The sequence below is a fragment of the Diceros bicornis genome, chromosome 38 (assembly GCF_020826845.1).
Source record: "Diceros bicornis minor isolate mBicDic1 chromosome 38, mDicBic1.mat.cur, whole genome shotgun sequence".
Taxonomy (NCBI): domain Eukaryota; kingdom Metazoa; phylum Chordata; class Mammalia; order Perissodactyla; family Rhinocerotidae; genus Diceros; species Diceros bicornis.
This window is the reverse complement of record NC_080777.1, coordinates 719,610-783,215: the sequence shown is the minus strand read 5'-3', so window position 1 is coordinate 783,215 and position 63,606 is coordinate 719,610. Positions and strand designations below refer to the sequence as shown.

The 63,606-nt window shown below is 42.5% G+C and overlaps 1 protein-coding gene across 1 annotated transcript; it reads left to right on the top strand.

Moving 5' to 3' along the window:
- The first annotated feature begins 2,879 nt into the window (after positions 1–2,879).
- On the top strand, positions 2,880–50,878 carry DESI2 (desumoylating isopeptidase 2). Its single transcript, XM_058533519.1, has 5 exons — positions 2,880–3,225; positions 32,423–32,495; positions 35,514–35,607; positions 37,107–37,248; positions 49,182–50,878. Exons 1-5 carry the CDS (start codon positions 3,184–3,186, stop codon positions 49,413–49,415), a joined length of 585 nt encoding a protein of 194 aa, XP_058389502.1. The 5' UTR covers positions 2,880–3,183; the 3' UTR covers positions 49,416–50,878.
- The last annotated feature ends 12,728 nt before the right edge of the window (positions 50,879–63,606 follow it).

The window sequence follows — 63,606 nt, the reverse complement described above, 5'->3', positions numbered from 1 at the left end:
CTATGTGGTATTAGCTCCCCATAGATGTTCACAGCCAATTCTCCAGAACCTGCAGATATGTTACCTTACAAAGAAAAAAAAAGACTTTGCAGATGTGATTAGTTAAGGACCTTGAGATGACAGTGCCCTGGATTTTGCAGGCGGGCCCAGTGTAATCACAAGTGTCCTTATAAAGGAAAGGGGGAGGCAGCAGAGTCAGCTGAAGACGACAAGGAAGCAGATTCTCTCCTAGAGCCTCCAGAAGGAACACAGTACTTGATTTTAGCCCAGGGAGACCCATTTGGACTTCTGACCTCTAGAACTGTAGGATAATAAATGTGTGTTGCGTTGTTTTAAACCACTAAGTTTGTGGTCATTTGTTACAGCAGCAACAGGAAACTAATACATCTGGTATAGAAGTCCAATGGGCTACAGGTTATGCTGGCCCAGTGCTGAGGAGAGAGAAGGGGGGTGGAGATGGGGAAACTAGACCCATCAGCACCCACGATACTCACAGCTGAGAGAGATGAGATCACAAAGGGCAAAGGCAGTGTGCAGAGCAACAGGTGAGGAAGCAGCGGGTGGAGCCCTCAGCGCTGCAGCCAGGACTAAAGGAGGAGTGAGTGGTGCCTCTCCTCACCTGTGGCTGTTCAGTGGGTTAGGTGAGACGAAGGCCACAGTGGGGAAGGGAAGCAGAGCAGCTGGGGACGCCAAAAATAAATTTTAGAACGTGGTCCACAACCTACCTGAGGACGGTCAAATAACAATCACACACAGCACTTACTGCCACTCGACACTGCCTGGCAATTCAACCCCAATGCCCTAGTATATTTGTCTTCCCTACTTTATACCTTCTTCTCTTCAAGTTCCCTGCCCCCTCCTCTCCCCTCTCTGACTCTCCAGTGATCATCTTGCCTCTTACTCATTGAGAAAATTAAAGGAAAGCAGAACAGAACACCCTCATTTCCCCCACCTCCAAATTCCTAACCTGCCTCCACCCGTCCTCCAGATCTGCTGTGCCCTCATGGTGCACCTGCAGCCACCTTACATGCTGTCACCACGGGGGGAGGCTCCCTCCTCCTAAAGGCCAATGCCTCCAGTTGGGCACTGGATCTCGTCCCCTCCTTACCTGGCCCTTGGAAGTCTCCTCCTCTCTCCCACATCACCAATTTCTCTCTCCTTACATACAAGAAGACCTCAGTATCTCTCATCTTTAAGATGCCCTCCATTGACCCCACAGCCCTATCCCACTATTGCCTCAAGTTGCCTATAGTTGTTTCCATTTCTTCACCTTACACTCACTCCTCAGACCATGCCGGATGTTCTCTGGATCCCACTCCTCCAGAGACTGCTCTCAGGTGTCAAGGCCACGGTGACCTCCACACTGTTGAATGGAACAGTCTTCTGTTACCACATTCTCCTCCTGCCTCCGTGAGTCCTCCTCCTCCTCTACTTGACCTCCAAATGAAGGGTCCTAGAGCTCTTTCTTTGGCCCTTTCTCTTTTTTTTTAGCTACACATTTTCCTAGGTCATCCAGTCAGTCCCCAGGCTTTCAAGTCTAAGTAGAATGGCCACGCCTCCAGTTTATCCAAAGGCCAACTTGACATCATGGAGGTCTAAAAAGTATCTCCAACTTACCACGACCAAACCATAACTCTAAATTTCCCTCCTCCCAACCCCTTCTTCCCAATTTTCACACCTTATAAATGGCACCACCATCCACTCAATTTCCCAAGTCAAAATCTGTAAGTATCCTTGAATGTTCTCTAACAAACTCATCATCCAACCCATTAGCAAGTCCTGTAGACTCTACTTCCAAACCATTTCAATCTGTCTAATTTTGTGTCCCCCACCACCCCCAATATCCAAGCCACCTTTTGGCGTGCACCTATGGAACAGCTTCCTAACTGGTTGGCTCAATTAGCTCTGCTGTTCCCTTTTAACAGGATATTTGTCCCCTGATATTTGCTGGCTTTTTGTCATTCAGATCTCAGCTTAAACCTCACCTTGTCACCGAGACCTTCCCGCTGCAGCCAACCTAAAACTACTCTCAATCACTTCTTGTTCTAATTCTCTGCAAAGCACCTATCACTGACATCTTGGCCGTCCTCCCGGCTGTTTATGACCGTATTCCCGTGGCCTGCACACCGCCCGGCACATGGCAGGCACACGACAAATACCTGTTGAACGAATGCAAAGGCGCCTCCTGTGTCCGGGGGTTGTGCTAACCTACGAATACTGTACTCGTCCCACCTCAGCAGGACATTTTCACAAAATACAGAATTCCACACTGAGGGTGAACTGGACGCCTGGACGCCCTCCCCCACCAGTAACCCGCCTTCCTCCAGCACTGCCTCACCACCCCCGCCCCCCAAAAAAAACAGTGAGAAGGGACTCGGAAAACACGGTGATCACTCTGGTCCTGTGCCACGTTTCGTGGGCTTCATCGGCCTCAAGGCGACAGAAAGTGCAGCAACCACAGCTGAGAGCAGCCGAAGACAGAGGACTCACAGCCCGCCAAGGGCGACCACAGAGGGGCGGACGTAGATGCCACGCGCGGCACGCCGGGAGCTGTAGTCTCCGAGGAGGCCGCGTCCTGTGGGAGCGGGACGCCCGCGGCATGCTGGGAGCTGTAGTCTCCAGGGAAGCCGGGTCCTGTGGGATCGGGTTCCCCGCGGCATGCTGGGAGCCGTAGTCGACGGCTGGAAGCGCGCCGCGGTGAAGGGCCTGTTGTTCGGTCTCCGCCTCTGCGCTTCAAGCGGCGAGCGGGGGCTCCTCAGTGCATGCTGGGAACTGTAGTCTTCTTGGGACGCCGCGCCGCCGGGGTGGAGAGGCGCGGGACGCCGCGCCATCTTAGGCCCCGAGGTGCGGCCGCGGAGAGCCGGCGCGCAGGCGGGCTTGGCCCCGCCGCCGGGCCGGCCCCGCCCCGGGGCGCCTGGCGCCCGCCCCTCGCTGCGGCCCCGCCTTTCCCCACGTGTCCGCCGCCGGGGGAGGCGCCTGAGCCGGAGCGGGCCGGCACCGGAGCGGCGCGTCGGCCCCGCGCGTCCAGTCGGCGGCGCCCGGAGCGGCCCGGCCCCCCGATGCTGCCGCGGGCGGGGCGGAGCGCCTAGTGCCCGGCTCGGGCCGCTGCGGCGCCGGCGGGGGGCGGCCTCGGGCCCGCGGACACGGGCGGCCGGAGGGCGCGGCGGCGGCCGCGGGAGGAGGATGGGGGCCAACCAGCTGGTGGTGCTCAACGTGTACGACATGGTGAGTGCGGCCCGCGGGGCCCGGGCAGTTCTCGGGGCGGGGGCGGTGTGTCCTGATCCCCGCCCGGCCGTCGTGTGGGCCTCGGGCCCGCCTGACCCCGCGGCCCCGGCCGGGGAGCCGTGTCCGGCAGCGGCCGTCGCGGGTCCGCGCCCCGCCCGCTCCCCTCGTGGGGGCCCCTGCCCGCCTCCCCTCGGCGGAGTCTGCGGACGCCCGGCCGTCGAGCCCGGAAGGCTCGGCCGTCGAGGCCGCGCGGACGGGGCCCGGCCTCGTTATGGGGCGGCCCCGCGCTGTCGGGGACACAGCCCAGCTGGACCCCTTAGAGACGCTCCTCCCCGGATCCGAACCCGCTTCCCGGGTGAGAGCAGGTGCCGGCCGGGACCCGGGACGGGGCGGGAGGAACCGGCCCGTTAAGTCGCCGGACTCGCGGACCGCGGCCGCGGGGGCGAGTCCGAGGGCTGGACGGAGCTGGAGGACGCGGGGGCGAGTTCTCGTGGCGGTTGGGCGCCTGCTGGCTGGCCGGCTTGGGGTCGGTGATTTCTTGTCAAGGGTCGCCTCTGCCCGCGAGGTTTCGAGTTCCCTGTAAGTGGATTGGCGAGTGAAGAAGTGCTCGCTGCTGTTGGCTTGAAGATGCAGAACAGCAGGGATGCTAGAGGGCGGGAGTCGTGGTTCTCCTTCTCACGCCTAAACTTGTTATTCCCGCGCACTGTTGATGAGTTTTAAAATTTACAGTGTCACGTCGTAGGGAGAGAGGAGTTCTCAGAATGTAACGCGGGAATTCTGTCGGGAGGGCGTGGAGGCGGCCCGGGCTCGACGTGAGCTGGCCGGGGTTGGGTTCTGATGTGAGCGCGGAGGTGACGGGAGGTGGGAGAACGCACTGGAACAGGGAGGCGTGATGGAAGCGGTTACAGAGAAGAATCATCAGAACTAGGGTCCTAGGCATGCAGGCGCTTGGGAAGGTCTTCTGCCTGTGTCACTGGTTGAGAAATAATTCTCTAGATTAAACTTTTTGTGTTCAGCTGGGTACCTTTATTTTTCAAGACTTTTAATTGCCTTGTTACTGTTTCTGTGCCCCTCCCCACCCCCCCACCCCCCTGATCTGAATTTGTTTTCTTGTTTATTCATGAGGACTATTACAAACGATTTCTCAGGATGTATTCTGCTTCTGAGAGCACAGTATGCCTTTTCTTCTAGATTATTAAGCCCCTGTATAAATTAAGATTATGCAGTGCACTCAGGGCCACGGTTTCATAGCCTAAAAAATCTGAGAAAGTAGAGGAAGAGAGAAGTTTAACTTTTTTAGTAAAACTGAAAATACGTTCTTTGGCGTATAAGGGGCTTCTTTACACTTTAGGTATGTTATGAATCACAAAAATCATTGCTAATTGTGGTAAACATAGGAAAAGCTAGAGATGATATTCACACCAGTATATTTTAAAGGGAGGAATGTTCTGAAAGATGTTAAAAGTATTAACAAAGATCTTATTCCTTACACCACGTTTGTAAGGTAGGTAGTTTACAGAGAAAACAGGTAGAGAAAAGGGTAAGTTACACCCGCCCAGATGACTAAAAATAGGATCTAGAATTTCTAGACCACAGTCTGATTCATTATCTTCTCTACTGAATAATTCCCACGTTTGTATCACGTATATTGCATTTTCTTTTTTATTTTTTTGGAGGCGGGGGCTGGAATGAAGGGCTGAGGGGGTCTGTGAGCCAGGAGAACCGGTGAAAGTTTTCGTGGTAGGGAGCTGCATGGTCAGTTATGTTTTAGAATTAAGACCAGTGGGTTGAGGCACGAGTTTATATCTACTATACTCATTTTCCTCAAGTCAGTTTTCGTTTTTGAAACATTTTTGCTTGATGTCTAGGGCAAATTCCTTTTACCTTTGGTTGTACTTTCTGTTCATCAGAGATGCCTTTGATGAGGATTGCTGTCGTCCGCGCAGGCCTGGTACATCAGTTCTCTACCTAGCTCAAGCTTCGCAAACACGAAAAGCACCCTTTGGTTGGCGCTTGTAATCACTGTTTATAGGGACCTCAGCCGAGATCCCTGTGTCTGTCTGTCTGTGAGACTGTCACCAGCTCCAGCTCGGACTGTATTTCCCTTCACTAGATTGGGAGCTGCTGATCATTCTTTTCATCCGAGACTCTGCCACATATACGAAATAATGGTGTCAGGGTCCCCTGTGGTAACTGCCTTCTCATGGAGGAATAGTATGCTTCCGGAAAGGTTCTTAATTCTACGTAGTGCTACTAAATTATTGCTTGCCACCTTCTCACTGATTATTTTCCTCTGTGTACTTTGGGGTGATCTTCCAGCAATAAAACTTGTCCTAGAGTTATTTTCCGAGTCTTGGGCGTGAGGTTGTTCACCTGTTCCTGATTGACTGGCGTTCGTAGTGAAGCGGGTGAGTCAGATTAGTTTCAGTTGCCGGGACTGTCTCTGGGGCAGTCACTGTAGAACAAGGTCTTCAGTGCATAGGTCCAGTTTTGGCCTTTTCAGATTATCTTGGCTACTAATGAATTTTTATAAAATAAAAATATGCAGTAGTGTGATAATGTTTGTAGATATATTCTGTAAACAATTTTCTTCCCATCTTTAATAGTATCTGTACGTCTTCAGAGTCTTAAAAGAGTAGTGAAGAAACGTTTCCCAGGGGTCTTCAGATAAGGCAGTCTTTGTCGGGACTCCATTCTTTTGGCCTCCTGTCTCCATGCGACTCCTCCAGGAGCAGGTGATGTCATGCAGGTGGAGGACTATCCGGCTTCCCGTACAGCTGGAGGTCTAGGTCAGACTTCCTGAAAGAGCACCCGACTCGTCTACGTGTGCTCTTCACCTAAATGATTCCATCGTGTCTCCAGATCAGCACGTCCAGGAAGACGCTTTTTCACTTCCCTCTCTTCCCCATTGCCCCTTACTCCATCCCCCCCAAAGAAGACCTCTTGTATTGTAATTTTATCTTGATAACTAGCACCTTCTTCTACTCACTTTCCCAAGCCGGAACCCCAGGAGTGAAACTAAATTCCTCTTTATTGCAAACCCTTCTCGGTCAAGTCCCCAGGCCCTGCCTCTGTTTTAGTTTGGTTGATCTGTCTGAAAGTAACAGAGAGCTTGACAACCAGTGGCTTAAACTGGAAGGATACTTTTCTGAAGTCCGGAGCCACATGGTCCCGGGGTTAGTTCAGCAGCTCAGCTGGGTCATCAGGACCAAGACTTTCCATCCTTCTCTGCTGTCCTCAGCATGTTGGCTTTTGTTCATAGTTGTAGAATGAGTGTCACAGCACCACACATAGGCTCCTCCTTCAACAGACGTGGAAGAGACGGGGGAGAGTAGGGCCGTTCTCTGCCTGCACCTCTCTCCTGTTAATAGAAAGGAGAAGCTTTGCCAGAGCCACCTCATTTCCCGAGAGATTGTCCAGAATTGGCTCACTCACATGCAACTGTGATGAAACTGAGAAAGAGAGGATCTGGCTTTTCCAGGCTTTTAGTGAGTTGTGGGTAAGGCAGGCAGGGAGTTGAAAATGGCAGTTACCTGGGAACCTGTGCTGTCACATATTTTACTTTCTGAATAGTCTTTACATTGGCTCCCTTATCCTCGTTCCCACTGTACCTTCTCAAGTTCAGGCCTTCATTATCTCTGTTGGCTATTGGATATAATAGCCTTCTTCCTAGTTTCAGTCTCGGGGATTACTTCATTTTAATCCATCTTCCCTTCTGTTACCAAAGTAATCTATCTAAAAGGTAAGTGATTGTGCCATTCCTTTGCCGAAAATTCACCTACGAGATAATGTCTAATACCCTTTATGATGTCACCTTCACCTGACTGTTAAAGGCCCGTGTCCCACCAATCCCCCACTGCTTCCCACCTCACCTTAACTTATACTCTTTATGCTCACACAATGAGATTTTTAGTTATTTGGACAGGCTATACTACACTAGTTCACACCTCAGTGTCTTTACACGTGCTGGTCCTTCTGTCGGGAACGTGCTGCTCCAGCATTGATCAGCGCAGCCTCCGGCTCCTTCTGGCTGTAGCTGAGCCTTTCTTTATCAGACTTGGGTGAACTCCTGTGCCCTTCTGCGTTGTACTTTCTGCATATCTCAGTCACTGCCTGTGTTATAATTCTCTGCAGCCCACTAGACTAAATTCCTGGGTAGCATCATACTCTCACCAGTGTCTAGAACAGAGCCTGTCACTAGAAGGTGTTCTGTAAATAAATTTTTACTGAATGAATGGGATTTTAACTAGGCAGTTTTATTAGGAATGGTGCCAGTACTTAAATGGCGTGGAAAGGTCATCTGATCCCTCTTCTCTTTGTGCCAAATACCTATTTCTGTATTTTTTTCCTTGTACTTAGTACATTGCTGGATTTAGCTTTCGTTGTTGGAACAGGGTGACCAAATGATGGGGATAATCATGGGAATGGGGTAGGAAAGATATCAAGTATTCTTCTTTGACGTGGTTTTGTTTCGTTTTTGTTTTTTTAAACACTGTGGGACTAGGCTGAGGAAATGATTATTTTTTAAAGTTGGATCTTAGTCACTCCTTGGAAGATAATCTTTCTGAAAACATTGTCAGTTCTTGAATTTTAACGTAGATTAACTAGTTAGTAGAAACTAGTCTTAATTTTCTTGTACCAAGTATGCTTCTGGGGCCAGTGCCACCTCCACCACTTGACATAGAAGCGGTGACCCCTGCGTCTAGCTGAGGAAAAGAACAGTTATAAATCTGCCCTCCTGCATTATCCGTGGTGGTATTCTCTTCTCTTTTTTTTTTTTTTTGGTTTAGTATGTTTGAGAAAAGAATTCAATCTCTCTATGTATTTGTTTTCTATTGCTGCAATAACAAATTCCCAAAAACTTGGCAGTTTAAAACAAGGCAGATTTGGGGCCGGCCCGGTGGCCTAAGCGGTTAAGTGCACGCGCTCTGCTGCGGCGGCCCGGGGTTCACCGGTTTGGATCCCAGGCGCGCACCGATGCACCGCTTGTTAAGCCGTGCTGTGGCGGCGTCCCATATAAAGTAGAGGAAGATGGGCACGGATGTTAGCCCAGGGCGAGTCTTCCTCAGCAAAAAAGAGGAGGATTGGCAGAGGAGGATTGGCATCGGATGTTAGCTCAGGGCTGGTCTTCCTCATAAAAAAATAAATAAAACAAGGCAGATTTATTATCTCATACTTCTGTAGGTCAGAAGTCCAGGTGGGCGAGGCTGGTTCCTCTGCTCCAGGTCTCACAGGGTTGAAATCAAGGTGTCAGCTGGCCAAGGCTCTAGAGGCAAATCTTCCAGGCTCGTTCAGATTGTTACCAAAAGTCAGCTGCTTGCAGTTGTAGGGCCGTGGTCCCGTCCCTTGCTGGCTGTCAGCCGGGAGCCTCTCTCCGCTGTTTAAAGCCTCTTGCATTCCTCATCTGCATCCTTCATCTTCAAATCAGCAGTAGCACATTGAGTCCTTCTCATGCTTCAGTTATTTCTGACCCCGCCTTCTGTCACGTCTATTCTACCTCCATCCAGAGAAAGTTCTCTGCTTCTAAGGGCTCGTGTAATTAGATGGGACCCACAAGCATATTCCAGGATAATCTCCCTCTCTTTATGTCCATGACTTTAATTACATCTGCAAAGTCCTGCTGCCTTGTAGTGTCACATCTTCGCAAGTTCTGGAGACTGGGGTGTGGACGTCTTATGGAGTCTGCCTCAACATCTATGAAAAGTATTCTGTAAACCCCAAAGTGTCCAGTGTTCCCTTTAGCAGTCCCTTGACTTGGCATGGGATAAATATTAACCTCGTAACTTAAAGTGGAAAATTTGCAGTATTCAGAAAATGAAGTGTGGAAACCTTATGATTGGCAGGTATTCAGAAGTTAAGGGTCCCAGCACATGGTGATTACAGGCCCTTCAAACTGCAGTGGCATCGTGTGTCAGCCCCAAGGTCACATTTATGGTGATGGATAAAGTTAACAAAAAGAATTTAATGACCCTTATAAGTTAAATACTTCGCAATACCAAGAAGAGCCTACTATTTTAGGTGAATTCTTTTAAGTGAGTTTTTCTTAAGACAGGATATACTTGTACTTTCCATTTGTTGACTGTCAGATTTTAACAAGACTGTTTAAATTCCAAAGCCACATTATTGTCCAGTTGTCACCCACTTGGTTGACAGAATGTAAAGGGAAGACTGCCAAGGTAATCTTAAACTGTAAGAAAGGCAGAAAAATAATAAAAGGAAATGAGATACATGAGTATAATTTTAAGTTCAATTTACCTCGAATGTATTTTGGTATATGACTGTGGTGGCTCCCTACCCCCAAAACAATAACTTAAAAATTAACTAATTGACCCCACATTATTTGAAATAAAAACCTTTCCTCACTAAATTGTGATGGCATCCTTACCATAATACTAAATTCTTCCCCATACAGAAATGTTGATTCTAGTCTCATTACTAGACCATGTTAATTAGTATAATTTCACAATATATCTCAGTATATGGCTGAGCCAGTTTCCCTTCATTATTTTTCCAAAGTTTTCTTGGCTGTTATTCATTTCCTTTTCTAGGAGTACTTTGTAAGGCTCTCTGAAAAAATGCCATACATTTTTTGTCTTTTTAAAATAGTGTTAAAATACACGTGAAATGTACTGTCTTGACCATTTTTAGCTGTATAGTTCAGTAGATCAGTGTATAGTCGCATTGTTATGCAACCAACCTCCAGAACTTTTTCGTCTTGCAAACTGAAACTCTTACCCATTAAACAATTCCCCATTTCTCCTTCCCCTTCAGCCCCTGGTTACCACCATTATCCTTTCTGTCTCTATGAATTTGACTAGGTACCTCATATTAGTGGAATCATATGGGATTTGTCTTTTTGTAACTGACATTTCACTTTGATAGTGTCCTCAAGGTTCATCCATGTTGTGGCATGCGTCAGAATTTCCTTCCTCTTTAAGGCTGAATAATATTCCATTGCGCATCTGTACCGCATTTTGTTTACCCATTCGCCTGTCGGTGGACACTGGTTGCTTCCACCTTTTGGCTGTTGTGGATAATGCTGCTGTGAGCGTGGTGTACAAGTGTCTGTTCAAGCCCCTGCTCTCAGTTCTTTTGGATGTATATCCAGTATCCATGAATTTTTTTAAATTGGAATTGCGCTAAACCTATAAATTAACTTGAGAAGAACTGGCATCTTTTCTATCATATTCCTTTTTTTTTCCCCAATGATGAAAATAGAATAATTTTTTTTTGCTTTTTGAAATTTTTATCCAGAATAAACATGCAAGTAGTTAAGTAAGTTAATGCCAGGTTCATGTATCTGAGCCATCTATTAACAGAATAAACTTCAATAAGTAAAATAGATGGTATATTTAGTGGCAGTAGGGCTAAAGAAGAAAATGAAGCAGGGCAAGGGGAGGGGCAGTGTAAGTCAGGGTGGCCTGGGACAGTTGCCACTGCAGTTCCAGGGTGGTCAAGGCAGGCCTCACCAAGAAGGCCGTCCTAAAAGGTGAAGGGTACGCCATCCGGGTAGTTAGGAGAAGAAGGTTCCAAGTGGAGGGTAGGCAGGGACAGAGGGTGAATCAGACGACACGCCTGCTCTCACGGAAACATACAGCAAGGAACAAGAGAAGCTTTTAGGGGAATCTCTGATTTACATCCTCAGCTAGATTTGTGGGGATCATTGAAAATAGAGCAGGCAGTACTAAGGAAGGAACAAAGTGAGGTTAGATGGATTCCACAAGGGTGAAAAGCACCACTGCCTAATTTAAAACTACAGCACGAGTTAGTGAACAGCAGATTGAAAACAGCAGAGAAAATAAGTGAGATTTAGAAAGTCTCTCAGAACTTGGAATAGAAGGCTCAGTGTCAATATCCAAAAGGATCAACTACTAGGCAGTTTTTAAAAGTTAGGGACATTCAACCAAAGTCTGGTTTAATTTTCAAATTTTAAGAATAAAGCAAAAAAATCCTACAAATACACACAGGGAAAAAAGTTACTGAGAAGAAAACAAAATCAAGCTAACTTGAGACTTCTCTTTCATGACACCAGAGCCTAAATAAACTGGAGCATTATCTACAGAGTATTGAAAGGGAAACCATTTATGTCAGAATACTATAGCTTCTCAAGTTGTCATTCGTGTGCAAAAGGACATAGACATAGATGGTATGCAGGTACCTTTGGGGCATTAAAAGATACTCAGGAACTTAAGAATGGGGTGGACAGTTAAATGGAAAAGCCATGGGCATCAACAGTCGTTTAACATAGCCAATCCCATTTTAGATGGTTGAAATGGTATGGTATGTATGGTTAAAAACAATGCCAGTATGCAGAATTACTCTTCAAAGAAAATGAACATATTAAAAAAATTAAGTCTCAGATGGTATTGACCAAACCATGGGTGAGAGGGAGGCGGTGAAAGCATCCGGTAGCCATACACAGGAGGAGGTAAGTCAGTAGATACAGTTGATTCTTGTTGGTATTGGGAAGTTTTATTTCAGTGTATGTGTAATTTTTTTTTTCATGTAAATGTAAGTATTGTTGGGATAAAGTCTTATCTAGAGGAGAAACAGCAGAGAAAACATAGTCCATATGGTGTAAGAGAAAACAAAAAGAAAAATGAAGACAAGTAGGACCAAGCATATAACTTAGGAAATGACAGTAAATAAAATCCTCTATTAAGCTTGTTAAGTATGTCTATGGTGTCCTTTGCCTTAGAAATTTTAAGTTATGTGTGGTCAAAACTGTCGGGGCTGGCCCCGTGGGGTAGCGGTTAAGTGCGCGTGCTGTGCTGCTGGCGCCCGGGTTCGGATCCCAGGTGCGCACCGACGCACCACTTGTCAGGCCATGCTGTGGCGGTGTCCTGTATCATCAAGTGGGGGAAGATGGGCACAGATGTCAGCTCAGGGCTAGTCTTCCTCACAAAAAAAAAAACTGTAGTTGTTGTTTTGTGACCTTGCGGCTTCATGTCATCCCTAGAAAGGCTTTCCCTAGTCTAAAATTATAGAAATAATCTACATTTGTTCCCAGTTGGGAAGCCAGTTATCCCAACACTGTTTATTGAATGATCCATAGTTCCCCATGTTAATCGGAGGTACATGCCACCTTTATCCTATCCTAAATTTTCATGGATATATAAGTCTATTTCTTGACTTTCGGTGCTGTTCATTTGTTTAGTTGCCTCTTTCTTGCACCGTTATCAGGTGTTTAATTGCAGTGTGTTTTGATATCTGGTGATGCAGGTTTCTCTTATTCTCTTTCAAAATTTTCTGTATTTTTCTCACATTCAATTTTCAAATAAAATGTGGAATCTGCGTCAAAAAAACTCACTGAAATTTTAAATATAATGACATTAAATTTATGAATAATTTTGGCGGAGAATTGATAGATTTACAACATTATGTCTTCCCATAATAACAAAAGCTAACAATTTTGAGTATTTCCTGTATGCCAGCCGTTGCACTAAGCCATTCCCTCATACCGTTATCCCTTAGGATGATGAAACTGAAGCTCAGTTGAAGAACCTGCCCAGAATCGTGCCGTAAGTGGTAGAGCATAGTCTTGAACCAAGAGCTCTGACACTGCAATCTGTGCCCTTCACCAGCACATTATATTTCTCCTTCTCCTCCCATCCCTGAAAAGTGCTATGTTTCTCCATTTATTTGTCCTAATCTCACACTCCTCCCTAAATTAATTTCCACTGTGCTCTCTGGAACTCATGAATGGGCAGTTACCCAAAAATCTCCTACATCCTAAACTGTTTCTCTGAATATTTCTGTGATGGTTAATTTTATGTGTCAGCTTGGCTAGGCTAAGCTCGTACCCAATTTTTAGTCGATGTTAGTCTAGTTTAGTCTAGATGTTGCTGTGAAGATATTTTTCAGATGTGATTAACGTTTAAATCAGTGGGCTCTGAGTAAAGCAGATTATCCTCCATAATGTGGGTGAGCCTCATCCAGTCAGTTGAGCGCCCTAAGGAAAAAGACTGAGGTCCGCTAAGGAAGAAGCAATGCAGCCTCCAGACGAGCTGCAACATCCACTCTTCCCCCGGGGTCTCCAGCCTGCCAGCCTGCCTTGCAAATTTCATACTGAGCATCCCTCACAATTGCATGAGCCAATTCCTTAAAATAATTGTTCCTTTACTCCTCCCCTCATCTCAGATTCTGTGGTCCACCACTGTAATTGTTCCCTCTGTCACACTTGTCTGGCAACCCCAGTTAAATTGAACTCTCTGCAGCTGAACACAGCTAGAGAAAAACACAACCAAACTGACTAATCTCTTTAAAATCGTGACCACAAACCCCAAGAGGACCCTAAATGCTATCTGGCAATGCTTCCTATTTCTCTGATCAACTGACTTGCCCACTCTCCAAGACTACTACAGTTATTTCATACTCTCCCCCTTCCTTACTCTCAGCTGATGACCTCACTGCTTATTTCATTTAAAAGAAAAAGAGCAACTGAAGCGTTTTTTCTCATCCTTCCACCGCTGCTGTCCTGCTATATTTAGTCTGCCCTTCCTCCTCTTCCATGGAATGGGAGTGCATCACCCGTGTCCCTCTCTGAGGTCTAACCTTCCACTGTGTGCTGGTTCCCATCCTCTCTCTCCTGTGCGAGGACTTCTTTCTCTGAATTGTCACCACTCCCTTCTCCCCATCAGTTTTCCTTACTCTACTGTGCCATTCCGGTCAGCATCTGAATATGCTGTAGTATTTTCCAGTACTCATCCATCTGAACGGAGGAGAGTTAGTGGGACATTTCAATATCTTCTCCAGTTACCATCCACCATAACGTACTGCATTCTGACCTGTTACCATTTTATCTGTGGCTATCAAACAGTAATGCAGCCGCATCAGTTATTAAGTTCCTCGCTCTGCAGTGAGCTTGAGGGCAGAGACGGTGTCTTACCCTTCCTTTTATTCCCAGAGCTGGGTACATAGTAATTACTTTGAAAAGGTGTGTTGCTTTTCACGTTGCTGCTGCCTGGAGGAGGATATAGAAGCAGGCTGCTGGCCACCAGCAGTGGCTTCTGTGTTCACCTCTCCGGCTGGCTGCTCGCCTCTGGGGCCTGCTTCTCTCTGCTCTCCTGACGGATCTCCCTAGCCTATCAGGTGGCAGGTGAGAGCCCCCAACTACTGCTCTGGTTCACAGCAAGAGTATCGATGTGAAAAAGAGTCACGGCTGAAGCGGGGCAGCAAGAAGCTGTATTCCACCTTCTCCTTCTTGGTCAAGCTTGCTGTTTGGAGTCTGTTAGGATAAGAAGTAGCGTAATGCAGGTCTTCGTAGTGTGGTCTAGACAAGACTGCATGGGTCTGTATCCTACTTCTGTGACCTTGGGAAAGGTACTTAACTGCTGTGTGCCCCTGTTCCCTTCTAAAATGGGATTAGTAGTATATTTAAAGCTCATAGGGTTATTGCAAGAATCCTCTGAGTCAATTTGCGTAAAATGCATAGAATGGTACCTGGCACGTGATAAGCACTAGGAATTGTTAGCTGGTGTTATTGCTAGTGTTGTTATTTGTGGGGTTCGCGAAGCCGAGTGAGCTCCCATTTGTATACTTTGAGCAGTTGCATGACTTAGTCACTTCATCTTTGGAGTTGCTCCCTTTATCTAGAGAGGTGCTGTACTACAGAGAGCAAAGTGCTGCCCAACTAAAGCCTTGAAAGCAGGCTATTGTACCTTTGACGGGAGCTCTACAGTCTCCATATAGTGTGTGTATAACATTGGGTTAATTGTACAGCCATCCCTCTTGTAGAGTTAGAGTTGGCAGCTCGTCTTCAGCCTTTCAGCCAGATGAACTTAACGGAACCAATTTATAAGTCTTTAAACATTTGTGGAAATTGTGAAAATAAACAATTTAGCCTGAGATTGGTTTGTATACCATAGGGTAATTATAATTGCTAGCTCATTGTCCAACAGTTAGTTAAAAGAACTACCAGATAAAGAATTTAACATGTTAGTTGTCTCCAGCAGTTCTCAGTATAATCTGTTGTGTGTGTTTTCTGGTTGACTGAACAGTATAAAAAGAGTTGTCTGGTTGAAATACAGTTAAAATTGTAATTTCCAAAAGGAACACATCTTAGATTTTCCCTCTCCTTCAGATGTGAGGGTTAGTTGTATTTCCCAGAATAGGAGGTCGCTACATTACTAAATGAGTGATCAGGTGGGCACTTATATGGCATTTAGGCAAATGGTAGGTGATGGCTTTTTCTTTTTACTTGTGATGATACATGAGGGGTCACCATAATTTCACACTTAAAGAAAAATGATGAATTAATAGTAATGATCTCCATCTTGCTCTAAAGTTGTTCAGGATACTTCAAGATCTTCTAAAGAGAATCAAGGCCATATGAGGCTATCTATTAGGAAGGAGTTGTGTGCTAGAGAAAGCAGTAGGTGAAAGCTAAGAAACCTAGCCTCTGTTTACAGCTTAGCTGCTCATCATGTGACCTTGGGAAAATTACTTGCCTGAACATCCCTAAAGTAATTTACATATTTTTTGAGGACTATTATCATTATGAAAGACAGAATAAGTGAAAATACAGCTTAGAGTGGCATCCAAAAAATGAGTTATTAATTTACTATGTATGCACATATTTCTGTTTTAACACTTATCAAATTGTGATTGATTGTTTACATTCTTAACGAGTTCCTTATGGACAAGGACTGTGAATTAATCATCATTATATCCCCGGTGTCTAGCAGAGTCCCTGACACAGGAGGTGTGCCTACATATTACTAAATCACTGTTGTCTAACTTGCTTTATTTATAGCTTTGCTGGCAAGTAAACATTTAAAATGAAATTTAAACTGAGAAGCAATTTAGGGGACCCTTCCAGAACAGCATGTCTCAATTTTATCCTGGACCAACTAAGAGATGCATTTTACATCATACCCATTATACACACATGTAACTGAAACCAAATGTTCAGGAAACACCTTGCTATGCATGATGTCCTCTAAGTTCTATGCCATTATGTTTCATTCATTTAAAATAATGCTGGTGCAACCCACTGAAATGATTTCAGAATTCTCTAGTGGATTGCAGCCTGCAGTTTAAAAGACACCTCTCAAGAGTGCAAGCTTTCTGAGAACAGGAACTTCATCATGTTGGCATCTGTATTGCTAGTGTTTGGCACATTGGAGGTGTTCAGTAAATATTTCTTGAATGAGTGAAAGAATGGAGATGCTCTTTTCCATAGGTCACATTTAAGAACAGGACAGAGGGAAAACCATTACATACTCCCTACTACATTTCAGCTCATTCAAGTATTTGAGTGGTCTAGTAGGTATAATACAGTACACTAAGCGAAATGGAGGATACAGAAGTAAGGCTTGGTCTCAGATCTCATGCATTTTAGTTCCCAATCCAGGAGGATAGTCAAGCACAAGTAGGCCTTCTTAAAAGAAGTGTCAAGATTTTACCAACATATTTGACACCAGCCATAGACATGACTAAAGTAAGTGCCTGATAGGAGAGATTTGCCAAGAATTTGGTTTTCTGGTGTAGGTGTACCCTGTCCCATCTATTTCTCATCACTAGTAGAGTCAAACTGTGGGTTATAGAAAATAGGTTTAGTCTTAAAAATATTCAGGGAGCATCTGGGTCACTATTGATTTCACTTTTTAAAATCTATTCTCCTTTAATAACAATTCACAGTGATCCTGTGTCTAGCTTATTTTGGGTCCTAAAAATTAGATCCTTTGGTAAGCACAGTAGTTTGTTTTTGAAATTTAGTTTGCCTGGTCAATAAAGAGGAGGAAACTTGAGCTCTATACAGATTACGTAGCGCCACGTTTTCCTTGGTTTTAGGTTATCGTGTAAGTGTGTAGTTACATGTGTACTGACACTCCTGAGTTCAGGGCAATGCTTAGGAGCTTTTAAGACTCAAAATACAGTCCTTAAGAAGACCAGCCTTAGGCTAACCTTCAAATTTATTATCAAAACTGGGACTTGGGGCCGGCCCAATGGCATAGAGGTTAAGTTCGCGTGTTCTGCTTCGGCAGCCCCGGATTTGCCGGTTCGGATCCCGGGCGCGGACCTACTCACCGCTCATCAAGCCATGCTGAGGCGGCGCCCCACATAGAAGAGCTCCAACTCTACAACTGTGATACATAACTATGTACTGGGGCTTTGGGGAGAAAAAAGGAAAAAAATAAAAATAAGTGACAAGAGACGTCATTCTCACATTCTCATTAAAAAAAAAGAAAACTGGGACTTGAGTGAAAGAGGATGCAGGCTGAATAGTTGCACTGAAACAGATGTGAATCAGGCCTATCCCAGCTGACTAGGAGGTATGGTGACCCAACTTTAGTGCATGTGTTTGTGTTTGGCTACATTGTCTCAAAAAGAAAAAAAGAAACTTTACAAAATGTTTATAAAACTTGGAACACTATTATCTAATAAATTACTGGCAAATCTTTTGTAATCGGGAGAGATTACTTTCAAAGATTAAAGCTTAATGCCTAATGCTATCAACAATTTATAAATAACATTGTAATGAAAATGTTTTTGTTATATGAAGATTTTTTTTCTAAGACCTAGAAAGTGAGTGATGTGCTTATTTTAGATAATATTCTCTGGTAGTGAAAAGACTGGACATTTTCTTAGAAATAATAATAATGAAAAGAATCTGTATGTGGTGCCATCTTTCTTACAGTATAAAGCAAGTTAACAGACATAGTCTTGGATGTTCATGATTTCATCTAAAAAAGATACTAGAATACCTCAGTCAGTTCATTCAGTGAGTTTTTTATTGACTCTCTGCTTTATGACTAACCTGATGTTAAGGATATCTATAGGGATAGATAGCATTTTAATATGATTTGCTATTAAATAGCATTTGTCCTAAGATCACCTTGGACTCAATCCAGTGGTACCAAAAAGATCGCATGAGGTAGTTTCACAGTGTGAGCATCAAGGACAGTTTGATGCACAGTGGCACTGTAGTAACTGTCCCACAGCCTTCGCTAGTCACAGTTTATTTGGGATTTTTAACTCAGTAATTGAAACGCCTTTTCTATTCCCTAAGCACCGTTTTATCGTAAGTAAGTAAAAGACTTTAATCCACATGAACACTGGTTCTAGCTTTTCAGGGGAAGCAATCATACTTTATACTCAGATCATTTAATACGACCTTTGAAGGAAGTCAGGCCCAGGCCCTAAGTGGTTAGATTAAGTGTCTGAAGTTCCAGACTAGGGAGATAGCATTTATCATTGTTGTTGGTTTCAAACAGGAAGCGTAAAATTTTATTAAATTGTTAAGTCAAATCACTGACTAAAATGTAGTTTAATGAAAGTTCTCTATCAGAAGAATACTTTAACATTTTAATATATCACCATAATATAGCACAGTCAATTCACTTCTGTAAACAGTGCTTTAAAATAGTAAATGGAAGTATTTAGGCCAATTTTTTGCATTGAGGCAAGATTGAGCTCAAAAGTATTTGTACTTATTTGTGTATTTATTGCCTTCCCACTTTTGTGTGTGTGTGTATGAGGAAGAGCAGCCTTGAGCTAACATCTGTTGCCAGTTCTCTTTTTGCTGAGATAGATTGGCCCTGGGCTAACATCCGATGCCAATCCTCCTCTTTTTGCTGAGGAGGATTAACCCTGGGCTAACATCCATGCCCATCTTCCCCTGCTTTACATGGGACGCCACCACAGCATGGCTTCACAAGTGGTTCATCCGTGCGTGCTCAGGATCCGAACCTGTGAACCCCGGGCCGCCAAAGCAGAACGTGCGCGCTTAACTGCTACGCCACCGGGCCAGCCCCTTCCCACATTTTTTAAGATGATAATTTTTTTCTACGAGTTCTTTCCTCTTACCTTCTATTATAGTGATACTTTGCTTTGAGAAGCCTTCCAGACTCCAGTGACACTGGTTGGCATCAGAGACAGTAAAGCGTGGTCAGTGGTTCTTCGTTGGCCCTCGTCTGTATACGTACCATCTCCCTGGACTTAGGAAGTACAGGGCTATAGGGTCCTAGCCCCAAAGTGAGACGTGGTTCTCCAGCCCTCTGCTCGTGTCTCTCATGAATGTATAAGCATCCTATAAAACCAGTGTCTACTTACAGCGACCTTTTACTCAAGTCTGCGCTTCTCAAGAATAAGAATAATTGCTGGTAGGAATCTTAAAAGTAGAGGCAAATCAACTCTGCCATTGTTTGCTATTCAGTTTAGTGAGTCACTCTTCTTGGTAATTTGACATCAGCTCCCAAAGATTCTTGAAAACTCTGAGAATTAACAGATACTCAGAACTGATCTGCTTATTTACACGTGCATACAGCCCTTTCCCAATATGTAGAACATAAATATTAGGGAGGCTCGCATTGTCGATAAATATGTGTGTCTGCTACTATACGTATGAATTCGTTGAGTCCTCACAGTAGTCCTCTGCGGTAGGTACTGTTTGTTGTCCCCATTTTATAAAGAAGGACAGAGAAGATAAACTTCTTTCGCCAGATCACACAGCTAGTAAAAGGTGAAGCCAGAATTTGAATCAAGGCGTTCTGGCTCCAGGATCTGAATTGGAATCAAACACTTTTTGAGACAGGTTGGGTACCTTAAAAAATTATCAAACATGTGTGAAGAAACCAAGGAAAGAGCCCCAGTCTCCTGGCACTCAACCCAGTGTCTTTTCCACTATAGTTGTGTAAATTGTAATGCTTGGATCACCCTTTTTTATCCAAGCAGTAATCTCTGAGGTAAATTAAAGTATAATAGAAGCATTGCCTTTGTGATCTAAACTGGAATAGGGGAACATCGTGGGCTTTCCCATTCGACCCTCAGGGAGGGAGCGTTGATGAAGCTGACCCCATGAGAGCCGCAGTGTGGAGGGCTCAGATGGGTGGTTGACATGGAGATGTGGTAACTCGGCCGCTGCTCTGTGGTTTGAGGGAGACTGTGTTGTGGTAGCATCTGGCTGCTTTACTGTTTTCCTTTGGCGTGTTAGGAAGGGTTTGAGAAGAATAAGCTGTAAACTATCAAATGACAACCTCTGATTTCTCGTATAATCGCTGAGGGGTCATCTAGTTGTCAGCACTGGGTAAACGTGAATGGACAGCCTCCTTTAGTGGCTCTGCCCTCATGTTCTGTGTCATTCCTCCCTCACGCGGCATGGCCTTCGCACGATGAACTTCCTCTGAAGGCTGGCCCCAGTGTCCTTAGGTGTAGCTCCAGCCCAGCTTCTGTAGCTCTCGGTGCAGCAGTTCTTCAGCTGGTCTCCTGAGTGCTGGTTGTACTCCTACACTTGGACCAAGCTCTAGCAATAAAAGTGGTCCTTCCCCAGTTTACATACAAAGCTAAGCTTTTGGATAAAATTGTCCTGGGTTATCCCATTTTATATCCATTTTTCCCACGTATGTAGTTTTAAACTTTTGGCATCTGCTACTATTTAGACAACAAAATCAGTGAAGACATATCCAACAAGAATTAGCAGAAATCTTGCTAACAGCCAGTCATGCCTAATTCAGCAGCTTGTTTTGTTTGTTTGTTTTTCATGGACGCATGTTCTTGGCTGTGATTTCATGTTGCATATTTAGGATATATTTTTGTTAGAAAGTATCTGTTATGGTGTTCTACAAAAGCATGAATTTCCACATGGCAAGTTTGAGAGGCTCTGTTGAGCTTTTTTTTTTTTTTTTTTTTTGTGAGGAAGACTAACCCTGAGCTAACATCTGATGCCAATCTTCCTCTTTTTGCAGAGGAAGACTGGCCCAGGGCTAACATCCCGGCCCATCTTCCTCTACTTTATGTGGGACGCCTGCCACAGCATGGCTTGACAAGCGGTGCATCAGCGCGTGCCCGGGATCTGAACCTGCAAACCCCGGGCTGCTGAAGTGGAGCGCACACACTTAACTGCTGCACCACCGGGCCGGCCCTCTGTTGAGCTTTTTAGGGAGATTTTTGCTCCGGTGATGTCACGTGAAATGTTTTGATGGCAATAAATAATTTTTTAAAGTCATGACAAAAGACAGAAACCACGTTAGAGAAGCATTGAGATACACTACTATTAATTTCAAAAATCTTAAACTATGAGATGATAGCAATTACTTCAGCATGATTAACTACCAACAGCAAATTATTGTGGGGGATTTCACAACTGAAATCATTCACTGAAAGCCTCAGTCCTGATATACTTTTTGTTTACAGTTATCTCATTAAATCTCCACTTAAAATAGGCATCATCCGTATTGTCTGCATAGCCCTGGCAGGACTTGGAGGCAGAGGACTCGATGAGCCTGCTGACCGTGAATTAAACGCCTGTCTTCTGCAGGCAGCCTGCCCGGTTTTGAAAGATTGAGCCTTCCAAGCATATTCTCTAATAATAGAGCTAGGAAGCCCTAACAGGAGCAGAAACATTTGGAGAGTATCTCTCTCTCTGACCAACTCTCCATGGAAGGTTTACCCTGTTTTCTTCAGAATCCATTCAGAAAAAAAATCACAACAAAGAAAACATTTAATTTACTTGATAATGTAAGTTCTAAAAATTTCTTCAGTAATATGCTGCTGTTCATATATGAAGAGGTGGCTGACCATAATACATATACAGGCAGTCCCTGATTTACAATGGTTCAACTTATGATTTTTCAACTTTACGATGGTGTGAAAGCAGTATAATTCAGTAGAAACCGTGCTTTAGGTTTTGAATGTTGATCTTTTCCTGGCTAGCATTCTGCAGTCCGAGCCTCTCGTGATGCTGGTGGCTGCAGCTCCCATCAGCCACGTGATCATGAGGGTGAACAACTGATACCCTTACAACCATTCTGTTTCACTTTCAGAACAGGGTTCATTCAATAAATTACATGAGGTATTCAACACTTTTTTATAAAGTAGGCTTTGCGTTAGATGATTTTGCCCAATTGTAGGCTAATGTATGTGTTCTGAGCACGTTTAAGGTAGGCTAAGCTAAAAAGCTATGATCAGTAAGTTATAGTTAATGCATTTTCAACTTACAATATTTTCAATTTATGATGAGTTTATTGGGACATAACCCCATCGTAAGTTGAGGAAAATCTATATTTAAAGTTGTTTTTTCTGTTGATGATCTTGTTTGTATCCTGTTTTTCACGTTTTTGAAGGCAACTGTCTAGAATTAGGAATGCAGTCTGTAATTTGAGAAGTCAACTATTTAAAGGTTTTTGATTGGGGATAAGAGTTCAAGAACTAATTGGACCATCTTTTGTGTTATTAGAAAATATTTTAGGGTAGTATTTTTTTCACTTAATTTTTTTTTTTTTTTTTGGTTGACACCCCCACACTCGTAGTCTGTGTATTTTATTTCATTCGTAGTAAAGTTTATATTGGACCATTTCTTAGAAGAAGATCAGGGAAATGGAAACTTTCTTCAACTTCTTGGTTCTCATTTTGGTAACAGGGGAAACTTTGTTATAATGCCAAATTCCTTTTTTTTTTTTTTAAAGAACAAAGTGTGTGTTGTATTTTAATGAAAATTTATCCTTGGGAGACTCATCCTATTTATAGAATAATTTTTGTTTAGATTTGCCATCTATAAAATACACTCTTCTGCCATTTGGTACAAGTTAGTAGATCCTTCACTTCCATTCTTAGCATTTTTTAAACAGTTTTATTGGGACACAGTTTACATACCATAAAGTTCACCCATTAAAGTGTACAATTCAATGGATTTTAGTATATTCACAGAATTCTAGAACCATCATCACAATCAATATTAGAAAACTTTCGTCACCCCAGAAAGAAACTGTATACCCATTAGCAATCACTCCCCATTTCCCTACAAACCTCCCAGTTATAGGTAATCACTAATCTACTTTCTATCTGTATAGATTTACCTATTCTGGGCATTTCATATAAATAGAATTATACAGTATGTGATCTTTTGTGATTGGCTTCTTTCACCTGGCATAATATTTTCAGGCTTCATTCATGTTGCAGCATGCATCAGTACTTCATTTGTTTTTATTGAGAAATAATATTACATTGTATAGATATACCACACTTCATTTATCCTTTCATCAGTTGATGGACATTTAGATTGTTTTCACTTTTTGGCTATTATAAGTAATGGAGCTATGAACATTGATTACAAGTTTTTGTGTGGCTATATGTTTTCATTTCTCTTGGGTATATACCCAGGAGTGAAAATGCTGGGTCATATAATAACTCTAAGTTTAATATTTTGAGGAACTGCCAGACTTTTCCAAAACTGTCTTAGCATTTTAAATTCCCATCAGCAGTATGTGAGAATTCCAGTTTCTCACAGTCTTGTCAACACTTATCATCTGTCTTTCTGATTATAGTCATCTGACTAGATGTGAAGTGGTATCTAATGATAGTTTTGATTTGTATATCTTCTTTAGAGAAATGCCTATTTAGATCTTTTGCCCATTTTTTAATTGGGTTATTTGTCTTATTCTTGAGTTTTAAGAGTTCTGTATATATCTGGATGTAAGTCCCTTATCAAATATATGATTTGCCAGTGTTTTCTCTCAGTCTCTATGTTGCCTTTTCACTTTCTTGTTAGTGTCTTTTGAAGCAAAGAAGGTTTTAATTTTTATGAAGTTCACTTTATCTATTTTTTGTTGTTGTTACCGGTGCTTTTGGTGTCACATCCAAGAAACCATTGCCTAATCTAAGATCATGAAGATATACCTGTTTTTTCTTCTAAGAGTTCTATAGTTTTAGCTCTTACACTTAGGTCTTTGATCCATTTTGAGTTAATTTTTGTATATGGCGGGAGGTAGGAGTCCAATTTCGTTCATTTGTATGTGGATGTCCAGTTGTCCCAGTTCGATTTCTTGAAGTGACTATTTCTTTCCCACTGAATTGTCTTGGCACCCTTGTTGAAGATCAGTTGATCATAAATGTAAGGGTGTAGTTCTGAATTGAATTCTATTGCATAGATGTGTTTGTCTGTCTTCATTGCAGTAACACCCTGTCTTGATTACTGTAGCTCTGTACTGTTTTGAAATCAAGGACTGTGAGTCTTCCAACTTTTTCAAGATTGTTTTGGCTAGTCTGGGTCCCCTGAATTTTCAGCATCAGCTTGTCAATTTCTGCAGAAAAAGGCAGCTGAGATTTTGATAAAGATTGAAATGAGTCTGCTGGTCAATTTGAGGAGTATTGCTGTCTCCAATATTAAGTTTCTTATCTATGAGCATGGACTGTCCCTTTATTTAGGTCTTCTTTAATTTCTTTCAATAATGTTTTATAGTTTTCAGGCATAAGTCATGTAGTTCTTTTGTAAAATTTATCCCTAAATATTTTTTGATGCAACTGTAAATGGATTTTTTTATTTCATTTTTGTATTGTTCATTGTTAGTATATAGAAATACAATTGATTTTTATATATTAGTCTTATACCCTGCAGCCTTGCTGATCTTGTGTATTAGTTTTAATCGTGTCTTAGTGGATTCCTTATGCTTTCCTGTGTACAACATCATGTCATCTGTAAATAGAGATAATTTTACTTCTTCTTTTCCAATATGGGTGCCTTTTGTTTCTTTTTCTTGTTTGATTGCCTGGCTAGAATCTCCAGTACAGTATTTCATGAAAGTGGCAAAAGAGGACATCCTTATCTTGTTCCTGATCTGAGAGGGAAAGCATTGAGTGTTTCATCATTAAGCATGATGTTGGCTGTGTACTGTTCATAGATGCCCATAAAGGGGCAAGTTTCCTTATAGTCCTAGTTTGTTGAGTGTTTATGTCAAGAAAGGGTGTTGGATTTTGTCAGATGCTTTCTAATTATAGTGAGATGATCATGTGGGTTTTGTCCTTTATTTTATTGATTACATTACATTAATTATTACATTAATCAATTAATTATTACATTAATTGATTTTTTTGGATATTAAACCCACCTTCCATTCCTGGAATAAATCCCATTGGGTCATGGTGTATAACCTTTTTTATGTGTTGCTGGATTCAATTTGCTAGTATTTTGTTGAGAATTTTTGAGTCTGTATTCATAAGAGATATTGATCTGTAGTTTTCTTGTTGTGTTTTTGTGTGTGTGTCAAGTTAATGTGGGCCTCATAGAATGAGTTGGAAAGTGTTCCCTTTTCTTCTGTCTTGTGGAGCAGTTTGTGAAGAATTGGTATTGATTCTTGTTTAAATATTTGGTAGAATTCACCAAAATTGTCTTGTCATAGGCTTTTCTTTGTGGATAGTTTTTAAATTACCTGTTCATTCTCTTTTCTTTGATTCTCATTCATTTTAGATCTATTCAGACTTTCTGTTTCTTCTTGAGTCAGTTTCGGTAGTTTGTGTCTTTCCAGAAATTTATCCATTTCATCTTAGTTATCTAACTTGTTGGTATACAGTTGTTCATAGTATTCCTTATAATCCTTTTTATTTCTGTAGGGTCAATAGAGATGTCTATTCATAGATTTCTAACCAGTAAACAGTTACTTTAATCTCATAAAGAAATTAACTCTTAAATTTGGGACGCTTTCTAGGAATAGAAAATACAAAGAAATGTTAAAAGCGGAGACGTACTGAGCCCCTCATTGTTATTGCTAACAATGAATAAACAACATCAACATTAATTCCCACCTCGCGCAGAATATTGAAACAGAGCCTTTGGGGAAAAAAATAATAATGTAGGAGTCGCGGGTAATACTGTCAAAAGGAATATCTCTAGGTTAAGAAATCCTTTTCCTAGCAACTTGCATGCTTCCTATAACCCTGAGCAAGAACACTCGACCTGGTTGTCCACCTTCCCATCTGAGAATGGAGGTAATGCTACCGCTTGCAAAGCTGTCAGGTATTCATTTTTCATTGTAGTGCCTCTGCAGTTCTTTAGAAACCTCATATAGACCAGATCCCATTATAGTGAACTCCAAGGGACTGACCAGAATTTGGGATGGTACATTTCTCTTTCATTTTTAAGTTTCTCTCATTTTATGGATTTCTCAATTTATAAAATGTGTCCAAACTTACCATTTTATTTTTTAGAACATAAAGTCTTGAATGCAGGGAAATTTCGGACTAAAAGTAGTATAGTGTGTACCCAGGCAACACACAGGAGTTCTGAGCATGGAAGAGATTATTTTCATTTGTGAAAGCGCGGAGAGTAAGAGATTTCTCAGTACAGGATCCCCACTCTGACAGGTGCATTCCCATTCTAACCCTGTCTTAACCCTTTGGCCAAAAGTCACTGTTTGGGTATGCGTTTTTTTTTTTTCCATGAAAACCTTTTTGTCTCTTAATAAAACATTTGGATTCCTGTTATAGAAATTTATTATAAAAGCACTTTCAGGAGGCTATTTACTGCCCAACTAAAAGATAAATTGTTAAAATTAAGTGATAGTAGACATTAAATGGAAATAAATGTTCAATTTACTAAGAGTTTAAAACCTGTTGATAGTTGCAGACAAACCATTATGTATATATCTCTTTTTGGAAAATATTCTGTATTTGGAAAGAGAAAGTCACGCTGTAAAAAGAGAAAAGGTCACTTTAAAGTAGAGCTGTCTGCGTCCAGAACAAAAGCCTGTTGATGTTGTTAAGGAAATCAGCAATATACAGCCCGAATTATTGGTTGCAAACAGTATAAGCAGTGGGATTTCTCAATTGGAAAAGCCAGTTAAGTCCTAGAAGTTGGCTGCCAAGGAAACGACCGACTGGAAAAAGGCTAGCAGGATTTTTATGCAGACTAGCATGATCACCTCATAGTACTTTCCACTCTCTTTCTGTGAAAAAGGAAAGAAAGTAGGAGCATAGCAAGAAACTTGGAAAGGCATCTCTTCTGTCATAAGGAGGCAGGGACTAAATCATTCTCTTTAGTTCCCAACTTCTCACTTTGAAAATGTTTAAACCTCCAAAAAAAAGGTGAAAGAAGAGCACAGTCTATACCCTCTTCACCTAGCTTCGCCGTGGTGAATCATGTTGGCTTTCTCTTTCCCTCCCCTGCTCTCTCTCATTTTCTCTCCTCTCTCACACTCACGTGTACAGTAAGTCACAGGCATAGCGTTTCATCTCTAAATTACTTCAGCATGCATTTCCTAAGAAGATGTTCTCTACCCAACCACAGTACTGGTATCACACCAAAGATATTTTCAATTGATAGAATGATATCTAGTGTATAGTCCATATTAATATTTCCCCCAATTGTCCCAATAATGTCCTTTTTAGCTTTTTTTTTTTTAAATCTAGGATCCAGTCAAGGTTCCTTCGTTGCATTTAGTTGTCATGTCTTTACCCTTCTTTTGACTTTGATGTCATTATTTTTTAAAAGACCAGGCCGCTTTTCTTATAAAATGTCCCACAATCCAGACTTAGCTGATTTTTCCTTATGGTTATATTCTGTGTAACACACTGTATTTGACAAGAACACTAAGAAGGGAAATGTTATGGCCTTTCTGTTTTGTCCCATCAGGAGACACATAACCTCAGTTTGTCCAGCTGTTGACAATACTCAGTTTAATCACTTGGATAAGGTGAAGTTCACCATATTTCTCCATGGTAAAGGTGTCTTTTCTCCTCATAATTTAGGGAAATGTGGGGTTGATTCTTTGAGACCATATGAACATTGTTCTCCAACAACCTTCTCTCAGTGGTTTTGGCATCCATGAGCTTTGCCTGAATCAGCTGGGGCTGCAAAATAGTGATTACCTGGTTCTGCCCTCACATCTACATAGCTGGCTTTCTTCTGTAGAGAACAGCTTTCCCGCCTTTCCCTTTCTTTTATTACTGTGGACTCAGGGATTATCTTCTTATTCAATATGTTATGGTCCATTATTATCATTACTCTTTTTGATATTCAAAATATCCCAAAGTTGACCGATGGAAGTCCCTTCAAGCCAGTTTCTGTATCATTTTTCCATGTCTCCACCATTCTCTGAGCACTTCTTACCTTGCGCTTTTTCTGCTCCAACTTGGAATCAACCATTTCTCCAAAGAGCACTGGTTCCTTTTAATAGAGAAACCAAGATCTGCATAGTACTTTTATTGCTTCTACTTCGCTGGGCAGAGCTACATGATATATAGTTTTTAAATCATGAGTTCATACAGATGCTGCCAGTTAAAATCGGCCACCACAGGGATTTTACCTCTTCCTCCTTAGTGTTTACATCTCCCTTCACCTACATGGACAGCTCTGGTTCCCACCAGTATCAGTATATTTACTCATTAGCTCTATCCTACAGCACATACAAAATAGTTTTAGAATTATTACACTAGTACCACTACGAATGACAAATCTTCTAAGTTTAGGATTTCTTTGCACTTCTTTTTGTCCTTAGAGTATATCCCATTAAGGGTGTTTAGGCAGAGTACTGTATTCAGAAGTTACTTAAATCTTTTTTTGTGTGTGTGTAGTTAGTTATGTTATCAATTTGCTACACAACTAGGTTCATTTGGTTTGAATTCAGTTCTAAGGTGTGCTTTTTTTTTCCTATTTTGTAATTTAATTTTGAATATGTAAAACATTTACATGGTTCAAATTTCAAAACTAAAGATATTGTCAGGAAGTCTCCTTTTTCCCTTTCACCCTTCTCCTACAGATAACCCTTTTCATCATGAGTTGCCAATTTATTCTCCTTCTGTTTCTTTTTTGCAAAAATAAGCACATAGACATTTGCAAAGACAGGGGTCTTACACAAACTTTTTCTGTAATGTGTGAGATAATAAATATTTTAAGGGTCTGTCACACCACTCAGCTCTGCCTTTGTAGCATGAAAGCAACAGTCAACTATTTGTAAACGGATGGGTATGACTGTGTTCCAGTAAAACTTTGCAGAGATAGGAGGTGGGTCAGATTTGGCCTGCAGATGTAGTTTGCTGGCTCTGGTTTAAGATATAGACACAGCCACATATAGATATTCTTGTACAAAAGTATATACATAATGTACTATGTATACATTATTTTTCACCTTGCTTTTGTTCCCCTAACAAGTATACCCTGAAAATTGCTCCCTATCAGTTCCTGGAGAGCATCCCCCTTCTTTTTATGGCTGCAGAGAATTCCAGATATTGTGTGAATATATCATAGTTTATTCAATCAGTACCTATAGGCGCACATTTAAGTTGTTACCAATATTTTGCTAACACAAATAATACTGCAATTAATAACTTTGTGCTTACGGTGGTTTGTATATTTACAGCTTATTCTCTTATGATAGTATAAAGATGCAAATAAATTAAAACCTGTTAAGCTAATAGAGTATAGTATTTTACTTTAAAACAATATTTTTCTAATTATAAAAGTAGTAATACACATTCTTCATAAAGTTTAGAAAAACAATCCTGAAATATATAGAGTTAAAAGTGCGTGTCCCTTTATACTCTATTTCTACCCCAGCTATGTCTAGTCCCCTCCCTCAAACTAGTAGCAGTTTGATCTGTATGCTTCACACCTTCTTTAGTTGTAGTTGATGGTGGTTTTGTTTTATTTTTCTGTATTTAGCATGTAAACATACATAGGGCGTACTTATTTATTTTACAAAAATATGATCATGCTACAGATAATATATTATGACTTGGGCTTTTTACTTTTTGTATCTTAGATATCTTTTTACGTCCATATGTATTGAGTTATCGCATTCTTTTTAGTAGCTCTATGATAGTTCGTAATATGGATGTACCATAATTTATTTAACCATTCCCCTACTGATATTTAGATTGTTTTCAGCTTTATGGACAACTGCAGTTAATATCCTGGGCGTGTCTTTGCGTGTGTTCAGGTATTTCTGTAGAATAGGCTTCAGGAGGTGGAGTGATTCATTACCCGTCATTGATTCAGGCTTCTGCAGTGTTGTCTTCACACCCTTACCAACACCAAGAATTAGCAGTATTTTTTATATTTGCCAATCTGATGGATTAAAAAAGGAATGGTAGCTTATTGTTTTAATTAGTATTTTTCTGTTACTAGTACAACTGTTAGTTCATGTTTGTTGGCTACTGATTTCCTCTATGATGGCTCACTTGTCTGTGGGGTTTTTGGTTTTTGTTTTTTGGTTTTTTTGTGTGAGGAGATCAGCCCTGTGCTAACATCTGTCAATCCTCCTCTTTTATTTATTTATTTATTTTTTTTGCTGAGGAAGACTGGCCCTGGGCTAACATCCATGCCCATCTTCCTCCACTTTATATGGGACGCCGCCACAGCATGGCTTGCCAAGCAGTGTGTCGGTGCACGCCCGGGGTCCGAACTGGCAAACCCCGGGCCACTGCAGCGCAGCACACGCACTTAACCGCTTGCACGACCCGGCTGGCCCTGGAGGTTTTTTTTTTTTTTGATGGCACTTTTATATGCAGTATCCCTTGCTGTCTGAACTTTTGCTGCCCAAACTCTGAAATTCAGTAGAATTGGATAAATGTTGTGAGGAATTCCTTGCTCTGTGCACTGTCACTACTCTCCATCCAAATACAAATTCAGATAAAAAGGTATCCCTCACTTTCCTTACTTGCCATTCAAATTCTGGCTGTCCATGATCAGGAACCAGATAAAGTAGATAGAGAGGGAGACTTGTATTCTCGTACTAATCTTCGTTATATGTGTTGCAAATGTTGTCTCCCTGTGTGTGGTTTATCTTTTGATCTTGTTTATGTAGTTTTACACAATAAAAAGTTGTAAATGTTTATGTTGAGTATCTTGTTTTCCTCTATAAATTCTAGGTTTTGCTTTACTTAGGTTGCCTTTTCCCATCTAAGATTTTTTTCAATCTAATTAAATTTTTTTCTAGTATATTATTTTTAGACACCAGAATTTTTGATACGTGGAATTTATTTTTATGCATAGTAAGTTTTGTCAACACATTTTTAATAATTTATCATTAATTTTAAATACCACCTTTATCATACAGATTCATACAGATTCTTATATATACAAGGATCTGTTCCTGCAACAGTACCATACGTACTGTTTTAATGATTTTTTTTTTTTTTTTTTTTTGTGAGAAGGATCGGCCCTGAGCTAACATCTGCCAACCCTCCTCTTTTTGCTGAGGAACACTGGCCTTGGCCAACATCCATGCCCATCTTCCTCCACTTTATATGGGACGCCACTACAGCATGGCTTGCCAAGCAGTGCGTCGGTGCACGCCCGGGATCCGAACCGCGAATCCTGGGCCGCCACAGCGGACGGCGCGCACTTAACCGCTTGCGCCACAGGGCCGGCCCCATAATGAATATTTTTTATATCTAGATGAGAAAGTCCTTTGCTCTTTTTCAAATATTTCTTGTTTATTATAGCTTGATTTTTCTTCCAGGTACATTTTAGGAAAAAAGCCCAACTTATCCATTTATGCTTCCTCCTGCAGTGTATGGGAATGTGCATTTTCCCAGGTCTGGGAGAAACGGGCTAAAGTCTGGAGCCAAGGTTAAGACTTGAATAAACCTAGAAAAATTAAAGACCAATTACCTATCCTCTAACCTGAGAGAAATCCGATAGGTTTGTAACACTGTTAAGTGTTACCTCAGAGTTTGTGTAATGAGCTGTTAACTCACGCACCTTCTCCTGGGCGTAACCCTCTCCAATCCCTTCTCAACCCTGTTCACGGTTCCCCCATCATTTCAGACCAGCTTACCTATGTGCATCCTCTTCCCTCTTCCTGGCATTTCTTCCCATTCCCCTCTACCCTACCCCCCAAATTTTCTATCTAGGAAATCTCATATGTTTCTAAACACCCTACTTCAGATATCACCTTTTCTGGGAAATTTTCATTCATGCCAACAGTAAGAAGATTGTTCTAACCTTTGTTCCTCATATTATTTATTCCTGTACTGTCATTATCAAACTTCGAGCTGAATCAGGACATATATGCCATAAATGTTGTTTTAAAAAGAATAAAATATCCCTGTCTTCAGGGAGCTCACCAGAGAAGGAAAGGAAAAGCTTAAAATAGAAGAAAAATAGATATGAAAGCAGACATTATATGTGATTTTTTTTAAGTCACTAGCAGGAGAGCTTTTGTATCAATTTTTTTCCAGCCTCACCAGGTTTAGGTTTTGTGGCTTATGCCCTAAACCTTAGATAATGTGCTTGTACGCAAGTGGAGACCTTCATCGTGACCCAGGCAGGCGTTCCACGTGGGCTGTGGCACAGGCAAAGGCACAAAGATAGGACCAAGTGGGTCGTTGTCATGGGGGTTTCAGAGCTGTAAGGAAAAATACCAAGAAATGGGATTAGAAAGACCTAAATGTGCAGTGAAAGATTTGGGGATTAGTAGCTTCCTGTAATGGGAAGTTGAGTTGTAAATGAGCAGATATTCTGAATCTTTTCTTTTCTTCTTAGTACTGGATGAACGAATACACCTCATCCATTGGAATTGGAGTTTTTCATTCAGGAATTGAAGTATATGGCAGAGGTACGTGGACACACACTATCTATACTTTCTGAAGATTTTTGTCCTTTAAAGGAGTTGCAAAATCATAACTATAGCGCGTTTTTTTAACCACTTCCATATTTTATTGTAGAAAGGAGAAGAAAATCTCCCCATATTTGTTTATGCTGCATTTTGGAAAAATGCCCAAAGTAGAATGTATTTGGGGAGAAAGTACTTAAAGTACATGACTGCATATTCATTTAGTTATCTTTTATTTTAAATACTACGTCTTAAAAAATGTTTTCCTTTTGAGTTTATTATACCATGACAGTTTTGCTCTAATATATATTGGAGTTCCTAAGAAACCTTACATTTTGAAAAATAGTGTGGTAAGGACAATCATTTTGGTTGGAAAAGGGTTGATACCAGTGAGTGTCAACATGAAACACCAGTTTCCTGAGGGAATTGCAGTAATAGATTTGTTTTTGCAGACCTACAAGTGAATAGTTACACAGTTTTAAAATATTGCTGAGCAAATCCTGCCCTTGATTAAATTTAGCTTTTTGCTCAAGAATGATGGCCTTTGTCCTTAACCCAGCCCTTTGTATTCTGTAACACCCTTTATTATGGAAAACATGACAGGAGCCACTCCAGCCAAGCAGCTCTGTTTTGAGCAGCTCTTTTCTTTATTCTGATTCCCCCTCGGTACAGGATCATCTACTCCTGATCGATTTGTAAGCGGTGATGGTCTGCATAAGCCAGATCACACGGCCGATTTCATCATGAGTCATAAACTCACCCTATAGCGCAGGTGCCTTATTTGCTTTAGCTTGGCGGTCTTTGTGACCTCTAGGATATGTTACTGCACTTGACTCAGTTACCTCTAAAAACCACATACCAGCTTTAGCTAATACAGAGAAAAGTCTAGTAACTATGTCAGTGCGTGCTTATACTGTCCTTGTTTATATTCCACATTAGCCGCTTCCAGGTACAGTGTAGCATATTAAATGTTGGTTATAAAGATCTGCGGTTGGGGCGTAGTGGTTAAGTTCACACACTCGGCTTCAGGGGCCTGGGGGTTCGTGGGTTCTGATCCCAGGCACGGACCTACACACCGCTCATGAAGCCGTGCTGTGGTGGTGTCCCACATGCAAAAATAGAGGAAGATTAGCAACAGATGTTAGCTCAGGGACAATCTTCCTCACAAAAAAAAAAAAGATCTGCTGTTTAAGCTGCTTTTACGTGAAAGGCTGCATCTACCAAGTAATCCCAAGAAGCAGTAAGAAGCTTCTTCAGAGCGTTTCAGTGGTTGGAGTGTTGCTGTGGGTGGGATCGGAGCCTGTGGGTTTGCTCCCTCGTTTGACAAAGGTGTGTGTATTCCTTTGTAACTGACTTGGTGTGGTGTCTCAGAGTTTTTAAAGTGCATCAAGTTTTGACCCGCATAACGATGCTGCCGTGAGACAGATAAGGGCGTGTGGCGTTCTCTCCATCCTTCAGACGAAGAGACCCAGTTCAGACCTGCTGAAAACCACACCAGCAATAGTTACCAGAACTAGGGCTTGAGCCCAAGTCTTCTTTTATACCAGTGCATTGCTCTTTTATCTACCTAATCATTGCTCTCATTCATAAAATGATTTAGGAGTAATTAGAAACATGGCTCAAAACACGTCCACGTAAGCTTAGCAAACCTAGGGCCAAATACATTCCTGAAAGGGAATGATTGCGTCGTGAACAGAGGAGTAAATGGGTCCGACTTCCCTTGCTTTAATTGAGAAAGTTAAAATCCAAACATAATCTTTTCATGTCCAACGTGATTATCTACAATGTTTTATAAAATTCCATCATTAAAAAATTGAAAAATGTATATTTCAAAATTGAATGCTAAACATAATTTCTTACCTACATCATTGCTTTTTTTCTGAAAGGTCTGAATCAAAAGTCAACTTAGTATCTGCCTTGTTCTTTCACATGATTTGTTCTAAGACCTTTTAAAATTATATTTAGTGATTTTGATTTTTTTTGTTTTGCTGAGGAAGGTTGGCTCTGAGCTAACATCCATTGCCGATCTTCCCACTTTTTGCTGAGAAAGATTGGCTCTGAGCTGACATCTGTGCCAGTCTTCCTCTATTTTTGTATGTGGGATGCTGCCTCAGCATGGCTTGATGAGCCGTGCATAGGTCTGCGCCCAGGATCCAAGCCTGTGAAGCCCAGGCCACCAAAGCAGAGCACACGAACTTAACCACTGCGCCACCAGGCCGGCCCCAATATTTAATAAATTTTAAGTGATGAGATTAATTTAAACGTTTGCTTTGAATTCTTTAAATAAGTCCGCTGCTATTTGCCACTTAAATACCTAAGTATCTCATATCAGAATTGTAGCCCGAAATTTTAGTTCCTTCCTGATTTGAAAGCATTCTTGAGTTCTGTTCTGGAAGAGAGCTTGTGTCTGTCTGATGAGCCTGGGCAGCTGTTCACTATAGTACAATAGTTCTCTCCTGGCTAAAAGATGTGCTGTGGAGAGTCTGTGTGTCTGGATGTGGGTGGGTGTGTGTGTTCATTTGGCAGCTTCTTTTTTCTTGAATGAGGGGAATTGAATTCAGTTTCTCAGGTTTGCTGATGTTTCACTCTTACTCAAAGATAAACCAAGAGTCTTCATCCCAGGAACCATGAAAACTCATTGTTATTAGACAGTTTTTCCAGTAAAGTACAAGTTTGAAATTTGATCACTTTAATTTAGACAGTGGCAAAACACTGACCTGACCCCCTCCTTGGTTTGGCGTGATAGGTAGGTGGGCAGACTGTTCACCTTTGAGTGGGAGTCACCCTCCTCTGCCATGTAAACAACATGAATCACATTTGTGTCTTCATTATCTGAGTTTCAGGTCTTCTGTGTCAACTGTTCTATGCTAGTTATAGCTAAATGAGACGTTTATGAAAGCATTAATAAACCGAGAAATATTCAGATGGTATTATTATCCTCCTCATTTATTAAAGCTAATTCAGCATTCTGATTAAATTTTGTGTGATAAATACTAAAAATCATGAGTTTTCTCTTTTCAGAATTTGCTTATGGTGGCCATCCTTACCCCTTTTCTGGAATATTTGAAATTTCCCCAGGAAATGCTTCTGAACTAGGAGAAACCTTTAAATTTAAGTAAGTAGGGAGGATAATTTTTATTACACTGTCTTAGATGCCAAAGCTTGTTCTCAGGCATACAGAATGAATTGTGTAGATTAAAATCAAGTAAGTTAAAATGTTTCTTGAACGTTGTTTTGTTGCTGACACTTTATTTATTTTAAAATCGAATCTAAGTTGTTGTATAAATATGGGCATCAGCCAGATAAAGTACTTAAAATAAGCTAATCTGTTGCTTTTAGTCAGGATCCATAAAAGTTATTCTGTGTTTAAATAATTTTAAAATGTTTTTACCTTGGTATAACTCAGGTTCTGCTTTAGAAAAGGTTCGTATCTAATGATTGCTTCCTGTCAGTCTCCTATCTGGGGAGGAATGGAGGAAAGTTTTATTGTGTCCTCCGTACCATGATTAAAAATCTCTTCATTTTCCCAATGAACGGGACACTGTTTATGATTAGCCGGGAAACTGTTGTTAAGGTACATACATGCATTACATGTGTTGATAAACCTAAACGTATGGATATGAGTGTACTCAGGAGCCTAATGAGTAGTAAACAGCACTGAGAATCTGAATGCTGCTTATCAAATTTCCATTCCTTAATTAAGGTTTGCTTTTAAAGTGATATTTAGACCTTAGTTTTGAAAAGCTTTAAAGAAACTTCTGGGCCTATAATAGCTAACTTGCCAAGTGAAAAATAGTGAAATGAGGTTATAACATTGAAATTCAGTACAGGGCTACTCATTGTTATCGCTACTAAATTCGTGGTTCTCTTAGCCTGCCACTAATTCGAAACATTTACACACAGAAGTGCTGTAATACAGCCATCCTGAATCTGTCCGTTAGGTCTCCCTTTTGGCAGACTACTAGGTAAAAGAGTTTTCTAAATATTTTCAGCTTTCCTGGATGCCTAACTTGTATCTGACTAAAATTCTACTTTCTATTACATAAAATGTGTATTTCATTTCCAGGGTAGTAGTTTTTTTTGAAGGTGGGGTGCTGTTTTGGTTTGTTTTAGGGGAAGTTGTATAATGCTTAAGAATGTCGTTGTGTGACAGTTCATCTCATTGCAGCACAGTGGCAGATGGCTTAAAAGATTCTCTAAGTGAGAACAGGCCAGCCTTTGATGATGAGTGTAGTTACGCAGGAATATTTGCAGCGTGGATCTGGTCCTCTGAAATGTAACTACTGACACAATAGCTGTAAAAATAACTGTGATATTACATGTATAGTATAATGACATTGTTTCTTAAAGAAAATGACTTATTTTGTATTTTGCATTTGTATTATTCAAACGTAGTGTGCTTAAGAGTTTATTGCAGAAAAGTAATAACTAAAATAATTGAATTTTACAAGTATCTCATTCACCGTATAGTCTTATTACATTAACCCTGCTTTGTTACATCAATCATAATATTCCTGGAAATAAGCAAGTCTTTAAACATGCTTTTTATAAATACCTAAAACTCACGCAGGTGTCTTCTTTTTTTTCTTTCTGTTTTTGTTTTTGTTCTTTAAGAGAAGCTGTTGTTTTAGGGAGCACTGACTTCCTAGAAGATGACATAGAGAAAATTGTAGAAGAACTGGGAAAAGAATACAAAGGCAACGCCTATCATTTGATGCATAAAAACTGCAATCACTTTTCTTCGGCTTTATCAGAGGTAAATTAAATTGTATCCTAGAAGTTCTTCAAATAAGTAATATTTACTAGCATACTTGCTGTCCTGTTATAGTCAATCGATATTTTTTTTTCAGAGTCTTCATGTTGTCTAAAATATGATATTAAGTTTCTTTCTGTTATGTGAGCGACCTTTCCCAAGTTGGTAACTTCAGAGTCAGCACAGTTTTAACTTGTAGTTCTGTTCATGACTTTGCAGTGGGTGGCGAGTGAGTACAGATAATTGTCTCTTCTTATTCCAGCTCATTTTATTACAACCTGAAACGTTCACTTTAAAAAAATTAATGCCTTTGTGACTTCTGCTTCTTAGCCCCTAGGATTCCTCTTCTCTTAAATTTTAGTTGCCAACTTGAATTTTTTTCCTGGCTCTTACTTATTAATAAGTAATTCATTTCTCCTATCTTGAAATTTTATCCTGCCTGCTTATCACCCAGGCACTTAATTTGTCTTTCCAATTCTTGAATCCCAAGCAGAAGACCAAAACGAGATCAAAATTAAAGGACCTTAAAAAATAAAATGGAAGAAATCAGAAGGTCATAAAACTGGGTCTAGAGAATTAAATAGCACTTGAAACAGCTTCCTAGCTTCTGGCTCTTAGCACGTGGTGGCAGTGACAGCATCAGGGACTGCAGACATTGTGAAGGTGTCAAGGGGAAAATGCACAGCTGTGTCAGCGAACCCCTCTGCAGGGTGCTGGGCCCCCTGGCCTCTTCGTTTCCCTCACGGCCTTCACAGCACAGCTTTCGAGCAGGACCATAGTGGATTCTGGCTCTGCTTCTCAGAGTGTGTTTTGAGGACCAGCAGCATCAGCATCTCTTAGGAATTTGTGCGAGATACATCCTTTCTGCCCCAGCACAGATGTACTGAATCAGAATCTTCCTTTTAACGTTATCCTCATTATCCTTTTAACATTATCCATAATGTTAATATTAACATTATCCTTTCAACATTATCATCCTCAGATGATTCACATGATCGTAAAAGTTGGTGAAGCACCACCAGCCTAATGGATGCATTGATACTGTAGAGGTGACCTGGGGATTTTCAGGGAAGAGGAAAGGTGGTTCAGGGCTTTCTCAACCCTGGACATTACATTTGTAGGGATCGCATTCAGAGATCCATAGAATGTTAAAATTGGTAGAGAGATTAGACAGCACTTAGTCCAGTCTCCTCATTTTGCAGAGAAGGAGACAGGCCCCGATTGGGGAAATGACTTATCAGCAGGAACTCAGATTAGACCCTGGCCCCTTAGTCCAGTGCTTATTGTACTTTATCATTCCTTCCTCTGGTTCTGGTTTATTCTCTCTCCCAAATAAATAATAGCTTTATTGAGCATCTGTAACACCACCTCAGCCCTGGTCTAACTCTGAAATCACGTTACAGCAGGGGGCCCAAAGAGCAATTCTGGATGTCCCTGGAGCCATCCTTTTACGTCACAGTTTTCATGTTTTCCTCATGTAAGTGCTGAATTGTTAAAGAAACTGAGACTCAGAAGTTAAGTGACTTAGCCAAGGCCACCTGGTTGTTAGTGACAGAGCTGAGACTAGAACTCTGGGTAGTGAGGGATGTAAGGAGTTTTAGGTAAACCCCAATAATCAAGGCAAACAAATTTAATGTTAGGCGCTCTAAGAGTTTAATAAACCCAATGTGCTTTCACATCTTTGACAGCATAGTTTGAAGATGTGTGTCATGTAACCAGTTGTAGATAGACAGAATCATAGATAAGTGTAACTGATTGTTGATATAGGTACTCTGTTGTTCAACACTGTTCCAAAAATTCTAAGAATTATCATCACTTAACATCACAGTTATCAGTTCAGATGCTTCCTCTATGACAGGGATTAGCAGACCATCACAACTTGCGTGCCAGCACCAGCCTACGTTTCATATGACCTGCAAGCTAAAGATGGTTTTTACATTTTTAAATGGTTGAAAAAAAGTCAGAAGAATCTACAGTATGAAATTTAAATTTCAGTATCCATCAAATTTGATTGGAACACAGCCATGCTCATTTGTTTACCTGTCGTCTTGACTGCTTTCAGTCCACAGTGGCCAAGTGGAGTAGTTGCAACAGAGACCATATGGCCCGCAAACCCTAAAGTATTTACTGTTTGGCCCTTTACAGGTAAAGTTTGCTAACCCCTGCTGTACAGGTTAGATTCATTCAAATCTGATTCAGATTGGCTTAAACAATGAGGAAACGTTTTATCTCACAAAACAGGAAGTCCAGAGTAAGGCATGCTCCGTGTCGGAATGGTCAGTGTCTCAGCAGTGTGTGTCGTCAGCCCCCGAAAGTCTTCTCATCTCTGAGCTGCCATCCTTAGGATGTTGCCTGTGCCCTCAGGCCAGCTCCTTTTATGGTTTTCTGGTAGCTGCAACAATTTTATGCACCGTATCCGGATACAACAACATCTGGAGGAAGAAAAAAAGTCCGTCTCTCTCTTTGGTTCTCTCTGAGGAACAGGGAGACTTTTTCCAGAACCTCTCAACCTTTCCAAAAGCAGGCCATGTTTCATGGCCAGAATTGGGTCAAATGCCCATTTCTTTTTTTTTTTTTTAAGAAGTTAGCAAAATTCCTTTTTTTTTTTTTTCTGCTGGGAAAGATTCACCCTGAGCTAATGTCTGTTCCAATCTTCCTCTGTTTTTTTTTTTTTCCTCTCCAAAGCCCCAGTACATAGTTGTATATTGTAGTTGTAAGTCCTTCTAGTTATACTGCATGAGCTGCTGCCATAGCATGGCTACTACACACCCAGGAACCGAACGCAGGCCGCCAAAGTGGAGCATGCTGAACTCTATCCACTAGGTCATCAGGACTGGCTCCAAATGCCCATTTCTAAACCAGTCACTAGCAAGTGGAGTGGCATTACCATTACTAAATGCCGCTGGTCTAAATTCCTTTTTTTATTTTTTTTAAAGATTTTATTTATTTATTTTTCCCTCCAAAGCCCTAGTAGATAGTTGTATGTCATAGTTGCACATCCTTCTAGTTGCTGTATGTGGGACGCAACCTCAGCATGGCCGGAGAAGCGGTGCTCGCCCGGGATCTGAACCCGGGCTGCCAGCAGCGGAGCGCGCGCACTTAACCACTAAGCCACAGGGCCGGCCCTAAATACCTTTTGTAAATTAATATTTTTAGTGAAAAATTCAGAACATGTATAAAAGTAGAGAGAACAGTATAATGAGCCCTCCATATATGTATCACTTAGCTTCAAAAATCATCAATTCATGATTGTCTTGTTTTGGCCAGTCTTGGATTGGCCAGTCTTGTTTCATCCGTAAGCACCCATTCCAGAATGCCACTCTCAGCCCTAGATTACTTTTGAAACTAATCCCAGATATCATTTCATTTCAATTGTAAATATTTTACTTTGTAGCTCTAAAGATAAGGATTCTTTTTTAACATAACTGCAATACGTTATCACACCTAAAAAAATGAACTTTCATTCCTTAGTATTATCCAAATATACAATGTTGAAATTTCCTTGTCATAATTTTTTAACAATTTGTTTGAATTGGGATTTAAATAAAGCCCAAACGCCTTGTCACGCAGGGGTACAGTCCACATAGGAAAGGCAAGATAGATGCTTGATTCTTTCCCTGTACTTAACAGTCTTCAGAAATGAATGGTTTCTTGTGCTGTGCAGAAGAGGGAACATAGCCGACCTGGACTGCTGTCCTTGGAAAGGCCTGCTTCAAGGTGGGCCCCTGGCTGGCATCTGGGAACTTGCATTTCCGGAAGATTCCCACGATTCCCAGAACTTATAATAGGGGCTCATTGTGCCTACCCTGTTTGTTCACACAGTTTGGTTTGTGCTGAACATCTGCTTTCCTTCTGGGAATCTGGAACTTTGGTACGTTCCAGGCAGAGAGTGCCCACGTGACCAGCCCCCAACAGAAATCTTGAGCACGGAGTCTGTGACGAGCTTTCCTAGTAGACGGCGTTTCACACGTGTTGCAGCTCCTTGCTGGGGGAATGAAGCGAGTCTTGTGTGACCCCACTGGGAGAAGACCCTTGAAAGCTTGCTCCTGGTTTCCTCTAGACTCTACCCGCTGGCCTTATCCCCTGCTGATTTTGTGTTATTATCTTTTGCTATAATAAGTCACAGCCATGAGTATGACCATGTGCTGACTCACTGAGCTGGGGCTGACAGACTGTTGGAGAGAAGAAAGGGTGAAGGGCTGGGGGTGGCGGTCCCTGGGTGCCCAGGTGGCTGGGGAGCTGTCCACGATAAGAGAGAGCAGTTGAGCTGCTGCTGTGAGAGGTGGAGAGGTACCCATGGATTAGAGAGTGAGCGGTCAGCTCCAGGACGCTGGCTGGCTGGAGCCCTGGCCAGTCTGGCCATGTGGTGAAGTACAGGACAAGAAGTGCGGCCCCATGACACCTTCGGCTTCTGTGCTCTCCTCCGGGTAGGAAGAGACAGGCCCCAGAATTCTCCGCAATGAACTTGGGGTGAGCCCAAAATGCTCACCGTTGGCGTGGCTGTCGCCTCCAGGTGGAGGACAACTGGTTAATCAGTTCCCAGGGCTGGAGCCAAGTAAAGAGCGGGCAGTGGGGGCCTCCGTCTGTCTTCAGCCTCGCCACTGCGGGGGCACTCCCCGTTCCAGCTAGGATCGCCCCCCACGGCTGTCATGATAGACCTGTATGTGCTCAGTTTACTGCTTGGAGTCTGAGTAAATTGGCAATGAGGAAAGAGAGGGGAAATTTCTGATGGCTTTGTGTTGTATGGTTATTGCAGCTATGGAATAGAAATTGATACCAAATGTTTTATGCTTGTAATCGACACAGGGATCACCTCAATCGGAATGCTGCAAAGAAAAAGTGTTAAGGGGACATAACTTCCTTGCTTTTTGCTGCCATGGGGTGGATGGAAATTTAAATCCTTCAAATATTAAAAGAAAATGTCTCCATAACTGATGATTTTTACTATGGTTTTTGCCTATTGCAGCCTCTTGAGAAAGGGAGACAACGTAAAAAAGAGAGACAATCTCAAGATGGAAATGTACTTTTAAAGTTTTAAAAAGCAGTTTTTAGTTGCTAATGAGCTCTTGTAAAATCAGATGTCTGACCCGTAGAGGCTGATGATTTTTTAGCCTGATGTGCATATTTTTGAGTGGGTCTCAGAAAGGGCTTAGGAAAGCCTCGCATGTCACGTGAACTTAGAAACCTGGCTCTCTGGCCCTGCAGTATCTCGGCTTTACTGCTGCCAAAGAAAAGCCCTGGGCTTTTTTTGAAATCATGAGTTCACGATTCCTGTTGCTTGGACTTGACTCCTAAGCTAAAACCTGACACTGTCTGCCACCCTGCTCTGTCTCCACCTCAGCACGAGCTGGGCTCAGGTGAAAGCAGGTGTGGGCTCAGGGAGCAGGCTTCTTCTTGGGGACCAGTGCAGATGTGGGACAGTACGTGTGGGGCCCTAAACTGAACACGTGGATGTTGACTGAACCGGCTGGGTCACTTGCAGGTGTCCACAGGAGAGGGCTCTTTCTGCACTGGAACCATCTGAATGAAGCTGCTGATGAGCTCTGTATTTCTAATGCAGGGACTGAGTGCACTCCTAACGGTGGTTTTCGCGGAAATCAGTGAGTTGAGGGAAAGCACATCACTAGGACTTGGCCCCTCTGCCTGCTCCCAACAGGTCCTGCTCTCGACCCCTCTCGGGACAAGGAGTGCAGTTCACTTAAGGGCTTTCTGGACTGGTTTGCAGCAGTGGACTCAGAGAGCCCAGCTCTCCTTCTCCCACCCTCTCCTGCTGCACACACCTGGGTAAGGCAGTTGGATGACTAAGTGCAGCTGTCCCCAGGAACAGAATGCTCTTCTCTAGGCTATTCACTAGATAAATGATCAGGATAAAGGGGTTGGCGGCTAGATAAACCCATTTTGAAATTTTGTGAAAATTCAGGATTTAATCCTGACCAATTCCTAACATGCTATGTGATTCCCAACAGTTATGTGTCATTTAACAACAGGGATACGTTCTGAGAAGTGTGTCGTGTGGCGATTTTGTCATTGTGTGAACATCACACAGAGCACTTGCACAAACCTGGATGGTGTAGCCCACTACACACCGAGGCTGTATGACACTGTCCTATGGGACCACCGTCGTGTATGTGGTCCATCGTTGACCAAAACGTCATCATGCGATGCGTGCCTGTGCTGCCTCTGTCCTCTTCCTGAAGAAGGACTTCGCACTCTGCCTCTGAGCCCCTGCAGGCCCTTTGAATTCAGCAGGACTGTGAGCACACTGACGGTGCTGACCAAGAGACAGCGGAGGGTGGCCCGGCTCCTGCACTGTCCACACAGATCGCACACAGATGTCTTCCCACTGATGAGGCTGATGGCCTAGGGTCAGGGCCAGACAGAGCTGTTGACAACTAACTGCCTTCCACCGGTCCCTCTGAAACCAAGATTCAACTCATTTTTCAGACTAGCTGGGAAACCCTAGAGCAGGAAGCCCTGTCCTAGTCCATTCAGGCTGCTGTCACAAAATGCCATAGACTGCGTGGCTTAGAAATAATAAAAATTTTTCTCCAATTCTGGAGGCTGGAGAGACCGAGATCAAGGCACTGGCAGATGTTGGTGTCTGGTGAGGTCTGCTCCTAGTTCACAGGCCATCTTCTTGCTGTGTCCTCACGTGGCGGAAGGGGTGGGGAGCGCTCAGACCTCTTTTATAAAGGCACTAATCCCATTCATGAGGGCTCAACCCTCAAGACCTAATCACCTTCCCAAGGCCCCACCTCCTAACACCATCACATTAGGAGTTAGGGTTTCAACATTAATTTTGAGGGGACACAGTACTCACACTGGGAAAAGCACACTGGGGGCCCTTTTCACTTATACTGCCTAATGTGTGCCCTGCTTGGGGTGCCCCAACATTGTAAACTTAGTTTCCAAGGTACCGCATGTGCCTTCTGGGATCTGACTACTTTTGGGTGCACCCTGACCATCAGTGACACTGCCTCAGCCCTGAAGACCTCTCAGGTCAACTTCAGTTTACCGGCTGGAGTTGTGCTGTGCCTCAACTGATGCCTCAGGGCAGATGAAGAAGGTTTCATAGCAAAACTTGAGCAAAACTCCTGACTGTCTAAAATAAACCTTGATGGTGAATGGGATTTGTGTTAACTGGTTAAGTCCAGGAGCCCTAAAGAGTATAACAGATCAGTATCTCAGGTTGGTCTCGCTGCTGCATGGGATCCTTTGATAATTTTTGCTGTAACAACAGCTTGGCCAAGGGAGTAAACTGTGCAAAAAAATGTTAACAAAACAGGTCTGAGGCTGCTGCTGACAAGGTTGGCCTGGGATGGCATCTGAGAACTTGATTTTACGGGAGGGTTCCCGCCATTCCCAGCAAGGGCAAGCGTGGCTCACTGTGCCTGACCTGTTTGTACAAACAGTGTGGTTTGTGCTGAGTACCCACTTAGGCTCTGGGAATCAGACTTATGGTACCTGCAAAGGAGAGGGTACCTGCGTGGCCAGGCCCAAATACAAAGCCTGGACACTGGCTCTGTAACGAGCTTCTCTAGAGGACATTTCACATGTGTTGTCACGGCTTTTCCTGGGGTGGTTAAGTGTATCCTGTGTGGCTCCACTGGGAGAGGGCTTTGGAGAGCCTGTGCCTGGCTGGACTTGGCCCCATGCACCTTTTCCCGGCTGACTTTGTTTTGTGTCCCTTCTCTGTAATGGATCATGGCTGTGAATACACCTGTGCCCCTGACACACTTACCTAGCATTCTCCAGAGCTAGCCAGTTTTTTAAAATTTAGTATCATTATGGATTTCCCCTCCTCCACAGATTTAAAAATATTTGCTGTGTTTCAGTTCAGTGCAGTTACTGTTCTCATCCCATCTTTGGTTGGTGGGTGCTTCAAGTTGGCTCCTGAGTCTTTCGATATGGTCCTAATAATCTTTGATAGCCTTTTTGTTTTTTGGTATGACAGAATATTCCAGGCTTATCTATATATTTCCTGCTTCAGAACTTTTTTTTATCTAATAGGAAATATTTAGAAATCTTAATCTGGGCATTAGGGTTGCTCATTGCTACTGAACTGGTGATAATTTTCTGGATTTTTTTTTCAAATGGACAGAGCTAGGATTTTTTTTACAGGTTCATAGTGATATTTCTACTTCAAACTCAGTCTATAGGATTTTTACTTAACCTCATCAATAGTGTATCTATATTTTCTCTGTCCTGGGTATAAAATCCCAATTCTCAACAACAACATAATTACTCATTTGTTTTATCCCTCTATACCTAAAACAGCCTTAGAATAATAATGTCACTACTACAACCAACAATATGATCACTGGGAAGTTGAAGTTTTTTTTACAGTTCTTTCTGTCTTTAGAGTATGGCTCAGTAGAGATAACAGTCAGTGTTTTGCAGTTAATTGGATTAATTTCTTTCTGTGTGGTTATGCCACCAACTCAATACACAGTTAGGGTCCTTTCTTTCATTCATCCTTTTTTTTTTTGGTTGGGCCAGGCTGCTTTTTTGTTTAATTTAATTTTGTGTTATATAAAATCTTTCCATGGTTCCAAACTCAAATCTAAAAAAACCAAAATGTATTCATAAACATCTAACTTCTAAATGTCCACTGCCTTCTACCCTCCTTCTTTGGCCTCTAGAACTGTAAGAGAAAAAAAATGAGTTGTTTAAGCCACTAAGTTTCTGGTGATTTGTTAAAGCAGCCATAACAAGCCATACAGATGTTGGTACCTGAAAGTGGGATGCTGCTAGAACAGATACCTAACAATGTGGAAGTATTTGGAATTAGGTGCTAGATGAAGGTGGGGGCACTTTTGAGGAGTTTGATGGAAAAAACCTCGATTACCTTGAACAGACTGTTAATAGAAACACAGGTATTAAAGGTGCTCTGGCGAAGGCTCAGGAGGAAGCGAGGAACACGTTGTTGGAAACGGGGGTAGGGAGTCTTCGTCATATGCTAGCAGAGAGCTCAGCTGAATCTTATCCTGCAGTTATGCGGAAAGCAGAACCTAAGCAATAAAGTTGGATATTTAGCTGAGGAGATTCCCAAGCAAAGTCTTAAGAAATGGCCTGGTTTCTTCTTGGTGCTTATAGTAAAACATGAGAAGAAAGATAAATTGAGGGAATAACTATTCAACGAAAAAGGAATCAGCACTTGATGATTTTGGAATTTCTCAGCCTTCCAGATTGCAAAAGATGCTCAGATTAGGGGCTTTACTGTTAGGAAAGTGTACTGTGGAGAGAAGGCCCAGGGTGTGACTGGATAACTTTTTGCTGCTGCTGAAGAGATTAAATATGAAGAGACTCATTGATCCTCTCAACCATCTCAGCAGAAACCAGGAGTAGGGATGAGATTTTTCAGGAAATATCTGTGGAGGAACCTCTTGTCTAATAGAGTGAATCCTATGACATACACAGGAGATGCACAACATTTTTGAGGATGTTACATTAGCAGAAACACAGCTTGGACTGAAGAGGACAGAGGGAGGACAAAATGAAGGAAGGCTGTTGGATTCCAAAAATTCTACAGGCAGGAGAAAAAGGATAACCTGAAGGGCCCAGAAGGCAGAACTGAGAGCCACAGAAGATTGTTCCCAGACCTTGAAACCTGATGGAGGTTGCCCAGTCAGATTTCAAAATTGCTTGAGACTAGTGAATCCTTTCTTCCTTCCATGTTCTCCCTTTTGGAACGGGAACGTCTGTAACTTACTCTGTGCCTGTCTACCGGTATATCTTAGGAGCATCCTCTACACACTTTCTCTACTTTGCTTTTTACACTTAATATATCCTGGAGTTCATTCTGTAGCAGTATATAGAGATATTCCTCAATTCTTTTCACAGCTGAATAATCCTCGTCATGTGGATGTACCAAAATGTATTCAACCAATTTCCTATTGATGACATTTGGGTTATGTTTAGTCTTTTGCTGTTTACAAAAAGTGCTGTAATGAATAACTCTGTGCATACCTCTTTTCATATTTTTGTCAATGTGTCTCTGGGATAGTAAGTTGAGGCTTAAATGCAAAAATAATTTTGCTACATGAACCAAATATTTTTTGACCATTACCCACAGTAATAAATATATTTTACATCATGACCTAGTCTATACACACATGTACACATAACTAAAACATGTCATAATTATGCTATTATCTACAATCTATTTTGTTTTAAAAATTCACGTTACAACCCTGAATGACCTACTAATGGATCTTGACTCAAAGTTTAAAAGACGGCTTGATCGAGGATCAGCACATTTTCTCTGAAAGGGCCATATAGTAAATATTTTAGGCTTGTGGATTGTTCATGGACTCGTCTCTGCCTCTGCCATTGTAGCCCAAGAACCATAGGCAATAAATAAATGAATGGGCATGGCTGTGTTGTAATAAAATTTTATCTACAAAAACAGGTGGCTGTGGTTTACAGAACTCTGTCTTAGGCTAGTCAAGCCATACCCCCAGGGATTGGGGTGAAGTTGGTTCCCTTGAAGCACATGGATATTTAGAGGGAGGCAAATTACTGAGTAAAATCAGTTACATTAATCTAAATATTCCTAGTCATCACTTCTGTGGTTGCCCTTCAAATATGCAGATATCCCTAAATATGTCTTGGATGTAAAGTGTAAAGGAACACTTACTGGCATGTGTTTTTCAGAGTAGGCAGCTGGGCGTAGTTTCATGTTAGGTCGCTGAGCTTCCCCAGATCTAGCTCATGTACACGTTCTTCAGATGTCTTTAAGTACCGTCTACCTCTCTCTGCTCCCAACCTGGTTAATCAAAAATGATCAAAACATGCCATTTTCCCTCAAGTGAGACCATCTCACTTGCCCTTTAGTTAAGACAGAGACGTAGTATTTAAAGTCAGTGTAGCCATTAAGACTTACGGCTAAAGCTTTAGGGAGAAAATTTATGTTGCTTAATTATAGGTGCCAGCTTGTCTACGTATTAGCTGATTTTTGGACATAAGATACTGTGGAACCTCTTCCAAAGTCATCAGCTACGATAAGAGAGATGGTGCTTCAGATCACGTGATGGTGATCTTTGCCATGATGGAGGCAGAAGCGCCAACGGGACAGTGGAGCTGGACTCAGTGAAGCCCAGTGTTGTCTGCAGAGGGGAAGGAGGGTAGTAAAGAGTCAAGTTGTGTTAAAGGCCCAGTTCTTACTCTGAAATAGTAAGAGGGTACAGAGTCGGGGGGGCGGGCTCAGGGGTCCTATGGACCGGATGAGGATGGGAGGTGGGCGAATAGCTGCAGCCCATCATCAGCTGGGAGGGATTCCTCCCGGCCCCCGTTTCTCCGTCTGCTGCCCCGGTGGCGTCTTCACACTGAAGCGCTGCAGCTCCCAGGCCTTGTTCTGATCACGGCCCCGTCTGCCCCGGTCACAGAGCCAGGTCTGCCTCTGGAGGATGCTTCTCTGCACCAGCATGAGCTCCTTGGGAAGAGAGGGTCAAGAACAGAAGTAAAGGGGTAGAAGGCAGCCCTGGGACAGTGGAGTGGTAGAGACTGGGGGGAGCAGGAGAGAGTCTGAAGAAGGAGGGTTCACAGATGGCAGAATGAGATGGGCTGCTTCAGCGGCCTGCACTTTCGTTACTCTGAGAATATCCTGTACTAACAAGAGTCTTCCCCTGTGTTGTTCAGAGTACTTTTACATGTGTCCCAAGGCACTTGAGAGGATCAAAGAAGAAATGAGCCAAAGGGAATTAGCTTGATTTTACACATGTGAAAAGTAAGCAGGTTGACAAGTTTCCTCAGAAAGGAAGGAATGGAGCTGACATAGGGCCCCAGGCTCCTGAGTCAGGGAGCTGCTTGTGTCAAAGGCTTGGATGCAGGGGCTTCTCCCAGCCTCCCCCTCGCTCCCCCGCCCTCTACTCCTTGGCGGTGGACCAATCACCTTAACCTCTCTTACCTAATGCAAAACTCTTCCTCCTCTGCAGATCCTCTGTGGGAAAGAGATTCCTCGCTGGATCAATCGGCTGGCCTACTTCAGCTCCTGCATCCCCTTCCTGCAGAGTTGCCTCCCGAAGGAGTGGCTCACTCCCGCAGCCCTGCAGTCGAGCGTCAGCCAGGAACTCCAGGACGAACTGGAGGAGGCGGAGGACGCCGCCGCGTCCGCTCCCGTGGCGGGCACTGCGGCAGGCCCCCGGCCCGGGCGCCACACTAAACTATAACTGGCTCCAAAGGCACACGTTCAGAACTGTCTCCGACAGCTGAATATCCCGAGAGAGAAGTAGAAGAGAAGCGTCCTCTGGCTATTTTGTATGCAACGATGGCTCTCCCCCAAATCCCAGTTCTTCAGCTCAGGATTATATTTGTAATCAAAAACATCACTTAGGAGGGAGAACTTTGTGTGAAGCTGCCCTCTTTTTTACCCACTTGTAAATTTGGATTTACTTCTGTTTTATACCAGCTCTGTTAAGTTATGTTTACAGTATTTTGTATCGCTGTTTACAAATCTCCCATGGACTCCTGCCACCGTGAAAGAAGAAAATCTTCATGTCTTCAAAGGAGGCGGGTAATCTTTGTACACTTGCGACAGTTGCCAGAGCTGTGGCACGAATAGGCACACACAGGTACTCACGGTTCCAGTCACCGTCGCTGCTGGCGAGTTGTCCTCTGGATGGGTTGTGGTTCACGTTTTGGCCTCGAGGTGCAGCATGGTGAAGGAGCACACAGCCCTTGGGCTTGGGGCCGTGGTCTGCATGGGAGGCAGCCGAGCCTGGGCTTCCTTCCTCCGCGCACTCCCTCGCCTCCGAGGAGCACGTCTCCGAGGTCCCGAGAGCGGTTCCCTTCGTCCCTGACATCCGTCCTCCTGGGCAGGGTGGTACATTCTTGTGTCTGTCTGGTTTTGATGCCTCTGATTCTGTAACTGAGATGTTTCTCGTTAGAGATATTCTTGCTAGTAACTGACGAGTGTTTTTGCACACGTGTTGGGGAGCTTCAGTTTTATTTTAATACATGTTGATATCCTCCCTGCACAGGGTTCTGTTGACGGGGTGGGATATTCTACGTGGTAGCCTTCTGAGTAGCAGTGTGAGTTGACATTCAACTGCTTTTAACTATTCAGGCTGCCTTTTATACTACACCTTGAAAACTAGAGTCTAAAGGAACACTCTCCAAAAAGGCAATTCTTTGATATTTCAGACATTTTATGTACCACATCAGGAAGAGTGTGTTCGAGTTTGTTAGTTTGTTCTGGGAGTAGTTTCACCTCACAATAGAAAGTGTAGTCTCATTGACTTCCTGTTGAAAGACCATATTTGTGTGTCTTAAAATTCATCTTTTTCTGTTCTCTCGAATGTATGTCTCTTACATACATGCTCTAAGAATGAAATTGTCACCACAGATAAGTCCTCACTGGCGAGGAATCTGTCGGCTCAAGTCTACTCCCAGTTGACCCTTGGATGTAAGAGCCAAGTCATTACATGTCAAATTCACTTTTTCTGCCTTAAGAATGAATGTCCTACGTAAAATATTGGATGCAGTGTATAAATTGTCCAAGGCAGTGACTTCAGCTTTATATATATTGTTAGTTTTAAAGTCGTTTACTTTTATTTAAACTTCTAGATTGGACTGTTTGCTATTGCTCTTTGTAAAGATACATATCTTTCAGTAAACTACATTTTTAACTTTTGCATAAGCTGATTTGATTCATTTTATCAACATAAGCACACCCTGTTCATAGGGAAAATAAACCTTGGGTTGTAAGCATTGACCTGAGGAAAATGAAGCCACTTACCTAATTGATGCTTTTGACTGTTCTGTTTCTGGAGAGGAAAGCCTTTCAGATGATTCTCAGTTCTTTAGGGGGCAGAGCACTTGTGACAGTTGTGACAGAAAGAAGAAAGGAGTATATGATCTTTATGAAAAGTTAACTTTCTTCAGGTCTAAAAATGATTTAGAATACAAGACTAAGACTCAAGTAGTGAATTTGTTCACTAAAAGAAGAGTCCTATCACCAAAACCCAGCTTAGTGAAAAGTGTTTGATGCAGTTCACTTGGGATTTTTTTTAATAATGTGGGGGATTACCACTTTTCCTAATCCATTGAAACACACATGATTTAAATCTGGGTTACCGACACACTAAAGGAGCGCCGTTAGTTAACTTCTGGTGAAAAGCCAGGAACATCCATCTGTGCTTATCCAGAATCCTCAGCACACAGAGGATTTCATTGTTATTTGTTGTATTTACTTTCGTCTGCAGCATTTGGAGTTTAAAAATAGTGTAAAGGGCCCTAGAGGAAATAAGTAGTGGCCTAAGGCCAATTGTCGCGCTAACAGTCAGCAGATAAAATTCTGGGCATGACATTGCTTGCATCTGATTGCACCTGAGGTTGAGAAATAAATGTGCTTTAGAAAATCTCATTTAATTCAGTTCTTTCTCTACATTTCAAAATTGAGAATGGATTTTAATTAACTAGCATTTAACCAGCCTTTTCTTGCCCTTGGAGGAAAAGAATCTTCTTCTCAACCTGATCTCTGTTAAGAAAAATCTTTTATCAAAAATCTGGTCTTTGAAATACATGTGCTGTGATGAAGCCGATACTCTCTTTGTAGTTGTAACCAAGGGGGTGTATTTCTCCTAGTGGGCTGGACAGTCATGCAGTGTGGAGGGTCAGAAGCTGCCGATTTCTACTGTTTGTTTTCAGTGCCCTTGATGTTTTTTTCAACCGTAAGAAAGGGGCATCAGCTTTGGAAAGTGTGGCCTGTGGAATTGTGGAAGGCGGTGATGCAGTAGTCGAGAGAGCCTCCACTGGACGCCTGAGACCCGCCAGCGATTGCTCTGACCCACAGCAATAGCGCACTTACCTTCACCAGCATTTGCACGGAGCGGGGAGTTCTGGGTTCAGCCAGGTGACAGCACTGTGTGCGTGAGGAGACTGAGCACTACAGGCACTGCAGGACTGTCTCCACGGCTTCTTTCCCTCACAAAACGGGTAGAAACGCGTTCACTGCTTCAGGGTTCGAATCTGTGTCTTCTTACGGCTCCATTTCTGTAAGATACTCTGTAATTGTGACACAGGCTCTATTTTGTTTCGGTGACTAAGTTGACACGACTTGGGTTTTGTTCAGCAAGCTGGCATGCTGCCCTTGTCCCCCTCCTCAGCATGGTCTTAGAGTGCAGCTCAGTTACCAGGCTCCGTTGTCTGCTCCGTACACATACGTCTTCATGGTTTGAAAGGTGTTACAGCTGTTACAGGATCTTCATGAACCTGAAGATGATTCCTTGTGAAGTTGAATGCAAATGTACTGTCATTCATAGTGTTTATATAAAAAATACCAGGAATCTTCACTTTTGCTACCTTGATATAGCATTGGGCTACCATGTTAACATTGAAATACATCAATTTATTAAAAAAAATACTTTTGTAAGAAACGTTTTATAGTGCTTTCTGACCTGCAGGAGACTGCAGCTGTTATGTATTGGTGTTGGGGGTGGGAGCCCAGTATTCCTCTGTGTTCATATGCACGTTGACTCACATGCTCTCCTCTTGAGCCCAAGTCTGCGGGACAGCTCCTTAGCTGCCAAAGAGCATAACCACACCCCTCACAGGCAGTGGATGACAGCCCTGCTCTTGGGAAAGGGAGGCAGGGCTGGGGAGGGAGAAGATGCCGTCTCTTCCACACCTGGGAGTGCAGAGACGAGACCCGCAGAGGAGTAGCCCCCACCGTGAGCACTAGCACACACTGCCCCATCTCACCCTACAAGCAGCACTACAACAAACATGTGCCTCTGGTTAGCAGACCCTTCCCCCTTCTCCATTGGCCTTTCTGTACCTAGCCAAGGAATATTTCCCCCTACTAAGTCAAAAACTTCTCTTGAAGTAACTATTGTTAAATAAATAATGGCAATCTGGTGGTCTGTCAATGCCTGTCCACTCTGCTAAGGAGGAAGGATCTACACCTCATTTGTCCTCACTCGAGGCCAGGAACCAAAGGGGAGCTTCCCCCCGTCTAAACAGGTTCCTAATAGTCTATAACAAGTTGGTCACAGACTCAGAGCTGGAAAAGCAACTGGTCTTGCCTGTAAAAAAGATGACAGATATACTGAGGGACAACAGTCATCTTTTCCATTATCATCTGCTCCTAAAGTTCTCACCCAGATTTTGATATTTTAAGTTTGCAGAAGTCTGTGCTAATCAAGTTGAGTGGCTTCCTGCTCTGCTTTCCAGGAGGTACATTAGAGGCAGGCGGCTACTTATTTCCTTATGGGTTCTGAACCCAGAGAATTGCTCAGCCCTCTCAAACCCGTCCCTGTGATCCTTTCCCCAAAAGGAAAATCCTCCCGGAGTAGTCGTACCTGGACCCTACACTGGCAAGTGTGAAGTTTCCTGGTTAAGGCCAAGGGGCCAGCTAAAGAAAGAAGGGCCTCCTCTCAACTCGATCCAGGAGGCGCCAGGCGGGCAGCTGTCCTCCGCAGCCCTGGCTGGACTGGGAGGGAGGGTTTCCTGGGCCCAGTCAAGAATGGACCACTCCCATGCCATCTACCTGGAGCTGCTCCCTGACCCCTGACCCCTGACCTGGGAGCAGTTGCCAGTTTGACCAAACACTCCTGCCACTTATTGGGCCTCACTCAGGGAAGCCGCGGGCTGCCAGGCTGTTTCCTTCACACCCCCGACGCCCACTGATGGGTGGGATTTAGTGCCCGGCAACTTCCGGGCGCCTCTGAAGCTGCAGCCACGCAGAGGGAGCCGCTGCCCACAGGCTGTCCTCGCAGCCTTGCAGACAGGCAGAGCCCGGAATGAGGTCAGCAAAGTCAGTAAGCCAGACTCCTCCAGGGAGGGAGTCGGGCCCGCTCTGCCCGCTCTGCCCGAGAAAAGGCATCGGCGTTGGACAGGGCAGTGAGACACAAGCTAGATAAGGAAGAGCAACTCGCTTCACCCAGGACCCTCAGTCTAGGAGGCAGGTGATCCTCCACCCAAAAAGGAACTGAGGTTTTCAGTTCACAAAACCGGAGTGAGAAAGACGGCCGGACCCAGGGCTTCCAGAAGCGCCTGAACAAAGAGAGGACGATGCGCCTTCCTCCCTGCTGCCAGGAGCAGAGTGGGCGCTTCAGAGATGCGCTAGCGATGCCCCTGGCAGGCACTTGCTAATCCACGGGAAGCCAGTGTCCCCGCAGATATGAAAAGGTGGTCACCTTAAGTCTGGGAAGACGGTGGGGTTTGTGGATGAGACAGAGGAAAGGGACATGCTCTCGCTGAAGCCTGCTGTGTCCACAGCTCCTCGGGCTGTGCTGGGTCCCTTACTCGCATTATTTCATCAATTATCACAGCAGCCCATGACATTCGTCCTGCTTCACACAGACAACTGAGCGGTTCAGTTATCAGCCCAAGGCCACACATGCCACAGGAAAAGCCCGTATTTGAACCCAGCCAATTGCAAAGCTGCTCCTCTCCCTTCAGACATAAGCTTTTCTGAAATGGAGAACCCCTCACCCACCCCAGACCTGCTGAATCAGAATCAGCGTCTTAGCAAATCCCTGGGGCTTTAGGGTACATAAAGTTGGAGAAGCACTGCTCTGTTCCACAGGACTCAATTCCGTGCGGTTCAAACCTGCTCTGCCTGTAGAAATGAGAGTTTCCTAGATGAAGTAACTGTCGGGCAGCCTGGACACGTGAGTGTCTGAAGGACCTGGGAGTTGACTCCCCTCCAAAATTCAGTAGAGGTGTGATCCGAGTTCCTAAATGTTTCCTGGGTTTGACTGAATCCGTATAAACTACCCTCTGGAGTTGGTACCCGGAGTGGTAACCCGGAAGCCCATGCTCCATGCACTAAGGATTCTGGACTGTCGTTTGGACTGATCACTTACCTTCCTGTGCCAGACCTCCAGGGCTACCCCTCCCTGGGGCCAGCCCTGTTCACGTGCTTCAGTCCATCCCCAGTCCTCAGGCCCAGCTGCTCTGAGCGCCCCCCTCCGGCCAGCCTCCTATTCGTCCTTCCTGGCCTCCCTTCCCGTGTGCCCTCTGGATCTCCCAGGCTGTGACAGGCAAATGCCCCCATAGCCTCTTGGCTTTATCTGAAACCCGCTGTTCCCTGAGGGTGCTCTCCCTCAGGGTGTGTGCCCTCCGGATCCCATTGCTGCTTCCAAATAATTCCCCCTCTTTCCTTCCAAACCTGCAGCCGCACCGAAGCCATGCTGTGCACTCCTACCCGCTGCCCCCTCACTGCCTGCTGTCTCCCTCTTCACCCTTCTCCTGCCATCATTCTCAGTGACTTCGAGCTCGCACGGATGACCCGCCCACCATCCTGGCCCAGTGCTTTTCAACTGGGGCTCCGTTGCCATTTGCGGTGGGACAATCCCTTGAGCCAGACAGTCCTGCCCATTACAAGATATGTGGCATCTCTACTCTCTGTCCAGTAATGACCAGCGTTTTACCCCTCCGCAGTCATTGCCACATCAAATGTCCCCACATATTTTGCCCCCAGGGGTAGACAGTCGTGTCCTAGGCTGAGAACCACTGTCAGTTTCAGTCTCTTGATCGCCTCTCTTCCTCCTTACACTCAGACCTCAGACTTGTCATCACCAGTCACTGAACTGCTCACGTCTTCATTTCAAGCGTCTCTGACCGCAACTTAACTTCCCAGCTCACCCGAGGACCGCGCACTGCAACAAGTCTGACTTATCAAGATCCCAAATCCATTAAATCCAGAGTTGTTTCACTAATAACACTCCCTCCCCATCTTCATTTTTCTTCTCACCCAACCTAGATTCCATGGTCAATAAATAAATCCATTCCTTCTCAGGATCCTCGACTTCTGTGCCCCTTTCTGCCTCCATCATCTTGGCCTGTTCCGACCCAGACCTCTCGGCCTGCGCCTGATCAGCTGGCTATTGCTGGAGCAAAATCACTAGCTGAGCTGACTGGTTGTATCTTACGGTTCCTGTCCATCAGCCTCACAGGGCATTCAGCACCACAGCACGGGTTACTGTAGTTCCCAAGAGTCCGCTTTCCCGCTCTACTGGGTACACTTCACACCTGCTCTCCTCAAATCTCCCCTGTTCCCCACACACGTTTCAGCTGAGAATCTCACTTGATCTCGGCAGCTGACCTCTGTATTAGGGGGAAAAAACCCCAGTTCTCCCTCCTACTGTGTGTCTCCTTTACTTTCACACAGAACTCTTCACTTCTGACACTGCTGGGCACCAAATGTGTGGGGGTTTTCCCTACACCAGGCAGTTCTCCCCAACAACAGCTGGGTGTGCTACAATTCAACTCAATTCTGACACCATCTACCTGGACAGAGCATCAGATCCTCCAGGTTAAGGGATCAGTCCCACAAGTCTGCCCCCCTACTTCAGATGCCAATTGCAAGTAGTAGGTCCCCAGGTTCCCCACAACTTCTGTCCCACTTGGCTACAAATCAGAGGTTCCACGACCCCTTCGTCAGGTTAGATTATTTGCTAGAGCAGCTCACAGAACTCAGAGAAACACATTACCAGCTTATTAAAGGATATGATAAAGGATATAGATGAATAGCCAGGTGAAGAGACACATAGGGTGAAGTCTGGGAGGGTCCCGAGCACAGGATCTTCTGTCCCCATGGCGCTGGGGTGTGCCACCCTCCCAGAACACCGATGTGTTCAGCCACCTGGAAGCTCTCCAAACCCCCCACTACTGGGATTTTATAGAGGCTTCATCACATAAGCATGATCAAGCATTAATTCCATTTCCAGCCCTGCTCCCCTCTCTGGAGGATAAGGGATAGGGCTGAAAATTCCAAGCTTCTAATCAGGGCTTGGTGTTTCTGATGACCAGCCCCCACCCAGGAGCCCACCCAGAAGCCCACCCAGGAGCCCACCCAGAGATGCCGCATTAGAACAAAAGATCCTCCTGGTGCTCTTGTCACTTAGGAATTTATCAGGATTTCAGGAGCTCTGTGTCAGGGAAGGGGTCAAAGTCCAAATATTAGAACAAGAGATACTCTTATCACTCAGGAAATCACACGTGTTTTAGGAGCTCTGTGCCAGGAACAGGGGACAGAGACCAATATATGTATTTTCTATTATCTCAGAACCTCCACTCTCCCAATTTACAAACTCACCTGAATTTGTACCCAGAGTCACTGTCCCTGTTACAATGGGGAGAGGTCCCTGTGTTTTCAAAGGCCAACCCCTCCCTTGTCACTGGGTCCCACCCTCTCTCAAGGACTTGCCCCAACATTATTCCTTCTCTCCCTGGCGACATCATTGCCCTTTCTCCACTGGATCATTCCTGTCAGCGTGAAACACGTCCCACTGTTTCTCAGCGAAAACAAAAACCAAGAACAGACAAACGTCCCTTGACTCCTTGGTCTATAGCAGGCAACATCTCTGTTTCTCTCCACAGCAAAAGGTGGTGCGCCTTCATGTCCAGTGCACTCTTCTGGACAACATCTTTATTGTGAAATATGTATATCTATATATATATGAAAGAATACATAGGATGTATATACACAGTTTAAATAATAATAATAATAATAAAGAATAATGAACACCTCCCTGCACCCACCACCCAGCATAAAAAACAGACTGTGAGGGCCGGCCCCATGGCTTAGTGGTTAAGTGCACGCGCTCCGCTACTGGCGGCCCGGGTTCGGATCCCGGGCGCGCACTGACGCACCGCTTCTTGGGCCATGCTGAGGCCGCGTCCCACATACAGCAACTAGAAGGATGTGCAGCTATGACATACAACTATCTACTGGGGCTTTGGGGGAAAAATAAATAAATAAAAATTTTTTTAAAAAACGGACTGTGAGCAGGCCCTGAGAAACGCCATCTAGCTCCCCAGTGGCTTCTTCTTCCCTCCCCTGCAGAGACAACCCATATCCTGAACTCTGTGTTAATCATGCCTTTGCTTTTTGGTTTTAACACCAACATATGCATCCCTAGACAATATATTATTTGGTTTTGCCTATTTTTAAACTTTATATAAATGGAACTACAGTGTATATGTTCTCCTATGATTTTTTTAAATTCTATATTTTTTAATTCATGCATATTAATGTGTGCAGTTATAGTTCATTCATTTTCACTGCTGTATAGTATTCCGTTATGTAAATATACCATAATTTTATTTATGTATTCTAATTTTAATAAACATTTGGGTTATTTTCAGTTTATTGCTTTTATGAGCAATACTTCTATGAATATTATAATGCATATCTCCTGCTGCAGATGTAAAGATTTCTCTAGGGGAAATTGCTATGTTGTAGGAAATTGCTTGTTCAACTTTATTAATATAGAAAAAACAACGTGCTCTTCATATTATACTTTTATTAAATAAAATCCTATTCAGCCCTCTCTCCATCTGCTAATAAAACAGAGCTCCTCAAGCTAGTTATTTTCTTACAATGTCATAAAATGAAATTTCAGAGCCTGGCCTTGAAAAATATTATTTCTTTATTAACTCAAGGAGTCAAAGAGATGAGAAACGTGCCCTACTCCCACGCTGCCACTAGGAAGGTAACACTCAACATCACAAAAGTAGTTCCAAGAACCCAGTTGATTTGGTTGAGAATTTTCAACAAATGTGTCCTGTTCCCCTGTACAAAGTGGACACACGAATATCCATCACTATTTGCAGCTCTGTGTGAGCAGCAGGGTCTTGTTAGGCTCCTACGACTTTAGAAATGGTTGCCACGTCCTGTGAAAATTACCTCCAAAGAAAACCTATATCTGGCTGCTTGTCTCACCTGATCATTGGCTCACAATTAAATGCTGTGAATGACATTTCAGTATTCCTAAAGATACTTGAAGACTTCTTACAGGTCAGAAGAGGGTCGTGGCACCTTTCTCTCACGGGCACGATGGAAAAGTCAAAGCCCCTGCCAGATAGATTATTTAACAAATCACCTGAAAGTCCCTGTATCATCTTGTCAACACTGGGTGCTCAAAACTGTTCACCAAAGTGTCTGTGACACTCTCCACTCCGCCAGCAGAAGATTCGTGTTCCCGTTCCTCCGCTCCCTTGCCGATACTTGATATGGACCAACTCCGTACTGTTTGCCAAGCTGGTCACATAAATCGGAATCGGGCTGTGCTTTTGATTTACATTTTCCTGATTGTAAATATGACTGAAAATCTTTACATGTTTCTGGGCCATTTAAGTTTCCTTTTCTGTGAAATGTCCATTCTATTTTTGCCTATTTTTCTATTAGGTTATTCATCTTTTTCTTACTGATTTCTAGGAGATATTTACATATTCTGGCTACTATTCTTTGACAATTCCATGTACTACACATACATTCTCCCAGTTTGAGACTTGTCTTTTCACTGTCTTTAAGGTATGTTTTGAAAAACAGAAGTTCGTTTTAAAGTAGTCAAAAATATCAGTATCTTTCTCAATAGTAAATATTTTTTGTATCTTAAGAAATCCCTCTCTCCCTAAATTGTAAAGCTATTCTCCTACACTTTTTTCTAAATATTTTAATGTTTAAATATTTTATTTTATTTCATTTTAACTATTTTAATATTTAATCCAACCTGAATTGATTTTATGTGTGTGTGAGGTAGGGATCCAATCTAATTTTTTTTCGTGTAGATGAACTATGTGCCCTAACGGGATATCCTGAATAGTCTGTCCTTTACCCACTCATCTCCAGCTCCTATTTTCCCTTAGTCAGGTTTCCATATACCCTTGAATCTACTTCTGAGCTCTCTCTAGGTCCATTGGTCTATTTACTATCTCCAGACCAATGATACACCATCTTAATTAATAAGACTTTATAATAAGTCTCATTATATGGTAAAGCAAGTCCATCCTACTTCCTTGGTTATTCTTGACCCTTTACTCCTCCATGAAATTTTAGAATCAGCTTTTCACGTTACGTGCACACACACACACACACACACACACACACACATCTTATTGGAATTGCATTGAATTTATACATCAATCTGTAAAGAACCAACATCTCTAGCATACTGAGTCTTTACCCAAGAACATGATATATCAGTCCCTCAGTATTGACCTTTACTGTCCTTCAATAATGTTCTATAGTTTTCTCCACAAAGGGCTTTCATATATTTTGTTAGATTTATCCCTAGGTTCCTTATATTTTTTGTTGCTAGTGTAAATGATATCTTTTATTTCTTTATTATATTTTCTGACCCATTGTTCCTCATATGTAAAAATGCAGTTGACTTCTCTCATTTTTTAGAAAATCAATAGACTTTATTTTTTAAAGCAGATTTAGGTTTACAGGAAAATTGAGCAGGTAGCACAAAGAGTTCCCATATACCACCTCTCACACACACACTTTCCCCTGTTATTAACATCTTGCCTTAGTGTGGCACATTTGTGAATTGATGAATCAATTAATGCGTTATTATTAACTAAAGTCCATTTACATTAGGGTTCACTCCTTGTGCTATACAGTTCTACAGGTTTTGTCAAAGGCATAATATCATGTATCCACCATGACAGTATCATACAGAATGATTTTACAGCCCTGAAAATCTCATGTGCTCCCCTTGTTCATCCTCCCACCCCCTAACCCCTGGGAACCACGGATGGTTTTACTGTCTCTATCATTTTGCCTTTATGGAACGTCATATAGTTGGAATCACACAATATGTAGCCTTTTCAAATTGGCTTCTTTCACTTAGCAATGTGCATTTAAGGTTCCTCTGTGTCTTCACAATCTGATAGCTCACTTCTTTTTATCACTGCATAATATCCACTGTATGGATGTACCACAGTTTGTTTATCCATACGCCTTTTGAAGGAGATTTTGATTGCTCCCAAATTTTGTCAATTATGAATAAAGCTGTTATAGACATCCACGTGCAGGTTTTTACGTGGACATAGGTTTTCAACTCCTTTGGGTTCACACCAACGAGCACAATTGCTGGATCATATGATAAGACTGTGTTTAATTTTGTAAGAAATTGCCAAACTGTCTTTCAAAGTGGCTGTACCATTCTGCATTGCCACCAACAATGAATGAGAGCTTCTGTTGCTCCACATCCTCACCAGCACTTGGTGTTGTCAGTGTTTTGGATTTGGGCCATTCTAATAAGTGTGTGGTGGTATCTCATTGCTGTCTTAATTTGCAATTCCCTAATGACATATGATAGCGAGCATCCCTTCCTATGCTTATTTGCCATCTGTGTATCTTATTTGATGAGATATCTGTTCAGATCTTTTGCCCACTTTTTAATTGGGCTATTTGTTTCTTATTGTTGAGTTTTAAGAGTTCTTTGTATATTTTGGAGAACAGTCCTTTAGCAGATACATGTTTTGCAAATATTTTCTCCTGTCTGTGGCTGCAATTGGTTTTTATAGATAGAATTTTTATCCAACAATCTTACAAAACTCTCTTGTTAGTTTGAGTTATATATCTGAGATTCTTTGACGGTTTCTACATAGACAGCTCTATCATCTGCAGATAATGACAATTCTGTTTCTTCCTTTCAAATCCATATAACTTTTTAAATTTACGTTTTTATTTTGTTTATTTATATCTATGCTTTTGGCTAAGACCTCCCAAACAATGTTGGCTTGATCTTAGAGAGAAGTTGTCAGCATTTCAAGTTTTGCTTCATGTATTTTTAAGCTCTGTTTTTGGGTGCCTACACATTTAGAATTATGTTCTTGATGAATTGATCACTTTATTATCATGAAAATTTCCTACATCCCTGGTTATATTCCTTGCTCTGAAGGCTACTTTGTCTGGTATTAATATAGCCACACCAACTTTCTCATGATTAGTGTTTTTTATCTTTTTCCATCCTCTTATTTTAATCTTTATGTGTCATAAAGTGGGTTTTTTAATATACAGCATGTAATTGAATCTTTCATTTTTATCCCAGTTTGACAATCTCTGCCTTTTAATTGGCGTTCTTAGACATTTGCATTGAATGCAGTTATCAATATGGTTGGGTCTAAATCTACAACTAGCTATTTTTTTTCCTGTTTGTCTCATATTTTCTTTATTCCTTTATTCCCTTTTCCTGCCTTCTTTTGGATTAATTTAGTATATTTTAGTATTCCATTTTATCTACTTTATTAGCTATATGTCTTTGTCTTGTAAGATAATTTTTCTTGGACAGTTTTAGATTTGTATATCTTTGGTGTTTTTTTGTTTTTAGTGATTGCTCGTGGTTTACGATATGTTTCTGTGACTATACTTCATGTATTAGAACCTTACAACGGTATACTTCAATTTCCTCTCTCCCATTCTTTGTGTGATTGTTGACATACATTTGAGTTCTATATACGTTATAAACCACACAAACTTTGTCATTCTTTTTGCTTTACATAGTCAATTATCTTTTAAAGAAATTTTTAAATGATAAAAAGTAGTTTTTATATCTACCCACATATTTACCATTTCCAGTGTTCTTTATTCCTTTGCATAGATCCAAGTTTTCACCTGGCATCATTTTCCTTTCACTTGAAGAATTTCCTTTAACATTTCTGGTGGTACAGTGGTTTTCTTGTAGTTTTCAAAATTTTGACAATTTTCAGCCGTCTCCTCTCCTTCTGAAACTCCAAGTACTCATATGTGAGAATGTTTTGATTTTGTCTTAAGGCTTACTGATGCTCTGTTCATTTTTCTTCCAGTCTATTTTTCTCTGTGTGTTTTAGGGTTTCTATTACAGAAACACATAGTTTCTATTACTGTGTGTTGACATTGGCTGATATTTTATTCTGCATAATCCGGTATAAATCCCATTTAGTGAATTTTTCATTTAGGAAATTATATTTTTTTAATCTCTAGAAATCTTTCATTTCTCTTCTCATTCGGTTCATGCTTTCCTTTAAATCTTTGAACATATTTATGATAATCATCTTAAAGTCCTTATTTGCTAATTCTGTCATATCTTTCATTTCTGGGTCTGTTTTTATTCTCTGGTTTTTCTTCTCATCATGGGTCACATTTTTCTTCTTACTGGCTTGTATAATCATTTTTGATTGGATGCTATATATTTCAAATGTTACATTGCTGAGTATCTAGATTTTAAAAGATGTTGAGTTTTCTGCTGGCAATTAAATTACTTGCAGATCAGCTTGATCCTTCAAGTCTTGCTTGTAAGCTTTGTTACGGCAAGTTGATAGTAGCGTTTGCTCTGGGGATGGTTTAGCCTTGCTGTTAAGGTGTGACCCCAGGTGCTTAACAACACCTTCCTAGTCTGACTGGTCAGGGCTTGAACATCTCTCTGTCCTGTGGAGCTCTGGGAATTGTTCAGCTTAAAGCAGCCAGGTCATTCTTTGCCTTGACTCATGGAGTTTCACCCTACTCCTTTATAGCTTAATATTCAGCAAAGTCTGAAGGGGCCTCTTTCTCTATGTAACTCTCTCCCCTCTCGAACTCTGCCCTGCAACTTCCAGAATCTTCTGCCTTCCTGAAGTCTGATCTCTTTTCTCAGCTTGGTG

What these genes read in the sequence shown, in the direction of transcription:
- DESI2 (XM_058533519.1), top strand. Translation starts at nt 3,184, where the DNA reads ATGGGGGCCAACCAGCTGGTGGTGCTCAACGTGTACGACATG. An exon ending in TGCTCAACGTGTACGACATG is followed by an intron (nt 3,226 to 32,422) that starts GTGAGTGCGGCC and finishes TTTTCTTCTTAG; the next exon opens with TACTGGATGAACGAATACAC. An exon ending in AATTGAAGTATATGGCAGAG is followed by an intron (nt 32,496 to 35,513) that starts GTACGTGGACAC and finishes TTCTCTTTTCAG; the next exon opens with AATTTGCTTATGGTGGCCAT.